The sequence below is a fragment of the Cygnus olor genome, chromosome 3 (genome assembly GCF_009769625.2).
Source record: "Cygnus olor isolate bCygOlo1 chromosome 3, bCygOlo1.pri.v2, whole genome shotgun sequence".
In the NCBI taxonomy this organism is placed as follows: domain Eukaryota; kingdom Metazoa; phylum Chordata; class Aves; order Anseriformes; family Anatidae; genus Cygnus; species Cygnus olor.
The window spans coordinates 117,339,690-117,410,882 of NC_049171.1; the positions used below are offsets into that span (position 1 = coordinate 117,339,690).

At 45.8% G+C, this 71,193-nt stretch overlaps 2 long non-coding RNA genes across 3 annotated transcripts in view; both read left to right on the forward strand.

Annotated features, from left to right (window-relative positions):
• LOC121067236 overlaps positions 1-5,201 on the forward strand; it is a 140,934-nt gene extending 135,733 nt beyond the window's left edge. The window contains exons 2-4 of the long non-coding RNA XR_005818190.1: positions 456-665; positions 2,002-4,021; positions 4,433-5,201. This is a non-coding gene — a long non-coding RNA (uncharacterized LOC121067236). The remainder of the gene's footprint in view (positions 1-455; positions 666-2,001; positions 4,022-4,432) is intronic.
• An 8,207-nt stretch (positions 5,202-13,408) lies between these two features.
• Positions 13,409-58,350, forward strand: LOC121068047. 2 transcript variants are annotated; one of them, XR_005818577.1, is made up of 7 exons: positions 13,409-14,821; positions 14,906-15,017; positions 26,722-26,892; positions 41,208-41,280; positions 48,372-48,532; positions 49,362-49,415; positions 52,142-58,350. It is a non-coding gene; the product is annotated as an uncharacterized LOC121068047 (long non-coding RNA). The 2 variants fall into 2 exon arrangements; XR_005818576.1 differs by lacking the exon at positions 52,142-58,350 and having other exon boundaries at positions 49,362-49,865.
• Positions 58,351-71,193: the final 12,843 nt, after the last annotated feature.

The following is a 71,193-nucleotide window of genomic DNA, read 5'->3' on the forward strand; positions in this document are numbered from 1 at the left end:
GGTAGAATTGGATGGCATTTATCAGGAAATAATCCAATTGTGGCATGCCAAAACCTGAACATGAAAAGTACTTGTGCCTAGTGTCAATCATTCACCCTCTGACAGTTCAATAAACATCCTTTCTGTGATGGTTTTCAGGAACACTGACACCCAAAATGCTGGAAACAATGCCAGAGATGGAAATGACAATGCTTCTGTGAAACATCAAAAGGGACCGACACAACCTGGCACGGATTCTGTCAAGTGTTGCTTAGCAATACAGTGTTTGTGGGCCGCTGGCGTGTCAGGATTAGCTGCAAAGGGAGTGATATTCACACCTTTGCTGAAAATACATCGTTCCTGAATACAGGAGTATGAAGTGGGGAAGTGCAGCATGGAACTGGGGATGCCACAGCCACAATATACAACTTGAGCCTTCCAAAAAGCCATCTAACCTCCCCGGTTTTCTTCCTCAGGCATGAAAAGAAAAGCTGGACCGTGCCAAGCTGGTGTGCCTTGTCCCAGCACCGCGAGGACGCAGCCCTGCCCAACCAAGCACCGGGCAGCATGACCATGGGCTCAGAGGATACGAGGAGGTCTCACACCACCACTCGGTCACCACCACCACTTCCCTTGGGCTGGGATTGGAGAGGGCCAAGCTCTGCTCCTAGCAGCTCTTACAGGAGGTACGTGCAGGCAGGATTTCAAGCAGGCTGGGTTGGCCACTGGGGCTCGGCTGATGGTGATAACATATGCACAGAAAGCCTAAACCTGGAATTGGGATGTAAATAACCGGTATCGCTTCTAATGAAGTGTGAAATAGGGACAGTCATTTTAACAGCAAAGGTGTTGGTAATAAGACCATGCAAGTAGCTCGTGGTAACAAAAAGAAAACTTGCTCACCTGACAAAATTCTCAAGTGAGTCCCTCTCCCCAAATGACTCAATTTACTCTTTGTCTCTCCCGATCCCCAATTCCCCCTTACAAGGCACCCTGAAGGGCAAAAGTGGCATTTCCAGTAAGACAAACAAGGCTCTGTAGCTGGAGGGAGAGTGCTCTGCTTTATATTGCAAACACCACTTTGCTACTGACAAGGAAACTGAATTGGGGGAAGTGAAATAACTTGCCTGAAGACATGGACAGACCTGGGAACTAAAGTCAGGTCCCCGTAATGTGCCAAATCCTGAAGCGGAGGCTCACGAGGTCTAACCAAATCGCCTTTTATGTGCGTGCCTGGTAAATGGGAATGGGAGTAACGTGTGCATATCAAATAAGGGGGTTTTGCCTGTCTTGAAATTCAGGGCTTTCAGATCCAGGAATCAGCTGATGCCTGGAGCACATAAACTGCCTTTTTGGTGTGATGAGGGCAGGCCCGTGGGTCCAAATGCAGACACGCCAGCCAAGCCCATCCAAATGGAGGTGCTGCGACGGTGAGAGGAGGCAGCTGCTGGGAAAGGCTCTTCTGGAACAGGATGGGTTGGCCACTACCCCTCTGGCTCAGGGCTGCCCAGCCTGATGGCACTGCAGTGGTGGCAAGGCTGAAAACATCATTGAGAAGGCTCTTTCAAACAGGCAGAGAGCTCCAAACTGAAATCCTGAGGTGTGCAGATTCTTATATATACTTATGACAGTTTTCCAGGGAGAAGTACAAGCTAACTCCATCAGTGCCTTTGAGCCTTGACTTGTTAATTGGCATTACTTCTAATTCCCAGCTATATTTTAAGGTATGAACCTAAGGAATTTTAAAGTCATTATGTGGGTGAGGGACTGATAAAAATAAATCCTTCAGGTTTGAAAGTGGCAGAGAGGGAATAAAAGGTGTTAAGAAATCCATGAGTTTTCAGCCAATTGGTTCAAAAAAGCATCCGGGTGGACTGCAGCTTCTGGAGAAAGGTCACTGATACTACTCTGGGTACCTCTTTTTATGAACTTTATGCATCACATAAAATAAATTTAAAGCAGTTTAATTTAACAGTCTAATTAGTCATGGCTTTTTCATCTTGTCTATTTAACTATACACAGAACAAAGAGAAAGACACAAGGCCAAATTTGGAGCTGGCACAAATCAGTTCTGCAAGTCAAGGAAGCCGTTCCTGCTCATCCAGGCTGGATACAGATGCCGTTGGCCAATTTTATCCCTGGGGATAACACCCCTAATGTCTGAAGAGTTGCACCGCATATGAATTTGGCTGCCAGGAATTAACTCCCTGCAGAGCGGATCCCTTGTTCTCAGTGTTCAGAGCTTGTGCCAGGTTAGTGAGAGTGTGGGTGAAATACTCAGGAGAAATGGCTTAAAAATTCCAGATAGTTTGGAACAAAACTCCTCTACGTGTTGGCTTCACAAAGACACATGCAAGCATTTCCCATTGCTTCAGTCTGCTTAATTTGCACCCCCTTTTGCTTTAAATTTCAGTGTTCATATAATCTCACAATCTCAGGCAAATGGCAATCACATGAATGCATCCTCCACTGGAAGTAAGTGTCTCTCTGTTGCCTTTGATGTGGTTATACTGGTTATACCATTATATTAAATCGTGCCTTGTACTTCAGCTCGTCTGTGTAAACCCACAACAGTAAGCAGGTCTTGGTGCAAAGGCATGAACCAACCCACGTTTACAAAGGTGATGTTTCTAAGCAGATTTCCAGCTAACAATGTCTTAGGCCAGCTAAATCTAGAGCTCTATGTCCGTACTTAGAGGCTGGTATTTCAGGGGGTTGTGATTCTGCTGCCAGCTTTCATTAACTAAATATATAATTATTTCTTTCAGGTTTCAGATTTTGTAGATTCCAGCAGAAATCTATCTCTGGTCTGTTGACTGAGACATGGGGCTCATTTATTTTGTGATGTACTTTTGCAAGAGCAGGTACCAGGCAAGGGTTGCCATCCTGAAAAGCCCTCAGGGCTCTTCTCCTATGTCAGCAGGCAGCAAAAGGGCTTGGAGGTGACGGGGGTGGCAAAGCCATGTGTCACCCCAACCCCTGGGTGACACAAGAGTCCATTCAAAATGCCTCTTTTCAAAGCTTCTGTAAGTTAGAGTTTCCTCAGCCAAAAATAACTACAACAAACAACAAAAACACAATAAAGAAATGCAAATATATCCTAAACCACCTAATAATTAACTGTGTTCAATTAGTCTCTGGGGTGCTCTGTGCTGCTGTGTGGTCTCCCTGGAGGCAGCAGCAGCACCATAGCGGTGAGTTAATGAGTTCTGGTTGTGTCTTGTCCACAGACTTGGCTGCCTCACCATGCTCCTCCTCTGGCCCAGCTTTCCGAGGAAGAACACCCACTTTTGAGGGCTTTCTCTGTCTTCCTGCTGGAAGCTGATGAAACACCCAGTCTTCCCGTGTAAAACATTTCCAAGGTGCTGCCTCCGTGGGGCTCAGCAGGCTGCCACTCTGTGCCCCATTCCTGGTGCAGCAGTGGCCGGATCTGCGCACTGAGCAAGCTGAGTTCCCGCGTGTTAGGGGGTGGGGGTCCCAGGGGCTGCTGGTACCCACAGAGTGGGCAGTGCACAGCTCCCCTCTCCCATGTCAGCACTGATGGCTGAAGCAACAAGAGTCTCAGTGGATGATGAGGCCAAAAGAGGAGTCTTTTCTGTCTCAACAACCATTGCATTTTTCTTAGCACTCCTGTCATGTGAAGACCAGGTCTTCATTTTGGCAATACAATTTGAAGAGAATGAGTTCATCTGCTCTTTGTTGGGGTCTGTAGACCTTAGTGCTTCACATTAGGTCTAGCATCTGTTTATGTTACTCCTGTTTCTTCTGCAGCTGGGTGTCACTGGGCTGTCAGGCTTCTTTGCACATCTTTCTCTTCCCTTAAACTTCTGTTAAATTTAGGTTTTGCTTGGCAACACACTCTTAAAGTTTTTTAAAGCTTCTGATTATACTTTTATCCTTCTTTTTTTCAGATTCGGCCAGGACCTGTGCAGACCCTGGACCTCTTCTCTGCCAAGAAATTGTTTTTTCCCGTGAAATGCTGCAGGTGCTAAAGACAACCCAAACAGCATTGCAGGAAGGAGTCCCCAAAGGGGTCCTGAGTGTGAGTGAAAGGGACACCGTGGACATGTGCAGCACAGGAACGTGTTTACCATTAGCCCTATTTCCAAGAGAATCTCTGTAGGCAATTGGAAATGTTCATTTTTTACATCTCCACAGAAACACCTGTACATAAAGATGAGGGGCCTGTGTCTCCTCCTTCAGACCTGCTCTGTTGGGAGCTTTCCCACATCTTGGAGTTTCCTACATCCTCCTTGGGGTACTCTCCTGTCCTTCTGAAGAGTGTCCTGCATGCACTTGCTAGAAGTCCATAGTTGCCATATCTTCTGAGATTTAACATTCTAATTTCCATATTGCTTTTTTTTTCTTTTCTCCCTAATACTGCTGGTGTTGGGCACACACTGCACACTGACTTGTGTACTCACAATCACTAATGCTCTTTTTTCCTCCCTAGGCTGAATCCATCCTCACACTGCAGCACAACAGCAGAGCTCGCTGCCAGGAGGATCAGAGCTGACACTGCTGCTGATACATTTTGTTTTTCCCTTTCTATGTCCATTGGCTACTACTGCACGTCCCCTCACCTGTATCATTCACCACAGAGCGGACAGTGTTACATGCTGTTTTCTGCAGTCTCCAGCATTCACTTCGTGGTACCTTCCTGACTTGGGACTTCTTTCTTGCAGTAGTTTGTATGAAACATCTCACAGTGCTGCTTTCCAGGAACTCCATTCTGGACAGGATTAATTCCTTTGTGTGGCAAATTTTAATTGTTCTATCAAGGTGTTTTTTTCTTTCTTTTTTTTTTTTTTTTTGAGTTTTCCAACCCCTTTCCCTGGTGTTTTGTCCCAAATCCCAGCCATAATATATTCTCTCTAATGAGAGAACATAATTGTAAGATCGGTACTTCAACCTTCTATTACTCACAGGCTCTTTTATAGTTTCATCCTGAGTTTGTACCAAGGTTGTTTTTTTTTTCCTATTGAAAAATAAGAGGTTGACGTATTTCATCTTTCTTGGAGGACCACTGTTCTTGCATTGTTTTACTACCGTTTTGTACTCCTCTGCTGGAGTTAAGGAAAAACCACAAAAAGGTGCTGGTTCCCCAAATCAGCCATTGTTAAGAAAGAGGGCAGCTGCTGACTCTTTTTATTCACTAGAAGTGTCAATAAATGCTTTCAGTCTTTGTATGTGTTTCTGAAGGGCTTCACCTTTCTGTTGCAGTAAAGACATTATGCAGCTATGTCTTGTTCAGGTCTTACAGCACTGTCTCCAACACAATAAAGGCCCAGCAAGTGAAAGGCCTAGAGAGTAGAGGCCCGGAGAGTGGTGGCTGAGAGAATTGGAGACTAACAGTGGGAGGCCCCGCAAGTGGGCAACAGGGAGTTACAGGATGAGTGGAAGGCCCAGAGAGTACAGAACCATCGACTAGGAGGCCCAGGCAGTTGGAGGCACAGCAACTGGGAAGCCAAGAGAATGGAAGCTTACACTAGGAGGCTGAGAGTGGAAGGCTCAGAAATCGGAGGCCAAGAGAGTGTAGGGCCCAGAGTTGGAGACTCAGTCTGTGGGAGGCTGAGTTAGATGCTAAGTGGAAGGCCCCAAGAGAAGAGGCTCAGTAAATCAGAGTCCGAGAGAGTGGGAGGCCCTCAATTGGAGATCTTGTATGTGGGAGGCCAAGAGACTGGGAGGTTGGCTTGGAGGCTTAAACATTAGAGGAGTGAAGAAGAAAGTAGAAGAAAGCAGTAGGTTCAGTGAGTGCAGGTCCCATGAATGGATGCTGAGTGAGTTTGAGGTCTATGGAGTAGGAGGCCAATTGTTGCAGGCCTAGATAGTGGAGGCCCAGATAGAGATATCAAAAATGGGAGGCAAATATTAGGAGGTACAGAGAGCGGAGGCCCAGAAAGTTGGAAGCTGAGAGAATAGGAGGCTTGGAGAGTCTAGGCTCAGGGACTGAATGCAGGGTGATTTGGAGGCTGATACTTGACAGCTGTGAGAGTGGATGCTGAGAAAGATGGGAGCCCAGAATAGGAGGGAGTGGAGGCTGAAGGAGTGGAGGCTGAAGGACTGGGAGGCCTAGACATCTGAAGGTCATTAACGGGAAGCTGAGTAAAGGAGAGGTAAAGGGAGAGGAGGCTGTGTCTAGGAGGTCATTGTAGTAGAGGCAGAGAGAGAAGGATGCAGAGAGAAATGAAGGCTGAAGAAATGGGAGGCCTAGCATGGAGGTTCAGCAAGTCAAGGCACAGATAGTAGATGCCAAATAAGCAGGAGATAAAGTGAGAGACAAGTATTAGGAGAGCCATATTGGACAGAGAGTGGAGACCTACGGCCTGGGAGGTCAAGAGAATAGGAGCCCAGAGATTACAGGCCAACAGGATGGAGGCTGGATATGTGGGAAGCCAAAAGACTGGAGGATGAGAGAGGCTGATAATTCAAGAATGGAAGAGTGGAGACTGAGGGAGATGGTGGCCTAGAGATTTGGAGGTTGGTAATAAATAGGAAGCTGAGTGAAGGAGCTGCCCAGGGAATAGAAGCTGATTGACTGGGAGGTCACAAGGGTGGGGACTGAAAGAGCGGGATGATGAGAGACATGGAGGCTGAGGAAATGGGAGAACTAGGGTGGAGGACCAGTGAGTTGAGGTCTAAATAGTGAAGCCCAGAGTGGGAGGCCAAAATTGGGAGGCCCAGTAAGTGGAGGCCCAGGGAGTGGGAGCCCAAGAGAATGGCAGGTGCAGGGATTAGAAGCCCAAATAGTGGAGGCTGTGTGATTGTAAAACTGATATCTGGAGTCTGGTAGAGAGGTAGAGGCCCAGAGTGGGAGGCTTCTGGAGCAGAGGTTGAGAAAGTGAAAGACTGTCTTAGTGGGAGGCCCATGAGGTGTGAGACCAAGAGAATGGGAACCTTAGTGAATCTAGGCCCAGAAAGTGAAGGGTGGCTGAATTAGAGGCCAATTTTTGGCAGCTGGTGGAGTGGAGTCTAAGAAAGATGGAGGCCCAGAGTGGGAGGCACTGGAAATGGAGGCTGAGGAAGTGGGAGGCTAATATTTCAAGGCTAGAGTTAGTGGAGGCTGAGAGAGATGGTGGCCCAGATTTGGAGACAATTAATGGGGGGCTGAGTTAAGAAGATGTTCAGGGAGCAGAGGTTGATTGATTGGGAGGTCATGAGTGTGGAGACTGAGACAGTGGGGGACTGAGGAAATGAGAGATCTCAGGTGGAGGTCCAGTGAGTTGAGGTGCGGAAATGGAGACCAAAAGTGGGAGACCCAGGGAGAAGAGGCTGGGTGACTGGGAGGCTAATACTGGGAGGCTGGTAGAGTACAGGCTGAGAGAGACTGAGGCCCAGAGTGGGAGGCCCAAGGAGTAGAGGCTGAGAAAGTGAAAGATGTATTAGTGGGAGGCCTGGGAAGGGGAGGCCTAGAAAGTTGGAGATCATTAATGGGAGGAGAAAAAACAGTAAGGCCCAGGGAGTGGAGGCTGAGTTACTAGGAGGTCATAAGAGAGAAGACTGAGAAAGAGGAATGCCAAGAAAGATGGAGGTTAAGTAAAATGGAGGTTGGGCAAGTGTAAGGCCCATGGACTAAAGGTCCAGAAAGTAGAGGCTGGGAGCGTGGGAGGTCATAAGAGTGGAGGCTGAGAAAAAGAGATGCCAGGAAAGATGGAGGTTAAGGAAAATGAGAGGCTGAGATAGCAGGAGGTTCAGGGGATAGAGGCCCAGCAATTGGAGGCCGGGAAAGTGGGAGGTGATAAAGGTGAAGGCTGAAAAAGAGGGACACCAAGAAAGATGGAGGTTCAGTAAATTGGAAGCCAAAAGATTGGGAGGCTCAGGGAACTGAGGCCCAGTAATTGGAGGCTGGGAGAGTGGTAGGTCATAATAGTGGAAGCTGAGACTGAGGGATGCAAAGCATAATCAAGGATGATTAAAGGAGGAAGCCAGAAAAAATGGGAAGCATAGAGTGGAGGCTATCAGAGGGGGAGGTCATAAGAGAGGAGGCAGAGAAAGAGGCCTGGCGAGAAGATGGACATTAAGGAAAATGGGAGGCTGAGCTAGTGGGAGGTTCAAGGAATAGAGGACCAGAGAGTAGAGACTGGAAGAGTAGGTGGTAATAACACGGAGGCTGAGAAACAGGGATGACAAAGAAGATGGATGTTAAGTAATTTGGAGGCTGAAAGACTGGGATGCTCACGGAACAGAGGCCCAGCAATTGGAGGCTGGGAGAGTGGGAGGTCATAAGAATGGAGGCTGAGAAAGAGGGATCAGAATAAAAATGAAGGTTAATTATATGGAGGACAAAATAATTAGGAGGCTTAGAGCATGGAGGCTGGCAGAGGGGAAGGTCATAAGAGTGGAGGCTGAGAAAGAGGGATGAGACGAAAAATCAAGGTTAATTAAATGGGAGGCCAAAAATAATTAGGAGGCCCAGAGATTCGAGGCTGGCAGAGGGGGAGGCTGTAATAGTGGAGTCTGAGAAAGAGGCTTCCCAAGAAGGACGGAGGTTAAGCAAAATGGGAGGCCGAGATAGCAGCAGGCTCGAGGACTAGAGGTCCAGAGAGTGGAGGCTGGAAGCATCAGAGGTCATAAGAGTGGATGCTGAGAACAAGGTGTGCCAAGAAAGATGGAGGTTAAGTAAATTGGAGGCCAAAAGAGTGGGGTGCTCAGGGAATAGAGGCCCAGCAAGTGGAGGCTGGGAGAGTGGGAGGTCATAAGAGTGGAGGCTGAGAAAGAGTAATGCAAAGAAAAATTAAGGGTAAGTAAATGTGATGCCAAAAAATGGGAGGCCAAGAGAGTGGAGGCTGGAAGTGTGGGAGGTCATAAGAGTGGAGGCTGAGAAAGAGTAATGCAAAGAAAAATTAAGGGTAAGTAAATGTGATGCCAAAAAATGGGAGGCCAAGAGAGTGGAGGCTGGAAGTGTGGGAGGTCATAAGAGTGGAGACTGAGAAAGAAGGATGACAAAGAAGATGGAGGTAAAGGAAATGGGAGGCCGAAAGAGTGGTGTGCTCACGGAATCAAGGCCCAAGAATTGGAGGCTGGGAGAGTGGGAAGTCATAAGAGTGGAGGCTGAGAAAGAGGGATGAGAATAAAAATGAAGGTTAATTATATGGAGGGCAAGATAATTAGTAGGCCTAGAGAGTTGAGGCCAGCAGAGGGAAAGGTCATAAGAGTGGAGGCTGAGAAAGAGGCATGAGAAGAAAAATGGAGGTTCAGTAAATCAGAAACCAAAAGATTGGGAGGCTCAGGGAACTGAGGCCCAGTAATTGGAGGCTGGGAGAGTGGTAGGTCATAAGAGTGGAGGCTGAGATAGAGGGATGCGAAGAATAATCAAGGTTAATTAAATGGGAGGCCAAAAATAACTAGGAGGCCCAGAGAGTAGAGGCTGGAAGAGTGGGTGGTAATAACGTGGAGGCTGAGAAAGAGGGATGACAAAGATGGATGTTAAGTAAATTGGAGGCCGAAAGACTGGGATGCTCACGGAATAGAGGCCCAGCAATTGGAGGCTGGAAGAGTGGGAGAACAGAAGAGTAGAGGCTGAAAAAGAGGGCTGAAAAGAAAACTCAAGGTTAATTAAATGGGAGGCCAAAATAATTAGGAGGCCCAGAGAGTGGAGGCTGGCAGAGGGGGAGGTCATAATAGTGGAGGTTGAGAAAGAAGCCTGGCAAGAAGGATGGAGGTTAAGGAAAATGGGAGGCTGAAATAGCGTGAGGCCAGGACTAGAGGTCCAGAGAGTGGAGGCTGGGATCATTGGAGGTCATAAGAGTGGAGTCTGAGAAAAAGGTATGCCAAGAAAGATGGAGGTTAATTACATTGGAGGCTGAGAGATCAGAAGGCTCAGGAAATAGAGGCCTACCAATGAGAGGCTGGAATAGTGGGAGGTTATAAGAGTGGAGGCTGAGCAAGAGAGATCACAAAAAAGATAGAGGTTAAGGAAAATGGGAGGCTGAATGAGTGGGACGCTCAGCGAGTAGAGGCCCAGCAAGTGGAGGCTGGGAGAGTGGGAAGGCATAAGAGTGGAGGCTGAGAAAGAGGGATGGCAAAAGTGATGGAGGTTAAGGAAATGGGAGGCCGAAAGAGCGGGAGGCAATGGGACTGGAAAGTCCAGGGAACAGATGCCCAGGGAGGGGAGGCTGGGAGAGTGGGAAGGCATAAGAGTGGAGGCTGAGAAAGAGGGATGGCAAAAGTGATGGAGGTTAAGGAAATGGGAGGCCGAAAGAGCGGGAGGCAATGGGACTGGAAAGTCCAGGGAACAGATGCCCAGGGAGTGGAGGCTGGGAGAGCGGGAGGTCATAAGAGTAGAGGCTTAGAAAGAGGCATGAGAAGAAAAATGGAGGTTCAGTAAATTGGATGACGAAAGAGTGAGAGGCTTAGGCACTAGAGTCCCAGAGAGTGGGGGAGGGGGCTGGGAGAGTGGGAGGTCATAAGAGTGGAGGCTGAGATAGAAGGATGCAAATAATAATCCAGTGTGATTAAAAGAGGAAGCCAGAAAAATTGGGAGGCCTAGAGAGTGAAGGCTGTCAGAGGGGGAGGTCATAAGAGTGGGGGCTGAGAAAGAGGCCTGGCAAGAAGAATAGATATTAAGGAAAATGGGAGGCTGAATGAGTGGGAGGCTCAGGTTATAGAGGCCCAGTAATTGCAGGCTGCTAGAGTGGGAGGTCAGAATGTGGAGGCTGAGAAAGAGGGAAGGCAAAAAATATGGAAGTTAAGTAAAATGGAGGTTGGGCGAGTTTGAGGCACATGGATTAGAGGTGCAGAAAGTAGAGGCTGTGAGTATGTGAGGTCATAAGAGTTGAGGCTGAGAATGAGTGATGCCCAGAAAGGTGGACGTTAAGTAGAATGTAGGTTTGGAGAGTGGGAGGTCCAGGGAGCAGAGGCCCAGCAATTGGAGGCTGAGAGAGTTGGAGGCCAAAGGATTGGATGCTAAGGTTTAGATGCCAAGGGAATAGAGGCTGTGAGAGTGGGAGGTCATGAGTGTGGAGGCTGAAAAAGAGGACAGCCAAGAAAAATATAGGTTATGTAACTGGAAGGCTGCAAGATTGGTAGGTCATAAGAGTGGAGGCTGAGAAAGAGGGAAGCCAAGAAAGATGTAGGTTATGTAAATTGGAGGCTGAGAGAGTGGGAGGCCAAAGGAGTAGAAGGCCAAGGACTTAGAGGCCAAGGGAGTGGAGGCTGTGAGAGAGGGAGGTCATAAAATTGGAGGCAGAGATTAGAGGCCATTGGAATACTGCCTGGGTTAGGGGGAGATGTCAATAGTGGAGGCTCAGAGAGTGGGAAGCTGATATTTGGAATCTGTTAGAGTGGTGTCCAGGAGAGTTGGACGCTCCCAATAGGGGTGACCTGGATTGGAAGCTGAAAGAGTTGGAGGCATGCGGGTGGAGTGGGGCAGGGCAGGGTGGGGGGTGGATTGGCAAGGACATTTATTCATTGTTAATAGGAAGGTGAGTGAAGGAGAGGTCCAGGAAGAGGAGGCTGAGACTGGGAGGTCATTAGAGGAGAGGCAGAGAGAGCAGCATGCTGAGAGAGAGATGAAGGCTGAGGAAGTGGAAGGTCTATCGTGGAGGCCCAGCAAGTCAAGACCCAGATAGTGGAGGCCCCTTAAGTGCAGGTCCTGAGTGGGAGATCAAGAGTAGGAAGCCAGTTTTAGGAAATGCAGAGAGTTGAAGGCCCAGGTATTGTGAGAATAGGAAGCCCAGGGATTACAGACCTAGGGAGTAGAGGCTGGGTGAGTGGAAGACCAAAAGTGGAGGCTGAGGGAGATGGTGTCCCAGATTTGCAGTCCTATAGATTGAAGGCTGAGAGAGTGAGAGGCCCAGAGATTATGAGGATGCAAGAATGGGACAACCAGGGAGGGGGAGGCCCAGGGACTTGGAAGCTGTTAATGGGAGGCTGAGTGAAGGAGAGGCCTAGGGATCAGAGGCTGCATGACTGGGAAATCATGAGAGTGTAGGCTGAGAGAGTGGGTGGCTGGTATTTGGAGGCACAGTGAAAGCAGAGAGAGACAGAGGTTCAGAGTGGGAGACCTTGGAGTGGAGGCTGAGAAAGTGAGAGGCCAAGTGAGAGTGTGGAGGCCCAGCATTTGGGAGATCAAGAGACTGGGAGGCTGAGTAACTGAGATGCTCAGTCAGTGGAGATCCAGAAAATGGGAAGCCCAGTTTGTTGAGGCTGGTAGACTGGGAGGTCCAGGGATTGTGAGGCATATAGAAAGTGGAGTATGTAAATTTGGGAGGTGTAGAGACTTGAAAGCCCAGTGTGTGACAAGCAGGGAGACTGTGAGGCTGAGTGAGTGGGAGGCTTAGAGAGTGGAGGCCCAGAGAGCACAGGCTGAAAGAGTGGGAGGTCCAGCAAGTGGGAGGCTGAGAGAATGGGAGAACAATACTGGGAGGCCAGGACAGTGGATGTCCAATGACAAGGTGCAGCGAGTGGGCTCCACTATTGGGAGGCTTAGAGAGTAGTAGCTGAGGGCATTGGAGAAGACTGGGAGGCCAGGTAAGACTGAAGCTGAGAGAGTGGGAGTCCCAGAGAGTGGTAGGCCTGGTGTGTTGGAAGCCAAGAGAGTTGGAGGCCTAGAGTGGGTGGCTGAGAGTTAGAGGCTAAGTGGGAGACCCAGAGAGTAGAGGTCCAGCAAGCAGGAGTCTGAGAGAGAGGGATGCTATGAAAGTTCTAAGTTCAGAGACTGGGAGGCCCGGTGAATGTATGCTGAGAGCTAGAGGCTGAGTGGAAGGTCCAAAGTGGAGGCCCAGAGAGTGGAGACTGAGAGAATGGGAGTCCCTGAGAGAAGAAGCTGAGACAATAAGAGGCCCAGGGAGATGGGAGGCCAAGAGAGCAAGAAGCCAAGTGAGTGGGTGGCCCAACACATAGGAGGTTCAGAAAATAGTAGCCCCATAGTGGGAGGCCCATAGAGTGGAGGCCAAGAGAGTGGGATGCCCAGAATGCGAGGTCCAGTGTGTGAGAAGACAGAGTTAGAGGCCAGGACAGCCGAGGCTGAGAGTTGGAGGCTGAGTAGAAGGGCCAGAGAACAGAGACTCAATTAGTGAGAGGCTAGAAAGTGGGATGCCAAGCCAGTGTGAGGCTGAGAGAGTGTGAAGTCCAGAGAGTGAGAGGCCAAGAAAGTGCAAGCCCAAACAGTGGGATGCCAAAGACTGGAAACCAATATTTGGAGGCCCAGAGAGTGGAAGGGTGAGACAATGGGAGTCTGATATTTGGAGGCTGAGAGAATGGAGGCTGAGTGGGAAGCCAAGAGGCTAGGAGACAGAATAGGAGTTGAGGATTAGCTGTTGAGTGAGCAAGAGGCGCAATGAGTAGATGCCCTGGAGGCAGGAGTCTGAGAGAGCAGGGTGCTAGGAGAGCAGGAAACCCAGTGTGTGGGAGGCTCAGAGTGGAAGTCTCAGAGTGGGAGACACAATGAATGGGAGTCCCAGAGACTGGAAAGCCCTGTGAATGGGAGACCTAGACTGTAGAGGCCCAGAGAGTTGAGGATGATAGTGTGGGAGGCTGAACTTGGGAGGCCAAGTCAGTGGGCGGCCCAGAGAATAGAGTTTCAGAGTGGAAGACTTAGAGTGGCAGTCTCAGTGTGTGGGAAGCCAAGTGATTTGGAGGCCAACTTAGCGGCAGGCCCAAAGAGTAGAGGCCCAGTGAATAGGAAGCCCAGAGAAGGGAGGCTCAGCAAGTGGGAAATCCCAAATGAGAGGCCCAAGGCATGCCAGGAGCAGTGAATTGGAGGCCCAGGGAATTGAAGCTTAGAGAATGGAAGGCCCAGAGAGTGGAAGGCACAGTGGAGGAAAGCCCAGAAAGGGGAAGCCTCATAGTGTTTGCCCCCAGCAAACTGCTTTCCAGCAAGTACAGGTCCAGTGAGTGCAGACCAAGGGAGTTGGTGGCTGAGAGAGTGGGAAGGTGAAGGAGTGGAAGGCCAAGGAGTGGATGCATAGAGAATGGGAGACTTGGTGCATGGAGGCTAAGAGAGCAGGATGTGAGAGAGTGAAGGCCAGAGAGCTGAGGCCCAGGGAGTGCCAGACCCAGCCTGTGGAGGCCTCTGGACTGGGAGGTTCAGAGTGTGGAAACCTGTAGAAAGCAGGAGGCCCAGAAATGGGTGTTATGGAGAGGACAGGCCCAGGGAGCGGCTCAGAGAGCATTTTTAGCCGTGAGCAGGAACATTTTCCTGAAGGTAAGTGTCATAGCTTCTGAGGATACTGGAATCTGTTCCTCTAGGTATGCTCTTCCTGTTTTCTTCCTAAATGCCAAATTTCCTGTTATTTCCCTTAAATGCCCACTGAGAATCACATGTATTATGTCTCACTAGACGCAGAAGTGCTGTGCGAAAAGTGACAATAAATGGTGTGTGTAGGACCAGTCTGTGGGGACTCGCACACAGGCTGAGCATCTTCTTTCGGGTGCTGGTTTCACCCCATCCCACAGGCTGGTGCCAGAGGATTTGGGCAACAGAGGCGATGAAGTATCAGCCCCAGAGCCTGAGCTTTCCTTCAACAACCCCAAAGCTGAGGTGTGACCGGGAGCTGACACCAGGGCCTGCCTGCACCCAGCTGCCATGCATGCTCTCCAGTGCTCGAGTGGGCCCAGTCGGCCTTGAAGGCCCCAAACCCCGGGTTGTGTCTGATCATGCAGCATCCAAGATTAATTAGAAGGATTTTTGCCAACCCACCCACAGAGATAAATGCAGAGAAGCCAGTTTGGTAATTGCCCTCAGTCCCAGTGCACTTCTGGATTGTTGCAGGGCCAGGGTGAAGTTGTGAGAGGAAGTATTTCCTGGCCAGGGCGGAGCCAGGGAAGGGAGCATCAGGAAGGGCCCTGGTGAGGGAGGTGGGCTGGAAAGGGAGCAGGGAGGCTGTCAGAGGCGAAGCTGGTGAGATAACTATGTTATAAATAACACAGGGTTGGTTTGCCTCCCTCTTTTTGAGTGCTTTTGGAGGCCATGGCTGTTTTACAGCTTCCCTGGTGCAAGAAAGAATGGGGTGGCCATTTTGGCGGTTGCCCTTTAGCTGCATGTGCCAGCAAAGCGACAGTGTGAGGGTGGCAGCTGAGGGAGCCATCTTCCAGAGGTGAGGCGCTCTTGTTTGGTTTTGGTAACCCACAATGTTTGCAGGTTGGTGTGGGATGTGCATTGCTCTGTCATCCAAGAAACTGTGCTGTAAACACAGAAGAAGGGATGGGGTGGGAGTGGAGATGCAGTTTGAAGTCGGTCTGCACTTTACTGGCTGTGGGTAAGGATAGAGAGAAAAGCAGCATTGGCACCTGTTAGTGGCCATTAAAAACTCCCATGTTCTGCTAATCTGTGCTCGTAAAAAGGCCATCTGCTAATGCTCAAAGGTCATTAACTTACCAGCCCTGTTTACTCCTCCCTCATTGGCTGGGCCAAGCCTTTCTGAGAAAAGAGGGCTTAAATGGTTATTATGGTGGCGCCTGCGAGCGCTGCTGTATAGTTAAGGGTCTGTCAGTATTTTCATTAGAAACCCAGACTTTCAGCGCTTTTTAAACTTGGCCATTAAAGCATGTGCTTCTTGCTGCCTGCTCAGGCTCTGGTGTAGCAGGTTTCAGGGACAGAAAGAATTATAGGCGTTTTTTTATTTTATTTTTATTTGTGCTTTTAGAAATCAGTCTGGCTTCCACTTAAATTTGGAGAATTGAGAAGTTCAGAAAGATTTGGTCTGGGATGCTTTGACAGCACTTCTTTAACTCAGTTGTGGCTGTGCTTTGGGAAGTGAAGTTCTATATTGGATTTGTTGATGGATAAACTGTTTATTGCTTTTACATTTTCATGACAAGAAGTAAATCATAAAAAGAAAAAAAAACAGAAATTGTAAGACTTTGTGTGTAGCTCTAAGGGCTATTTTTCTTCTCATGAACAGCACAGGGATGTACATTTTGCCCTGTAGACTTGTTCACACCCTGTTATGGCACTGGAGATTACATCAGTGTTCTGACCATCCAAGACATTGCCTTCTTCATATATTTCTTTCAGAGTCTCCTCTTTCATCTTTCTCATCTGATAAGAACCAAAAATAGCTATTTTAATAACAAATTTAGCTGCTGAGATTTGCACATCGTCTTGCTGTGCCACTGTGGAAGTTTGGTTTACCCTCCTAGTGCAATGCATCGGGTTTGCAACTTAAATTGAGGCCTCCTTGGGGTGAGACTGGCATTTGTCTCTTTGGGCCATTAAAAATCTGGTGTTTCAGCAAGCTGGGAAATAATGTTAAAATAAAAATTGATCAACTGCTTATACTTGAAAGTGAACCAACTTCTGGTATGTATTAGTAGAGGTGCAAGGATGAGCTGGGTGCTGCTGTTGGGGTTTCAAGAATCAGCAGTATGGGCTCCCTGTATGTCTCTTTGTGGTGAGGAAATCCTTATACACAAGAAAATGCAACCACCTGAAATCTCTGCGCAAGAGACACAACATATAACTTCAAAGTACAGATGCAAAATTACATATCTGTGAGGGTCCACCCACCCTTCTTCTGCTGTGCTCACATGAGATGGTGTCCGCAAACAGGCAGCATTTGTGGCCTGCGTGGTCCAGGGGCTACAGGTGGGTTAGGGAAGAAGCTGAGGCCTGAACTCTGATTTGCCTTGATTTCATAGGTTTTAGTTAAACCTTTAAGGTTACATTAACATAGTTTTCTTGCAGTTAAATGGAACAATCTAAAATTTTGATAATTCTTTTTTCCTTCTGAGACTTCCCTGTGATAAAATGGGATATAGCTGCTCAAGTTTTTATCCTTCATTTGTGATAATGACAGTGACTGTCTCATAAAAACCTGCCTTTTATCTTCTCCAATTAGCTGAGTAGCTGCGCTCTTGTGCTGCAAAGTCCACCGCAGCCTCTTGCCAAGCATGGTCAGAACTCCCTCCCCACACCTCCACAGGATGAGTCTGTCCACAGCACCCACCTGCAAATCTCTGCTCCTGTTGCCGTAAGTTAAATCTTTTGCTTTCTGCATACCATAAAGAATAAACTGGGGTCAATAGATAACGAAAGCTTATTTATAACCAGGACTCTCGCAGTTCAGTCTCTGCTGCCTTTTATTTGAAAGGGAGCTTCTGTCACATTTAGTTTTTTAACAACTTTTTGTTTAATGCATTCAGGCTTTCCCTTGTGGATTTCATAGGGGTGGGAGGGTGGTGTGGGGGTGTTCATCCAGGCTTTAGGAAAAGTTCATGCTGATGTCTGATTCACTTGTTCTTCAGATTGTTTTTTATTTCTGTTCCGACTGAGCTGTGAGGCCAGCCAGGGACAGGATGCTGTTGTGCTGGCCACTGTGTATGAAGAAGGAATATAGGCTGCCTTGGAGACCTAAGAGTCATAAAAGAGAATGCAAAAATGTAGAGGGAACCACAATCTCGGTTTTCAAAAACAGCCTTTCCAAACCATGATGTTGAAGTTCAAAATAAAATAAATCCAAAGGTCTCCTTAAGTCAGCAGAGGCAGTTTTGCCAGAACCCTCTTCTCACCAGTCAGTCCTTCTTAAACCTATAACAACCCAACAGGTAGTTAAAATAGTCCCAGCTAATTGTAACCAGGACTGCTGGCTTCTTCTGAGCTATTGTTCTGATTACGCACCACAGCCAAAAGCTTCAGGAGGTATATAGACAAAGTGGTTAGTGTAAGAACTCAAAACAAGAACAACTACAGGCCTGTTTTTTTTATTAAACTGCTATAAAAGCAGGCCCTGGGTCTCTGCTGCAGATGTGTCACAGTCCTCTGCTCCAGTGCTTCCCATCAAACTATTTTTAACCTTATTAAACAGCGGAGACAGTCTCTGGCTGCTGGTGGTGGAGCTCACCCGCCTCTCGTTATAAATTTTCTTTGGTTTATATCTTTATCTGTGAAGTGCAAGTCTGTGACATGGTAGATCTCAGCTGAACATAATCCCCATACAGATCTGTGTTGCTATAAAAGAGGTTGAGGCTGGTGGTAGGTCTCCAAGTGGAGCAGATGAGAAGAAGTTGTTGCCTCCTTGGCATTTACATGCTGATTGGACTTCAGTTTCATCTTCTAAAAATGCTTCTGAAATTGAGCTTTACCTTTTTACCCTTAGGCCATGCGAACAATCTTCCTTTTAACCAGTTTGTAGCCTTGGTCCCTGGCATGATCTGGGACAGCCCACTGTCAAGTTGCTGTTTGCCAGAGGTTTCACTGCAAAGGTTTGCCCACCTGGTACATGCAGAACAGTTTGACCTGTCAAAAACAAGTATTATTTACCGTATTATAAAGGGGACAATAATTGGGAATGATCAGGGGAGGACAGTGAATGAAGGGATACCTCCGATCCACAGCTTGGGACGTGACTTTTTCTGACACAGAGAAGTGAGTTGGGTGGAAAGCCTTGGTGGGATGGCCAGCACAGCCCCACGAGGGCTGTGGGTGAGACGGAGGTGGTTGCCCAAAGCAGCTCAACTCAGAGCTTGCTCGGGTGGCTTTGCGTGGGGCAGGCAGACCCAGTGAGCAGCGGTGTAAGATGATGTCTGTAATGGGCCAGATCATCGGTTGGTATATCTCGGCATTGCTCCACTGACTTCTAAACTACAGCGGGTGTAATAATTTGGGGTGCTTCATTCAGACTTTCTGGAAACACATAGGTATGATGTAATTTGTGCAACTTCACACCACTGTTATTTTCCCAAACAGAAAATGTTAGATCTTTTTTTTTTTGATAAAGGCTGTTGTGTCAGCATAAGCAAGTCAAGCCTATTGCCTCTTGGACAAGAGATTTTGGGGGGAATTTTATTGAGGTAGACACTGTAAGGTACTTTGGAAGGGAATGGTGCAGTGAACAGCCATCTACATCTCTGAAGTGGTGGGAAATGCCTGGGTATGTACCATTTTCCTTCCTTCTATTCTTCTGTTTGAACCAAGTACTAAAAAAGGTGTTTCATATTTTTGCAGTAGTCAGTATTTAAAATATTTTTGTTCCTTCTAGGTACTGACACAATCTGCTTTGGTAGTACACAGGAAAGCAAACAAGCAAAGAAACACAAAGCACAGGCAATTCCTTGGATGTCATGTTTCACTGAGACTATAAAAGGAACTAGGCAGCAATTTGTTGGGATTCTTTCTCAGCACACAGCCAAATTGATGGCGAGTTTTAGAGCTGGAAAAAAATTGCCAAGGGAAAGGCGAGGGATTTTACTTTGCAGATATACTTCTGTTTTACTGTATTTATTTATTTGTTTATCTCTTTCTTAGGAGTATTGGGTAGGCCTGTTCCATAGGATTAAATCATATCCCAAACCATCCTGGCTTTGTGACAGTACAAACATTATTGGATTTAGTTCCCTTCTGCTTATCCACCTCCTTTCTTCCAAGATCCCCATTATTACAATAATACCCACAAAACTCCTGCTCTGAGATCAGAGGGGTTTTCAAGTGTCAAAGCAATCAGCAGAACATACCTGTTCCTTTTAATCTCCATTAATTCCATTGTGGGGGACTATGCCAATAAACGATCATGTATCCAAAAATTCTTCCTCTGTAATAACACTTGAATTTTAGCTCAGAGTTTTCATGAAACTGTCTCTGATATGAAAAAGATATACTGGAACCTTCTTATGCCATCAATAAAATAAGTTTGGGTTGAAAAATTATCTTACGGAATAAAATAGAATAACAAAAATCCATCATTATCTATGTTTCAGAAAAGGATTGTGTTTTGTTTAGCATTGTAGTTAGAAATGATGTATGACTACATCATAAAACACTTATATTAAAAAGATCTTCTCACCCTGAATTCAAAATATATATTGTACTCTCTTATCATCCAGTCATTTTAGAGTGAAAGTTAAAAATGCCCATCCTGTGGTAGTAGTTGCTGGTATTATATCTTATAGCTGATATATTCTTCTAATACTTTTACTTAAAAGGCCTATTACTCAGTGCTCGTGAGCGTAGACATTTATTTTGTTATTGAAAATGGTAATGCTCTGGATAGTATTTTTGTATTTAGATCAGCATTTACACTTTTTCTATGGGCTGCTGAAGGTCAGCCCAGCTTGGTCTCCAGCCTCCGTGACATGGAGACCAGTCACAAGGCCTTTTCTCTTTATGGTTTCTTCCCCCAAACCCTGGAAACTGCCCTGAGGTTGTAGGGTGCTTGGCCACTGGTGTTTTGAATTTGTCAGAGATGTTGGTGCCCTGATTTTGCAGGTGCTCCTGCACCTTCCAATGATATTTAGATACAGAAGGCAAAAACACAAGGTATTCTTCTAGCATTTTATGACATTTTATAGCATTTTATAACAGTTTTGCCTGGGTTTTGGTAGATCTAGGCATGCATAGGGAATTTGGGGCATGTCTAAATACCTCATTGACGAAGGGAGCAATCCTCTTTATGGGGTTAGAGGCAGTGTAGAAAGGGAATTTCCTTTATTTTTGCTTTGCAAATGCCAATGTGTGGTCTAAGCTTTCTGCTGTTTGCGCATATGTGGAAAACCAGTAGTAGTGCAAGAAACAGGGTATGGGGAGAACAAAGGGTGCCTCGTGCCGTGGTTCAAAGTTTTGGAGGCTTGAGCTGTTCAGGTGTTTTCCACATAAATCCCCGTATCAGGAACAGACAATATGATAAAAAGCAGGACTTTTCAGCATACTGGTTTGATGTTTTGGAGATGAAGTTCCTTCTGCCTGAAGTATGAATGTGGGTTTACATGAGAGAGCCCAGCCCTAGCGGAAAAAACACGGGGATGCTGGGGTCTGGATTCGTGTTGTGGTTTGAAACACGCAGAGCAGACTGATACCTGACACTGCAGTATTCTGAGTGAATGCCTCACTGCTGAAAACTGACTGTTGGATGGAGAGATAGGAGAAGGAAGGTGGTCTTCTTGGTGTTTTTTCTCCTGAAAGAACCTGGATCTGTGCAGAACATGAGTATCTCTGAGCTCTCAAGGTTTCACAAGGGTGGGATAAAACCCTATCTCACACATTTCATAGGAATTTTGGTCTCGGGAGGAGCTTTGTTGAAGTGGTAGGAGAGTGTTTGGCATTGGTTCTCCTTTAGGATTGGGTAAAGTCAGGCCACTTCACTTTCGTAGGAAAGTGAATGCCAGCAGAGGAGGGAAGTTAGCAAAGTAACTAACCTGAATGCTCCTCTCTGGCCTGCAGAACAATTTACTGGAGGGGCAGTTGAATGGCACAGATTAAGCTCATTAATGGTTCAGATATTTGCTTGGTTTACACAATGCTGTCCAGCAAATTATATTGATGCTTGACAGAATTATTGTCATTATTTATTTTGCTGTAAGCCAGATTTATAGATATTTGTGGCTTTTGTAAGGCTAAACATAAGAAACATTAATAGCTTTACTAATTATATCACTGCTTTAGAGATATAAATAGTGATAAAAATGCCAAGTAAAGTGAGCTAGTAAAACATTTTAAAGAGAATTTTAAAGTGAGTTACTGATTGATGATCCCTTGGGTGAGTCTTAACTTTTGAATGTGAGAGCGGGGCTTCCCGCTGGGGTACGAGTGCCTTTTACCTCCGTCAGCTCTTCTGGGAGAGGCAAGGAAGAGCAGTGGTTGTACTGAGCACATGATTCTTACATCAGATGGCATAATCTGAAAAAATTGAAATCCTATAACAGCGTAAACTGAGGCTGAATTTATTATGGAAGGACAGGTTTTTTTCCCCTTCACCTGGTCCTCAGCCCCTCCTGACTTCTTGACGGTTTGTCTCCCGCTGCGTGCTGGAATTGCAGCCTCCAGAGCAGGAGCTGTCTCCTCCTGCCTACTGATGGGCACGGGCAGGCCCTGGCACAGTGCAGCCCTGGGGAATTCAGGGTCCTATCAGCAATATGAATTATAACTTCATAGATGTTGAAGTCTTTAATTGGCATAACTCGCTCTTTCCAGGGCTATATACAAATTAAAGGCATAGTTTTTACACAGCTGTCGAATAAAAAATCTTTCTGAACTATTGATCCTGGTTTTGCTGTGAGCACCCTTTTAAGGGGGGGGATAATGAGTGAGAAAAGAGTTAATAAATGTTCAGCTGTTACCGTGAGCATGACTGGGAATCCATCATGGGTGTAAGTGCTGGTTGGGCCCTAGACAATAACCCAGGCCTGTTTGACCACGATCAGTGCCACCGTGAATGAACTGGCAGGGCCCTGGGAGTTGGGGCCCTTAGGGACAGCGCACAGTCTGTGCTTTTCTCTGATACACGGCACTGTAAAGCTCTGCGAGTTTTAGTTTTCACTGAGCGTAGGAATGACCTGGTAGGAACTGCCTTGCAGCTGGTGGAAAGACTCGTGGTCTCTGATGGCCTTGCGATCGGCAGTGCTGCAGCGCTGTCTCGGAGTGAACTGCCACGGGAAATTTCTCCCAGGTGGGGAAAAAGAAACAATTTGCTTTCCTTTGCCTGTGATTTCCTATTAATTGGTCTTCCTAATGCAGCTGTGAATAGTGTGTTGTGGAGGTGGATGTCCATAGGAAGAAAGCTGGGACCAGCTGATCTGTGGCAAATCTCACTGCTGCCAGATGGGAGGAGCACGAGGGTGGTGGGTTACAAGCAAAGCTTTAGTGCAGACCTTGCTGATGGGGGATGTAATCCTGAACCCCCTGAAATCCTCTGCATTTGGGTTGCTTCCTCCCAGTCAGAGCAGACCAAGCAACTGGTTGCATGGCTTGGAGTCCTCATTTGGAAACTGGGATGGTGCTGGGGCTGGCAGAGCACTGTGTAGCGCCCAAATGCTCACCCAGCCCACACGAGCAGCTCGGCTGCACAAAGCAACTGGTGACCCTCGTAGGAACAGCCTTCGGTGGAAGATTTCTGGAGTTTCTTTCTAGTCATGCTGTAAATATCAGAGGGGCTGTTTCCCCTTTGATCCCAAACTAGAGATAAAAGGAACAATTCACACACATTTCTGAACCATAAAAAAACATGTGTCTTGACATTGGTTCCAGAAACAGGCCAAGATGTAGGATATTCTTATTCTTTTCTGAAACATTTGCACTGTGTCTACTCACCGTGTCATAAAGCTGTGCCATAGCCTTAGAAAATAACCTTACAGCACAGTTTTTTAAATTTAGTTCTCAAAACATGGACAAAAAGAAGAGTCTGTTTGCTGTAGGTTGGCAGAAGTTTATAGTCAACATTAAAACTTGAAGTCAAATTGCTATACATTGCTCACTTATTTCCATGTTCTCTAATATCCTCCATAGTGCAGTATTTTAGCGTATTTAGGAGGTGAGGATATTTAGACTTTTTATGGGCTTTGAGTTAGGAGAAGAAATGGCTTGTTGTGGTTCTAGCTTGCAAAAAGACAAGCTAAAAATGCTGTTGGTGCGCAGTCCTACTGTGGGTGGGTTTCAGGTTGAAACCTAGTCACTGGAAAATTAAACCCTTGCATTTTACTGCCTCTTCCTTCTCAGAAGTGTAAACATACTTGGGCCTGCACTGGTTTCTTTTCCTCTTCATGCATTGGAGACTGTATCAACTGGTGGGTCAATGGAGTGCAGTGGGTGGGTGAAGGCAGCAATGCCCCTCAAGGTGAGAGGGCTTCCGACTCCTTCTCCAGTGTCTTTATGCAAAAGCTTGCCTCAGAGACAAATTAATTGATCAGAGTCAGTCTGAGGCAGATAGAAACCGGACAAGACTGTTCCATTTGCTTTAGCAGATGCACTGTTAACATGGCATACCCTGGTTTTATGAGCCTTTTTGGGACCATCGCCCTCCACCTGTGCTCATGTTCATGAGCTTCCTTCACTCTCCTTCCCAAGATGGCTCTTAGACTTACAGGTATTTTAAAATTCTTGGAGAACCTTGCATCTCCCCCAGAGCCTTGTCAACTATCCTAAAAAAGACATCCACCAGTTGGAGGGTAAACCCCAGTTTCGCTTTGGCTTGTAGCCAGGTGGTTCTGCTGTCTGCCATATTGCACATGCCTGCTGTTTTAAAGGTGGCATCAGATCGGGGGAGAGAAACAGAAATGGAAAAAAGGGAGAGAAGTTCTTCAGCGGTGGTGTCTTGGTTTGGTTGAAGCCTCTTATCCAGGTAAAATCAGAAATTGTTTGCCTTCTGCTGATCTTTGAAAGCAATTATGAAAAAATATGGGGCAAGATGGGTTGCCAAGAAATACCTGTCCTGAAGTTTCAGAAGGTTCATAACCTGCATTGACAAAGAACACAACCCCATCTAATTATCTTGCACCAGTAGGGATAAAGGTTCAGCAGTTGAGTGAGATTGTCAGGACCAGTCAAATAACGTTGATATTTTTACCTCCATGTTTTTTCGGGAAAAGGGGATGTTGCATCTTTTAATTAAATGTTATATGAATACATTTCAGATAGACCCAAACACAGGGCAACTGTGTTTCAGAAATGCTGTTTCTACATTTAAAATGTATTTGAAATGTAATTTAAGAAAAAAGATAATGGAAAAAAAACCACTAAAATAACTCGAAACAAGCCAGAATATAGTAGCTCATCATTACACTAATATATCAAACAATATGAGCTTAGCTTAATTATCCCCTTTGAGAGTTGAGAAAACTAAGCACAACCTTCAATTTACAGCTGTTTGGTGCCGGGAACCTGAATTATTATTTAAGAAGAAGGGAAAAAAAAGTTTATTTATTGTGACCTACACTCAGTTTTTATTCATCATGGAAAATCTGTATATTCACAAATGAGGGCTATTCATCTGCAGACTGCAGCATTCTTCAGCTGTCCGGGGCTGCATCAGCCGCACTTCTTCAGCTTTTGTGTTCATCTCGAAGCCTCTTCATCCAAATTGTTCATCATCTTGATGGCGGAGCTTTATCTTGCTCTAGTGCAGCTGCATTCCCCTTATCCAAAGTGCTGAGAGATACAAGGGAGAGGGAGAGAGGGAGAGAGGGAGGCAGAATAGAAAAGAGAAAAAGGAATGGCCAGTGCTCATATGAGGATAATTTGTAGTTTCTCAATAATAAAAAAAAAAGGAGGACAGGCTAATTACTGGCTTAACTAGGGCAGCCTGTGGATCCTCATGTCAAAAGGACTAGCGTAATTATTTGCCATCAAAGCACATTCATATTGTGGTACAAAAGAAGGGCCTTTCGCAAATGGATCTCACTAATAAACAGGGCTGAGAGGAGCATTATGTGTCTCCCTGGATGCAAGCGCATTAACACAGTGACATGGAGCATAACTCTCAGCCTGGAGAGAGGGAGAGAGGAGGGGTGGGGGGGAGAATGATAATTATCCCCCTCCCCAGCCTTCCTCTCCTGTTCCTTTGTGTCGGGCTAGCAAGCCGAACGCGACCCGCTGGAAGGCCCAAGGCAGGCTATTAGTGACCTCTGAGCATTGACAAGGTGGCTACACTCTTAAAAGCCTGGCTCTCCATGTCAGGAGGGTCGCCGGAGCCCGCAAGAGGAGCTTTAAATGGTCCAGCAAACACTTCAACCTTAAAGACACCTGGAAGGTCGTGACCAATTTAATGTAGATGAATCTGGCATAAAGAGGGCTCTTTTGAATCCACAGACAAAAGTTTTTTTTCTCTTCTTCTTTTTTTTTTTCCTTTACACGTTGTTTTTTCACAGATCTTAGCATAAGAGATAGCAGAGAAAGACTTGATTCTGGAGACCACTCCTGCACTCGCTGAGCAGATGTGGTGCCAGGCAGCCTTAGAGGCTGCGGGTTTTCATTAGGACAAGTAAACAGGCTTGGGAAGAAAGAGAAGGAACGAGTGTACATCTTCAAGGGATGTCTGCAAGCACCAATGTACTAACGCGTTTCAAACTCCTGTGAGCATATGTAGATGTGTCCGTAGGTTATACATGCAGAGTTTTTTGGTTTCCTTTTTAAGGCCCCAGCTCCACGGGGCTGTTTGCTGTGGTTGCAGGCTGGCTGAGAGAGGTGCCCCCACTCCTCGCCTGCCATCCACCGAGTGTGTCGGTGGGCTGGTGCCTGCCACAGGCAGTGCTCCTGCCAGCAGACACCGGGCAAGCTGGCGATTAAACGTCTTCGCAGTTCAGCTTGGGAGAGCTGCTGGGAAGTGCTAGGCACAGTGGTTTTTTTTGCTTGCCATGTTTTCCTGTGCAACCTCAGCACCTGGGCGTGCTGAGTGCCAGCAGGTTTTCCCAGGGAACTCCCTTCTGCCCCACAGCCCCTGCGGCAGCTCAGCCCCTCCGAAACCCCTCGTGGTGGGGAGGGTGTGGGCTGCATGAGGGGAGGCTGCGTGAGCCAGCACTTCAGCTTCTGGGAGGAGGCAGCAGGGTGGCTGGAGGAGACGGCAGCAGTGGTGCTTTTTGGGGGGGGGGGCCTCTGTGATAGGAGAGGTGGGCAGGGGGCACAGCTTGGAGCCATGGGATCCCCAGGGACCTTGAGATGGTGGAAGTGAGCTGCCCACCTCTGATGTTCTGCTCCGGATGAACTTACAGATTTTTAATGTTGCTTTTTGGGGGGAATGCCTACTTTTTTTTCATTTTTAATTTTTTTATAACACCTACTGTGAGTTCAGCATGTATTCAGTGCTCATGTTGCAACTTTTATTCAAAAGTAATCTGGTTCTGCATGGGTTATGTACTATAAAATCGCTTTATTAGTCATTGAAATGTAAATTGGGATTGTTCTTTCTTGTGACATCCTTTCCCAACATTGCAAAACACAGTTCACAACTAGAAGGAAGAATGGTGTTGGTACGAGCAGGGACCATGTAGCACATGGTGACATAAATCCGTGCATACAGCCACATGCGACTGGGATAAAAGGATTTTTAAGACCAACTCATATGTGGCAAGGAGCTGAAAACAAAGTTATTTCCTTTCCAGCACTCTTCTGGGTCACATCCAGGTCACGCTACAGAGAGGAGCCTCATCACAGCGTAGCACTCGGGGACATCGTTGCCCATGTCACATCGACGAGCAGTGAGAGCCCAGGGCTGCACGTACCTGTTAGCATCGCCCTCCACAGGAACAGCTCACCAGGACGCTACATTTAGGGTGAGAGTTGCGAAACTGACAACCTCGTGCACTTGATCATGTGTCAGGCGTGAAAAATCATGAGATGAGTTTAAAATTTGTGAAGTTAAAGTAATGGTAGATCTTTCATTTTCCGGTTTTATTTGTTTTTTGTTTTTAATCCTCACTTGGTGCCTTTAGCAAGGAATTGGATTTGGAATTGTCCATATTGTGCATTGCAATCAAGAAGAGCAGCAAAAATGGGCTTGGGGGTGAAAAAAATAATTCAGGAGGAGACTCTTCAGTGCAAATCACAAAAACCTGATGCAACTCATACTAAAATAGCAAACACTGGCAACGTGAGAGTACGGTTAAACGTATCCAGTCAGGGCTTTGGGGCTGGGCAGCATTCCTAGGAAATGGTCAATGTGTGTGACCTGAAACACCAAATATTCACCCATCTGGGAGCTGTACCCCACAAAACATGAAGCAGTGGAGGGATGGGGACCCACTGGGGCCAAAGCCGCTTATGGTGTCCTGGACGTTTCCTTGCCTCTTTAGCCCTACAATTCCTTTTGCCCATATTTCCCTGGATTTTAGAAAATTCCGCATACTCTGTTTCACCTTTAGTATACATAAAATTGTAGCCAGGGACTTAATGGCAGAACTGGATCCACTGATGTATAGGTATACTGAATGTAATGAATTTCACCTTAAAATAACTACCTCTATAAATGGGATTAGAGAAGTCAGCTTTACAAACCTGGGAGATGGGGGTGGGGGGTTTGCACTTTTTTGGGTGTTTTTAAATTAATCCCAGTGAACTTTACTGGCTTAGTTGCATCCAACCATGCCAAAGACCCAGTGCTGATATTAGCAATAAAAACATTATTATTAATGTTGTTACATCAAATTAAAGAAAGTTAGGGTTAGCATTTGTAAAAATATGTAAATAAATAAAAATCCCGTGTTAATGGTGACTTTTTTTGCCATTAGCCGGTGCTTTTGCAGTATTTTATACACTTGTATGGTGTTTATGAACCTGGCTGTGCATTTCTAGTGTTGCCAAGAATAATCGGAGACAAATATAACAGTTGCAGAGCTTTTTTCCTGATGAAATTGTATTGCTGCTTCTAAATCCAGAGCTGGCCTCCAGCAAGGGACTGTGTCCTCTTACAGCAGAAGTGTGTCGTTTGAACTTTGCTATCGTCTAATGCTTTCAAGGTTGCTTGTCTAAAGTGACTTAATTTGTACTGCAGAACTAGCCTTGTACCCACAAACGCTCCAAAAGCCACAGTGAGCCAGGGCAGCAGGGCTATTACTAATTTTTTATTAAAATCCCTTAGGCACACACAGAAGGCCCAAAAGCAGCTTTAATAATAGACAACATACAGCACATTTTTCTTGTATTGCCATGTAATCAAATCTAAAGCTTCTGTTCACTTTCTTTGTTTTACCTAGAGGACCAGCTTCCAATTTAGTTGTGGCCTGCACTAAACTGATTTTTCATTGTAATTAATGCCTACTTTGGCCTGAGCCACTTACACAACTTTCCATTAGAGGTTTGCAGCCATCCGCAGAGTATATCGCGGAGTTACCCTCCCGATCCTGCTACAGTTGCAATTTTTGTTAAACTGTTTTTTTTATTATTATTTTGCAAGGAATGTTTAAATTACACAGCCAAATAGGTTTCTTTTCCCTTTTATTTTTTCTCTCCTTTCTCCCCCCCCACTCCCTCTCTTCCCCCTGCCTGCTGCACCTATTAAAGTGGTTGGGCAGGAGTCCAACTGGAAGGAAAGCCTTTAAGTGATTTCAGAAAGGGCTAGTGGAACTTATTTAGGCCCGGGGTCTGCTGTGGTTAATTTTCAGTCTGTGTTTTGTGCTGTCCATTTCCTCTGAAATACTACCTGGGGTTTAAGGTTCCTCAGCACAGGATGTTAATAGGCCTCTGCAAACATTCAAAAGGCAGCTTTCCCACCACTAACCTTAAAAAGATTGTGGCACTGGGCCCAGGGTCAGATTGAATAGATGAAAAAGTATATGCTGTGCTTTTGCTTGCTCCTTGGACCTTTCCCTGTTGGCTTGCCTGACATTTTCAGTGACTTTTCTTAGTACCTTATTTTCAGCGTGCTTCCTAGAAAATTCTGCTTATTACCTTCCCCTGTCCCCCCTAACAGCATTGCTAAATCAGGAAGAACAACAATTTGTAATTACAGTTTGCTGACTTCTCAGACTCTTCCCTTTCAGCCGTGAGGTGCTGCTTTCTTGTGGCCCCTCCGCACCAGCCGAGCCCCTCCGCGTGCAATCCATATGGCACCACCACTGGCACCGGACCTGGGGCACACCCTGCAGATCCGGGGAGAACATCCCCACGGTGAGGCTGAAGCAAAGAGCTAATAACCAATTACGTGTGCCTCTGCCTCTCAGGCTTTTCTCTCCGGCTTAAGAAATGCGGTGGTTTACATGTGCAGGCCTCTGGGCGCTGGGATCACGTCCTTTGCAGTGTTCGGGTTTGGGCACTGATGTTCTCGCCCTGCTGGTGGCATCGCTCAAAAGGGACTGAAGGCTGTCGACTCTGTGTGCACCCTCCTTATATAGTGTAAAGCACGTGCACTAACATACATCTCACTTGTACCTGACAAATTAAGCAAAGCCATTGCCAAAAGGTGCCCGGTGTCCTTCAGTCTGCAATGCAAAATTATTGATTCTACTATTTTAACGTGTGTGTGATGGCCTCTGAGCCAAGGGACCGGTTGTTTTGGCCTGTTGTGTAGGTGCAGCTCCTGTTAGGAGGCAGATGCATTTAACTTAAGGGCTCACCGGGGTGCAATATTTGGATATCTAGAAATGTGTCCTGCTAGATTGCCTTGGTCTGAGGAAGAGAGGTGGAAGTGATACCTGGGACCACATAGGTCTGCTCTTTATTGTCGTTGTCTGATTTCCCCTTCTTACAGCAGGAAGAGAAAAAAGCAGATTTTTTTTTTTCTAGAATACAGTGGTAGTTCTTTCATAGTTGATAGTAGAGCCAACAAAGTGTTTAAGAAGACTGCCCAGATGTTCCAGGTGTGCAGGTGGTGGGCCACGAGATACACTGAGCAGTGGGTTTAAATCCTGACCCATGCCAGCTGCCCTTCTGGCTTTTGACTCTGGTCCAAAACTTGTCCCATTTACCTCTGACTCATTTGCAAGCTCTGTCCTTCCCCCCACTTCTGTAAACCAGAAGTCCTCCAGGTGAAGTAGATGTTTTTCATGGTGGTGTTGGCAGACTGGTGTTCAGACCGTCCCTGTGGTGGAAGCGTAATGATGCTTATATTACGTGCTACAGAGATGTGTGGAGCTGCGACCCAGCAAAGCAGGCAGCAATTTGAGAGAGCTTTTGGATAGCCTCTCGTGTAAGAGATACTGATTCATCGTTCTCTGGCTCTGTTACCCCTCCCACAGCACCAAAGGTCTCACCCTTATTGAAGTAGCTCGTGGATGTGCATGGTGCCATTCTTCCGGTGTAAGGATCTGGCACTGAGGAGTGCGATTTCCAGGGCTGCTTTCTCCAAGAGCGACCTGCAACACCGCGCCTGCTCTGCAGATACAGCAGCTGGGGCTGTACCTGTGCCTGAGTGAACACCCCCTCAGAGCGGCACCTGATATTGGTCTAAACACATTTGTGTATTTCTCCCTGACATTTGCTCTGTTAAAAGGTCAGTGCTCCGCAGTGGAGATAAGAACAGTCTTCCTCATTATCACATATTACTCTGAATTGCCATTTCTGACTCCAGAGTTTCCAGTGATTTCTGCTGCCACATTTGGGACAGTCTGACACAGTCTGCCGGGCTGTAGGCTCTGCCCTGAACCATGCTGCTGGTGCTCAGGGAGAGAAGCGATGGCTGGGGGATATTTGGGAAAACCCAGTGAATTTTGCACCGCAATAAGTTCCATGCTTGTAGTGATGCCGGGGGGTGGGAAGTTGGGGGGAATATGCTGACAAGACAAAATTTAGAAATGCAAATCTGCAGAAAGAAATGGCTGTTTTGCCAAAAGTTGCTCGTATTTCTCAGTCTTCCTACAGAAGTGCTGCTCTGAGTTTGTCATCACTGATGTTAGGGGTGGTGCTGGCAGAGGCAAAACCCCAGGCTGAACTTCAGTCAGTGTTCCTGCTCGGAGGGAATGGATGCTGCGGTCTCTATGTCTTCTGAATGCCAAGGGGCTGGACTGGGAGGGAAAGGGGGACAATGGCCTATTTTTCTTGTTAAGCTAAGGTCTTGGTGAGGGGAAGATACAGGTGCCAAGTGTGTGTAACAGTGTAGCTGGGTTGGCTTTTGGGGAGGGTTCAGTATGTGGAGGTGTTTGCCCTCTGGTTTTTGCTCCAACCACCCAGTACAACCTCATGAGCATATTAACATATAAAAGGGACTGAAATGATGGGGTGTCGTTCTTGTTTGCATTTATTTGGTTAACCTACAAGCGGGCACTTGCTTGATCGCTGGATGACCTGCCTGGGAGATGGATGAGTGTCGTGCTGGTGCTCCTCTGCGCCCCACATGCTGTGTGGATGGCCACTGGCTGACTTCCCCATTTTTCTGCTGACTGTAAGCGTGCTGTGAGGTGGCCACTCAATGGTGGCCTTGGGAGAAGAGATGATAAACTGCTGATTTTGTAATGGAAGATTTTGGGGAGAGGAAGGACCTTACTTACTTTGGCCTCAGATATGGGTGAGACCTGGGGAGCCCTTCTGCAAAAACAAAGTCAGGAGAACAAATACCACACAGCTTAGTTTTAACGGAGAACTTTTTTTTTTTCTTTTTTTTTTTTCCAATAGCAGCCATAAAGAAAATATACTTTGGAAGCAAAATATTTTTTTCACATTCTTCCCCTTGGTTTTCTTCCTTAATGTGGTGGTGGCGGCAGACCTCAGAGCTGCACTCGGGGAAGGCCAAGTCCCTGCTGATACCTGCTCTTTGGCTATACAGCTATTAAAGGTCACAGCACAGTTACTACCTGAGCTATGGTGCCGGGCTTTTGGACAATGCAGCTTCCAAAGGTATGGACATTCAGAAGAGCTGAAGAAATATGAGTAAAGTTACTTTGCCAGTCAAGCTGCAAACGAACATTTTGGAGCCTGCTGTAGGGGTTAGACTCTGCCAGTTGCAAAGTCACTAGGTCAGCAAGTATTTCTCCACGAGTGGTAAGCCTCTCTGCTCGGCTCTGTAATGCAGGTGGGTTCCCACGAGGGATGTGCCACCACTGAAGCAGAGTTAGGCTGCAGGATGCTTTGACTGTTCCTATCCTGGTAACTGTGGTTTGTTCCTCCCCACAGGTCTGGAGCAATAGGAGGGTTCCCTGATCAGGAAGATATTTCACATAATTTCCTCGCCCTTGCATTTTTGCATTATAGAAAGCATTACTGGGCCTTATGTTTTAAGATACTTAGCAAATCCCTTCCTGCCAAGTATTTGTAGGCACTTTGAATACAATGCCTTGTGCAGTTTTTACATTAATCAGTAAAGCAATAGCAATGTTTTGAATTCTTTGCTATTGAGGCTGTGACTGAAGACAGTTGCAGTGTAAGTGTAACAAGATGAGGATGACCTCTTTTTATCTCTTCTCCTGCCTTGCTGCTATAGAAAGTTAGTGCTAGCTTAAACCCTGGTTGCCATTAATGAAAAATTCCACTATTTTTATTAAATTTCAGAATCACCTCAGCTAGCATGAAAAACAATGATATTGGATTTCTTTTTAAAATTAACAATGTATGTAACACAGTAAAAAAAGCTGACATTTACTTAGTGCCTGGAAGCAAAGAGACTGTGAGGCAGACGGCAAACGGCGGCGCTTCTCTGCTCTGTCCTGCAGCCTGCCTATGCGGTTAGGAGGCATGGGGCGAGGTGGCTCGGGGTGGATTGCACAGTTAGGATAAAAGCCAAGAAACACCACCACTATTGCTACCTTTTGCCAGTAGAAGAACTTCAGAGCTCACAGGGAAAAAAAGATTTATTTTAGCAGCTGGCCTGGATGTCTGCCAAAAGGAGAGGGAACTCAGAAGTGAAGCTGAGGATCTTGGTTCAAGGATGCAGGAGATATAAGCTAGGGCTCCAATCACCAGCTCCGATATGTGCCGCAATCAGGATGAGCAGGGACCCTAAACCCCGTTCAGGTTTCAAAGGGGCATTTGCCACCCAACCGATGCAAGGAGTGGGGATGGTGCACAGGGGTCGCAGAGCAAAGAGCCGGCTGGCGAAGCAGCAGGGGAATGCACAGGAGATGTTACTCTAATTTGACTTAAGATTTTTAATGCATGTTTATTTATGATACAAAATTATGGTATCTGTATTTTTTCCGAGGTTCCTTTGAAATTTTCTCTAGGAAGTGTCTACTGCAATCAGCAAGATCTGTTTTAAAAGCAGGGAATCGCTTCATGCCTGCCTGCAGACGGTGGAGAGGGGGGTGTCTGGCAGAGACCAGCCTTTCTGAGGCTGGGACTGTTACTTGATTAACAGTCTGGGGCAACCTAGAAATGAGTTGGCTCCTTCAGCGAGTCTGCAGATGACCAAGAATGTATTCTTGTAGGGCAGCATCGTCATTGCCTTCCTAATTCATTCCTCCTCACATTGTCCAACGTGCGTACCTACTGGATTATTGACTGTGATTTCTTTTCTTGATGAGTTCCACAGCAGAAAATGTATTACTGTACAGGGCAGGGAAATAAAGCAGGGCTGTGTTACTCGTTGTAATGTTGAGAATGGCTGGTGTGGCATACTCATTCCCGTTTAGGACCTGCTCCCCTCCTTCCTCTGTGGTTCAGAGGATGATCTGTTGTGCTGAGCAAATGCAGGACCAGAGACGAGTGCCAGGGTCTCCCTCTGTCCTCGTGGCCCTTTGCTGTGGGGGCCTCTACAACACAGAAATGTCTCAAGGCAGATGGGGGTGAGGCTGCAGCTCACAACTACAAACTAGCACGTGGGACAGGCCCTTGTGCTTCAGCTTGTGATTGATTGGCCTGGAAAATGCATCCCACCTGCAAACAGCCTGACGCTGAGCGGTCAAGGGAGACTGTGCAGGAAGCTCACGCAAAGGTCTGTACACGACTGAAACATCAGTGACACGCGTCTCCTGCTCCTGGCACCAGACTGATTGTAAATATACGTGCTTCCCTTCCACCCCAGCTCCCCAGGTACCAGTCAGGAGCAGGATTTCACCGTATCACGTGTCAGGTTTAAATTCCTGTCTTACAATAAGTGCTTCTGCAAAGGTACTGCAGATTTCTCCCGTTACCTACCTTGGTTGCTTCCAGTCTTGGTTCAGTTTGCTCCCTGGTTTGAGCTGCATGTGCTAAGCACAATGGAAAGATGTCGCAGTGGTCACAGGATTTCCTCCCGCCCACAGCTGAAGCTGCAGCTGCCTCCCTGAGATCCTGAAACTGTACATACCCTTCAGGTATCTCCATCACCGCTGCGACCCCTTCTGTGTAGGGCTGCCTGATGCTGCTTCAGGTGCTCACAGCTTTGTTCAGGACTCTGTGGCTAGACTGAATCATGTAACTTCCCCTGCTAGGTCTGTTACTCCTGTGTTGAGAGACCTCTCCTGGCCTCCAACAAAGTCAATCTGTTGAAGAATGATTTTACTAACATAAAAGGCTACATAAGATATGGCTGCATTATTTTGAGGCCTTTTTAAAAAAAATAAATAATAATCACAAAACTCTGCTGCTCCTTTTCATTTCTAAACTCTCAGAAATTCTCCATTTTTTTCCATTATGAGGTATATACCCTAAATTAAGTATCCAACTCTTGTGCTTGGTGGACTTCTTGAAGCATGGAATAATTTGGTGATGAATTGATGTCTGGAAATAGTTCCTGTAAGGAGAAGAATCAATAATCCTAATGTTTTATTGTGTCAAGTGATCAGCTCAGTGGTCAGCCAGAATGGGCCCAACTGTAGGCAGAGCGGTCCTGGTTCTTTGGGAAGAATTCTCTTAATCGTCCCAGAAATCACATTTTCTGCTGAGAGAGGCCAGGTGCTAGACCAGACAGAGTTATACATGGGGTATCATCTTGGTGGGGGGTCCTCTCACCTCCATCATTATGAAATCCAGGCAAGGAATACTGTCTGTAGGATCAGACTTTATCTTTTATGTTCCTGGCTGGCTGTAGGATACCACACAAAATGCTAGACGATACTCTTCTCTGGTGGCTCTGCTCAACAGCTGCACTGATTTTTCAGGGTTTCCATGAGATACAAGGGTATGGTCCCACAGAATTGAAAGGAAACAAATGGTGAATTAGGTCAGAAGTCAGGGAAGAACTTAGCCTACGTGTAGCTTTGAATGCTGTGTTCCTTTATGCATGTAACTGTGTCTGGTCTTATCTCCAGCAAAGCATTTTGAGGTATCCACATAAAGGATGCTGCATAGGTATCTGCGATTGGCCGATCGGCTCTGATCAGCAGCCAGGTGTTACAGACAGCCATAAAGCAGCTGCCCGATCTCCTTGTGCTGTGCCGCCATAGCAATAAGTAAAAAGTGCATATTTTTGAAAGGCTTTTACTCTTTGAAGGAAGAGAAAAAGATATAATAGCTTTTTTTAAATGTCATGTAATTTATTCTGACAAACAGATGTATTTTGTTGTTGCCATTATCATTTGATGAAATACTTTAAAGCTGGTCCAAGGTGGTGCATTTTCAAATATAATATATACAGTACATCTAGCAGTTAACAAAATTTGGATGTGAAGCATAGAATGGTCATTATTTTTACTGAAAAAAATAAAGGCACTAATTACTTACAGACAAGATACTTAGCACAAACAGATAAGCTTCAAAATGAAAAATTCTCGGTTTATGATAATTATGTTCTCTGCTTTGTTTTCAGAGACTGATAATTTGAGGCTTTAAAATCACCAGGAAGCCATTAATTGGAATTCTTCAATAAAAAATAAATTACATAGAAGTTCATGATGAGTTGTAAAAGCACAGAGACTGTATTATGCAGTGAGCGACGTTGCTCTACTATTTATAGACATGCACAGCTATGTCTAACAGCAAAACTGTAAAGAATTTGAGATGTGCAGATAGCAATTATTCACGGATCCCAGCGATCTGCAGATATTTCAAATAACTGCTTTTAGCAGATCAGCTATCCAATAAAAGCAGGGCTTTATTTCCAAGTGGCACCCTTCTAACATGTTGCTTCTTGTTTTTGACATCTTGTATGACATTACTCTTGCAGAGACTATTATAATGAGAGCCCCTGTACCAGAGCAGACGCTCCACACCATGTGTGTGGGTATCGACGGGAGCTATGGGGATTGTCCTTGTGGAGGGTCACCGTGGTCCGCCTTCCTGTGCCAGGCTCAGGTTCTGAGTTCTGTAGCAACTGACCAAAGGAAGGTGTTTGATTTCTTTCTTGTCCTCTTGTTCTCAGCTCTCCCTCTGTTCTCTGCTTTCACCTGGGACCAAATCCTTGGTTAGGACCAGGACCGGTACTGATAAAGCTGGTAGAGCAGGTTCAAGGTCTAAGGATCTGCTCAGAGGCACAACGTTTCTCTTGACTTCTGAAGGTGCTGGACCGAGCCCTTGTTGGACCTATGCAAGCTCTATGGGGGCGACGTTGGAAACCTGCTACTGAGAGCTTCCAACGACCCCTTAAAATAGGACCACTGCTGTCCTTTGCCAAAACAGTGGGGCAGAGCCACCAGATTTTGGCAGTTTTCCATTGAAAGTGAGGCCCAGAAGATTGTTGAAGCAGTGCAGTGCCTTGCTTTATTTAATTTTTCTCCTGCCATCTGCCCTTCTCTGGCATGTGGATCAGTCCCATGAAGCGAGTGGTCTTTCCCCTTTTCTCAGTGAGAACCGACACATCGTTGCCATTGCTCTGGATCTAGGCCTGAGACCTGAGACGTTAATGGGCCTCAGTTAATTGTCTGGCCTGGAGGGGTATACAATACTGTTATATCCCAGCTCTGCTCTTTTCATGACCACTGACACCCTGGGCTCCTGCAAGGAGCTCTTTAGATAAAGCTAGTAATAAAAGTGATCGTAGGGATCCTTGACACATGCCATCTAGTAAAGGAAACAGAGCGAATTTCAGCTCATTCACCACTGAACTCAAGGGGATGCACAAAAGAGTGAAGTGGCCTTGGTACAGCCTGGTCTAAAGTTACACTTCAGGAGGACGCAGGAAGTATTTCCCGAGGACCTGATCAAAGGCTCTCTCTTCAATGCCAGTATAATGCCTTCCGACTGTGCAGGTAGCATTCAAGGGCTTTGCATGACTCGTGGGCGAGCACAGAACAAACATAATCAATCTAGGTGAGTTAATTCTCACAGTATCACCGACTGCAGAGTAGCAAACCATTTTGTTTAATATTTTGTAGCTAAAATTAATCCAAGGTATCGGGTGATGTGGTGGTTTTCTTGTTTTATTTTTTCCCCCTCCTGTTTGTCTAAATCCGAGTTACTGTGATCAACAGGGAAGGCAGGACAATGCAAGTCCGGGGAGACAAGGATAATGTGAGACAATAGCAGTGGGTCTGCAGGGAGACTGCCACAGTGTCAAGACGAAATGACATAGTGTCAGGAGACAAAGCCATACAATAAAAATATTGGGTCTCTGCTGGCACTTGAGGAGTATCGTAATTCTTGGAGAATAAAACCTACCATACATCATCCGAAATCAATTGATAAGAGATCTCAGAGAGATTAAAAACTGTTCCCTCCCATTCATTAGTAAAGGTGGCTTCTGTCCAAAGCTGATTGTTGGTGTGGGCCAGCTGTGATAAATGTTCCCTTACTCACGAAAAAGAAACACTTCTTAATGAGCTATCATCTTGTGTACATTTTAATTTCCAAATTGCTGCGGTGGATATACAGAGTCCTCCAGAGGTGACAGCACTGCTCAGAGGCGTGCTACCCTATGCAATATTTTAGAGTATTTATTTTGTGGGTTTCCAGAACTTTTTGCTGCCAAACCAATCCCATGATGTGACCTCTGTGTAGTGTTAGCATTGCAACAATAAATTAACTTTTGTTTGTATGTATTAGAGTACTACTTACAAGAAAGTATTCGTATGTGGTGGGTGTGAGGCACCTACGGATTAGGGACTTGTAATTGTAATGACCGGGCACCCTCGGCTCCTGTTTATGTAAGAGGCAGTTACTGATGCTCAGCACCTTTTGAAAACTGGGATGTTTCTTTGTGGAAATAGTTGCTTCCCACTAAACTGGTTCCTCCTGCGCCCCACATTAGTAGTAGACCTTGGGGTATGTGGTACATAGGGGAGTAAAGCCCCTCAAAAAGCAAAGAGAGGATCACTTAGGGCTTCTCCTGTTCCCCAGGCTCCTCTGTTCTCTTTAAGACCAACCCTCAGTGGGTTGGTAGGTAGCAGGGATAAATGCTGGTGATGCTTAGTGGCTTCTCCTGCCTATGAACAGAGACAGGTGCTTGCAGAGAGAGGCTCACCCCCCTGTGTTAGACTGCCTAAAAGCAGGACCAGGGTGCCCCTTCTCTCCACAGGGCCTTTGAGGGAACAAAAATGCATCTTCCTTCTACATAGCTGTCTTGAACCCAGTCCTACGTGACCGCGGCTGAGGGCTGGAGAAGGAGAAATGTAGCAAGTATTGATCTCCAGGTCAGCCTCACACCAGGGTAATTCCTGTCAAGAAAGCTTTGCAGAGCCAAACCTAGGAAGCGGCTTTTAGCTTTGCTTCTGGCTCTTTCTTCTTCACCTCCTCCTCTTCCTCCTGAGACCTCATGCACCCTGAGAAGGGGATGTGCCCTGCCTTAATGTGTAGCAGGGCTCAGTTCAACCCTTGTTCTGTGTGTGGCTTAGCGTAGGAAATGTCCTTCTACAGTCCCCTGTGCTCCTCTGGGAGGGCAGAGACCAGGATGTCCCTTGCAGCAGCTGGAGAGCAGTGCAGAGGAGTTGACAAGGACACCCAAAGCCCACCTGTGCTTTCCTCCTGCATCCCTGAAGTTCGCAGCTCAGCACCGAGCCAGCTCTTGGTCCTCGAAATGTTTCACATGTCCCATCCTGTCACAAACCCCATGGCTCTCAAAGAGCATCGGTGACATTTCTCTCCTCTCTGAATTATTCTCAGCAGAGTGGTGCTTGGGCCAATGACAGTGGCACTGCTAAAGGTCCCTTGATGGACCTTGGTGCTCTGTTTTGTTTCCTTAGCTTATTTGGCTTGCAACGGAGACAGGACACACATATCTTTGCCACATCGCAGGCAGCCGAGCTCCAGTCCCCAGCACCTCCAAGGATTTGAGCATTTTTAGGAGGCATTAGAAGAAATAAAGGAGTTCAGCACATTTTTTGGCATGCCAGAATTTTCAAAGGATTTCTGAAATTTAATGAACTCCTTTAGTAGGCATAATTGTCTTGAGTACATGTGAGAAAACTTCTGAAATGGCAGAATTAGGCATGCTCCATTTTGTAGCCTTTCAATGACCTCCAGCAAACGTGTGACCCAGATATGAGAGCCTCCTGTCCACTTGCATAAACATGATGCTTTAAAAAGGCGGGGAAGGGGCGGGGGGGGAGGAATAAAAGAATTGAACTCTTAATGGCACATGGGGAGAGACATACGGCAATTGCAAAACAAATTCAGGAGTACATAGAGAATTGCCTCAAGACTCTACACTCAAACTCAGCTGCCTCCTGTGAGAGGGGGATTTGATGGTCGTGGACCTTCAATCAGAGCTGCTTGGGGTTTTCCTGAATGGTGGGAAGGGGACAGATCTCCTTTAGCCGTGTAAAAGTCTCTGCTTTAATGCCTCGGTGATGCCCAGACCACTGTTACACAACGTATTCAGGACCATGTTGTGGCACACAGGAGATTTTATTTCCTGGCCTTGGTTGTAGATGGGTAGAGGCTGCAAAGGAAGAAGCAGGGGCAGTGTCAGATGGCGAGGAGGTGGTATCCGCCTGTGGCCAGCCCTCCTGCCACTTTTATACCTGCACGGCACAAGAGAAAACTACCTATGTCAGGATAAGTCTAAAAATCTCATTAATTAGCATGCATTTTAATGCATCATTAACTTCCCATCACATGCCTTTCCTGCTCACTTGGTCAAGAGGAGATCTGTGGCTGGATGCTGGTCGCGGAGTCACTGGCCAATGCTCACCGAAGGAGGCAAGCGACCCTTGGTTAGCTTAGGAGTACCAGGGGTTCAAGCCCTGACTGACAGGGCTCCGAATTAATACATGTACTTGGGAGAAGAGGACGAGGTCCTGTGCCAGCACACGTGGGATAACACCGCTGCTGCCGGCCCCGTGCAGCACAGGCTGTGGCTCGCCACTCAGCTCGCTGCTTCCCCATTGCTACCCGTCAGGTTTAATTAAAAGCAGGAACTAGCAAAGTGTTGCTGGGATTTAAAAATTATGTGTCATTAGTTATTAACCGCTACAAATTAGGTAGAAGTTGTTTCAAGGAGAGCAATTTCCACGTATGGTGCTGCTAAAACTAGCTGGCATGGGGTGTTGCACAACTTTCCAAAATGCGGGCAACCAGCTTTCTCAGAAGAGCGCTTTTTGGCCACTTCTTGGGTTGTACACATGACCAGGATTTAGCATTGTTCGTACTTGCTTGCAGCAATGATACTTTTAAGTCTGTGAAAACTCATATTTCATTTTAACAATAATTCACAGACAGGAAAAAACATGTCCTTTTTTTTTTTTTTTTTTTCTTTCCACTGAGCCAAACACTGAAGCGAAATATTGGGCCAAATTATGCTCTGATTTTGCAACTTTAAAATCTGCCTTTGCAAGTTAGCGCTGAATTTAGTTCTTTCCCCTCAGGCATTTTTCCATGCAATAAAAATTTTCCTTTTTTTTTTTTTTTCTTTTTCTTTCCCTCCCCTGACATTTGGGGAAAATGAAAACTCAAAGGAGGGAACAAAATCAACTGCTAGATTACAATTATCTGTACTGTTGGCACTGTAGAAGAGTGCAGAATGCTCACCTTGAGTATCTTGCCTGGAAATCTGAATTGTCACGGTGTCACTAAGGCTGCTGATACGAATCAGGCCTTTTGAGATGCAGAAGCCAGTAATTTAAAAACCAACCAAGCAAAGAAAAAAGCAATCAAAACACAAAACAACAACAACAAAAAAGAATAAAAACAAACAAAAAAAAGAAAATAACTTTGAGACCTTAACACTTTTGTTCAGCAGTTGAAAGAGGGAAAGTGGTGAGTTGATCTGAAAAGTCTCCTCCTCTGCCCCTCTTGCTGCTTCCACAACCCCGCAGGGGAGAGGAGAAGAGTGAGCTGTAATAGGTGTAAAACTGGGCAAATTCAACAAAGTTTTTGTGAGTGAGACTAAAGAGCAGCATTCACAACATTTTGCTTGGCAATCTCCTTATAGGTGCTTGGACCTGAAGACCGGAGTGTGATACATGCAGACAGATTGCTCTGTGCAGGAGAACTGGAGATTTAAGGTACTGTGCATAACACGCCTTTTATCAGGCTAACAAATGTAGTGTGCAAACCATGGTCATTGGCACAAAAAGAGGAAGAAGGAAGAGGTCTTCAGTAGCAGAGTTTTTTATGGTAATCCAGTAAAAGCTACTATAATATCTATCAATGCTAATTTTCTTAAAGGCCAGTATGGTTGAAGGCCTTGTAGGCTGAACCAACACGTTTCTTCGGAGTGCATATATATATATACATTTTTTTTCAGAAGTTAACAGATAAATTGATTATGTGCGTATATATGTTGTGGGTTTTTTTGTGACTGCGAAACATAAAGTAGATAGCAAGGGAATGCAAAGGCTCTTTCTGTTTTACCATCGAGTACAGTAACGGAAGAGAAATTAAAGATGCTGGGGGGAGGTGAGCAGCTGTGGCTGTACTGACACCAATAACTTTTCACAAGGGTGAGTCGAAGCATCAGGATGTCAGACCCTCGTCCCTGCCCTTTTGAACTTCTATAGATCACGGCAAAATAGGGAAGTGAGAGAGAGCAACTCCTCTGCCCAGCAGGGCAGAGAGGAAACCAGCCACTCATGCAAATGCTGTAGATGAGAAGTTGAAAACACACCCTTCTCACATCCGCAGGGCCAGCCGCGTTGGGCAATACCGACACGTTTCAGAGACAGAAACAGGTATAAAGTAACTGTGCAGGAGTGAAGCAGGGCTTCCTCGTGCTGCTCATGTGAAGGGCGTAGCAGGAATTGAGCTGCGATGGGGCCTCACAGATGCACTAAGCATGGCTGGGAGGAAGGAGCTCCAAGGAATGTCCTGGCCAGGCTGGGGCTGAGGCGGGCACAGGTAGCAGCTCGGTGGGGACGTGTCCTCGCCCTGGGCCCATAGCTCTGCCTGGCCCCATGTCTCTGCCCTGGGTATCCCCTCCGTGCCAGGGTCAAGCAGGGACCACAGCCTGGCTGGGGCTTTCCACCTGGCCCTGCATCGCAGGTGTCGGATGTGGAGCGGCTGCCGCACGCCCCAGTAGCTCTTCAGACTTTTTTGGCGTCTGTCTGCTACTCAGATGGTGGCGGCTAAAGTCCCACCGGGCTCAGGGGCCTCCGCGTGTTAACGTTGCGCAGTGCTGTGCGGTCTATGGTTTGTTTTTTAAAAGCGGCATCAAAATGAGAAGTGAGAGGCAGCTGGCGTGGCTCGCAGACCCTTCATGAAAAGGTGGCCTCCGACTCGCTCTCCTGGCTGAAGACATAAAGTCATTTGCAAAGCTCGAATTCCCCACCGTGACAGCACGGGCTGCCTGTTCACTCATTTTAAGAGACGGAACTAGGAAGAGATGCTCAGACTTGGATGGCACCCAAGTGTATTTTGCTCTTTGGATTAAAACAGAGCACCTCTGAAATCAGAAGTCTCCTGCTGAGGTCAAGAGGTGCTGCTGCTCACCTGCCAGCTATTTCTGCTTTATTTCTTACTGCAGTGCCTCAAGGTCCCAGACGAGACATGAGTCCCACTGTGGCAGGAACCATGCACACCCCATTGAAGAAAAACATTCGCTGTCTCACAGAAGTTCAGATTTAAATAGATGAGGATGGGAGGGAAAAAAAGCTAAGTGATTCTCTCAGGGTTGGCTGGTGGCAGACACGGGACATGAAGCAACAGACTGGCATTAAGCAACAGCAAAGAATGGCTTTTTTTACATGTTTGCATGGTCAGCATTGTCATTAATGTTATAATTATTTATAATTGACTGGGAAGTTTAACGGCATTGCATTGACATAGGCTGGAAACAGCTGTATTTGCAGAAAGCGCCTTTATTTCCAAACAGCACCCCGTCCACTCAATGGCCAGTTCACCTAAGCAAAGGAGATATTCTATGTGAGTGAAAGAGTTGTTTAAAAATGTGAAGACCTCTTGTTTTACATCAAGAGACACATTTTCAAATAGAGAAGTGGGTACATAATATCTGCTGAAAGCCCCTGGAAGTAAGAGTGTCATTAGTATCTCTGCAAAAGTTGCCCTGTCTGCACTCCTCTCACAGTGCTTCGGCGACAATTTGTGAGCAACACCTCGAGGCTGATTTCAGTAAGTGAGGTTCTGCCGCCGCTCCCCAGCCTGTATTACCATATCTCAGTTGTCCAGGATCTGCTGTTATTCAGAAAGGGATATGTTTGTCCCCTCCCAAAGCCTTTGTGAGTTCTGTAGGTTAGCCCCCACTTTATCATCATCTATTTCTTAAAAGTGTCTCCAAGGATGTCAAGGTATTTCTGTGACCTGTAGAACAGCGAGGGGTGGTTGCCCTTTCACGCACGTTGAATTTTCACCCACACAGCTACTGATGTTGGGGTTTATCTTTGGCTGTCAAGAGTTCAAAGGGAAGACCTCGTCTGAGCTTCCCTGATGGTAAATATTGCGTACCTATAGCTACCTTCACAGTTAGCAGCCATAGGATAAATTTGCAGAATTTTGTTTTATATTCAGCATTTTTCCTTTTCCAGCAGTAGTTAGCCAATTTGGGTCCCACGCCTCAGCTTTAATATATTTTAATGTTACTAGGTTGCAAAAAAAAAGTAAAAAGAAGTATGTTACCTCTATTTAGATTTTTTTACAAAAAACACCTTAATTCTAATGGCTGCCCAGGACTTTTGGGAAAAGCCCTGCTCACACAGCTCCCAGAGTTGCAAGTAAATGCATTTCAGTCACATTCCCTGACGCAGGCCACTGTTCACCCCAACACTCTGCTGCTGGGGACCCTGGAAAATAAAGTAAAATGCTACGCTCTAGTGCTGAGAGGTAGAGATGTCCCTTTTAGACGAAGTATTCAAACAAGCTTCACAAATGCCAAGAAAACAGGACTAGGGCAAGAGCCAGGGAGCAGCATCCTGCCCATTGCAAGAGAAACCAGCAAATAACGAGTTTGTTAGAGGAGAGAGAAAAGGAAAGCTGACCTCTGTGATAAGCATGGAGGTGGTGGGAGCGGCGAAGCCAGGAGGCAATTATCGCGACTCTCCAGGATGAAGTGGGTGCAAGAGTTAGCGTAGCCCAGCAGTGAATTTCAGCAGCAAAAATGGATCATGAACAGCTGCAGGGGTTACTGCCGGAGACTGTATCAGAAAGAAGAAAAATGGATATTGCCTGCAGAGGGACTCGGCACTTTATTGGGCTTCCAGAAGTCGGCTCCAGCGCACGCAGGAATTTCTGAGAAGATGGTTTTCCAGCTACTTTAGATTCACTGCAAACAGGTTTCAAGTGATAAAATTCTTTTGGGGATATGGGCTATAATGAATGATCCGTTTTAGAAGAGGAAACAAATAGTTGGATGTTGCAATGTTTTAGCAGTGAGAAAGCCATTGTTTCCAGATTTGTATTAATGATACAGAGTAGGAGGAGAATGGTGAGATGACAGCGTTTGTAAATGAGGGAAATGATCAAAGATCAACTGCAGTCCCAAGAGGAAGGGTGAGAACTGTTCAAAAATACTAAATCTGAGCTCTGATTCTCACATCCTTTAGGTTATTTTATAACTTTATTTTTTTCCTGAACAGTTTCTGGGCACCTCAACTCAAGACGGTGCATTAAGCCAGTGTACCTTTGTTATTTGGCCAGCAGCTAAACCCAGCTTCAACTGCTAACACCTATGAGCCTGGAGTCAGGAGAGACTGAAAGGCTTGAGCCCTGTGAGTGATGGCCAGCCAGCGTTATTTCAGGAATGCTGTCATGAGTGCAGCTCACCATGTGAGCAAGCCTGGGTATTACTCACAACTTACAAGAACAAAGCGAGGAGCAGTATTTGAACTGAGTCTTCTGAATACAGCCATGCGAACGATACTTTGAAAGGAGAAATTTCCTGTCAAGATCCATTTATATGCAGCACCAGGAAAACAAATTTATCTGCTCTGGAGATCTAGATCTGTAGGCAAAAAGATGCAAACTAGGAAATCCCAAAACACAAAAAGAATTATGTTGCTCAACTAACATTATATTTCTTGCATGATAATAATTATAAACAGACGTACTGCTTGATGGTTTACAGATTTATTTCTCTTCTTTACTTAGTTCAGCTGAAATTTGTAAAGTATTTCCCTTCATTTGCAGAATAATTGACTTGTTCTTATGACATCCCTGGGCTTACGATACAAAGCCGAGTGAGACCCTTCAGTCAAGGCCGGATGTCTCTGAAATGAGCACTACAATTTCATCACATCTTGCTGGGTTTGGTACAAAGATAACTGCTGCGATGTAATCACCTGAGCCTTGCAGAAAATGACGCCAGATGGATGGAAGGGCTGCTTTTACCTTTACATTTGCTGAAACAACAAATCCAGTGACTCTTCCTATTACACAATGTCTGTAGGGATGCCAAACCCGAAAGTTTTAAAGACACAGAAGTTTTAAAGAATTACATGACGAGGAATGGCAAGAGAAAACTTCCCATATCTAAAGCTGTGCAAGCTCTTTGGGTGACCTGCTCTGCCACCAGCTGCCACATTCATGACCTGTGCCACCACATGGACTTTGTGTACCTTCTTCAGCCCCTCTGCATCATGTGCTCCCACCACCCCGAATTGCCTCATCTTCTCTGTATAAATTCATTTCAGCTGTTGCGTTCTTTCTGTGAGTTCGCTGACTTGTTTGATGGGGTGCTTGGTGCTGCCTTACCACAATGTTAGCTTTGCTGTGCTGTGTCTGGGCTTTGCTGCTGGGTTCCTCCTCAAGCAAAGTTCTTATGACTACTTGGCCAGCCCCTGGCACCAAGCTTTTCTCCAGTCGGAGTGATGGTGCACATGTGCCCAAACTGTCCCTCCTCCCTGTCAACTTGTCTGCATCCTGCTTGCAGGAACATCGTCCCACAGGTGGCCTCCCCTGTACCACGGGCTGAGCAGCCTCTCATGTCTCTGAATGCATGTGCGGGTGCCTCACTTCTTGGGTTTTTAATACGCTACAAAATACCTGTCTGTGTATACAAACTGTCAGTCCTCCTGCCATCACCTTCTGCCTGGAACTGCAGTCCTCATCAGACATCTTTATGCAGCATTTCAAGTGTTATTCTTGGCCATAACGTCTCATTCAGCTCAGCCCTTTTTCCCCAGTGATCTTTCACTTCAGTTTTCCATCTTTATCAGAGCAGGCAGCTTTGTATGTAAAATGTGTTTTGTTTTCACTGCTTTGTATTTGTGTAGGACTTTTTTTGATCGGGAAATTGTGTTTTCCCTGAGGACTGCTCTTCTTCATGCTGCCAGTTTGGTCTCTGTCTCACTGCCTTGCCTTCCCAGGGAACCTCCTGCCTCCCAGTGAGCCACACTCTACCAGCTGGGCTTTTGACCACTGCATAAAGACCCCAAAAAGAGAAGAGAGAAAAGAGAGCCTGTTGTCACAGTCTTAAATTGACCTTACTAGCTGTGCCTGCTGCCATTGTGGGTCTTGCTGCAGAAATAGGAGGTCTTGCCAAGCGGAAATAGGAGGCCACCTCTTACGTGTTTTGGAGAATTACAAGAAATATTCATTGGAAATCAGGTGTTAAGATATAATAATGTGCACATAGAGCTGCAAGAGAACATACTAGTGGCATAATCCTTTTTATGGATAGTGTAATATTCTGTAAAGATCTTAAGTATAAATATTTCCACTCTTGGACAAATGCTACCTGAAGTCATTCAAGGCTGTAGTTCACTCAAGGGCAAAGCTTGGGCATGTTTCCATTCTCTCCTCAACAGACAACTCGGATAGCTCCATTGTATTCACCATTTGCTCTTGTGCTGCCGTTTTCTACCCTTCTTGGCCAGCTCCTGTTTCCCAGCAGGGCAACTGGTAAGCAACCAGTATCTCGTTGTGATGATTTGTCTCAATTCATTTAGTCTTTGTCTGTAATCAGATGAAAATCTAATCATTAGTAGAGTTTCAAGAGCTTTTTGCATGGGTATCGTCTGTTGTCGTTTAAATCTGAGGAAATAAAAAATAACAGCTTCCTAATTTTTTTCCAACCTTGCAATTTTCTGTCTCTCCCATCTCCTATTACTTCCGAGTATGAAGTGGGACTATTTTCATACAAAATGTCAGCAACGACAAGAGATGGTCAGCTACACAACTAATTAAGCAGCAGTACAAAATGTGATGTACCTTGGCACGTCATGGACGGTTGGGGCCAGGCTCCCGTGGATGGCTTGTCTGGTTCTGCCATTAGAGTGACACCAGGGAAAGATTTGGCACATGCTGTAAAACTAAACCCTGACCCAGCTATGTGCAAATGAGAGAGAAGCAGCTGTTTAAAATGCCTGATGATGAAGTCAGATGAAGTCATTTCAATATTGATTGAAATACCTAATTGTACTGGCACTGCTTACTGTGGATGCGTTTCCTGCTCGGTGACGAGCAGTGGGGTTACACAGCTCAGACAGCACCAGGTGGACTCTGCAGCCTTCGCTCACCTCCAGGGGCAGGGCTGGGAGACAGGACGGTCCTCCATGCGGGGCATCACCCTTCAGGCCCTCTTACCCTGGGGAAGAACAGACCGGATGCAAATGGCTGGCGATGTGTTTGTTAGCCCAGGGAGTAATGACCAGAGGGTATTTGCCTCTCCATGGCCAGCAGCCAGGTAGCTGCCAGTGAAGCGTTTGTGCGAAGACTCCTGTAGCATCTTCTGGCTGACAAATCCCGTTATATGTCTGTCCTCGTGGTCAGGAGTAAACATCAAAATTCTTTGCCGTAATACCCTTTGTTATACATAGCCAAAGTTGTAGCCTTCTTGTGGTGGTGGTTTCTAATCTAGCATCCAATGACATCAGGAATCCATCTCGAGATGGGGAAGGTTCTCCACCTCAGCTACTGCTGCTTAGGCTATTTGCTGCCACCAGAGTCCATATAAAAGTAGTTTAGTGGCAAGCAATATCCGAGGCAAAATATGGTAGTAGCAGCTGCAGGAAGCAGAAAATCCTATGCAACTTCTATTCCTCTCTCGTGTCACCCAAGCTGCTTTTCTGACTTCTAGCAATGTTTTTTCTTTAATTAGGTCATGTGTGACCATTGTATATAAAGTGCAACACAATCCATTATGAACGGCGTTTTGTGCTGGTGTGTCTTTTCACTTCTTAAGTCTTGTATTTTCTTCACTATCCAGGTTACACTGAGATGGAAGGAGGAACTGGAAGAGGGAAGATTAACCTTTCACTGGCCACAATTCGTTCCCTCTTATCGTGGAGGATTCGGCAACCCACCCCCCTCCAATCCAGCCTATCTGTCTGAATTGCTGAAAGCATAATGCTCCCATATGAGAGATAAGTAAGTGAGCTCTCTTTCTTTTCCATCGGGATGAACTATAGTGTATGCAGATTATTAGGAGAAGAAAATAATATCAGAGAAAGGTGGCTTTCTTAAAAGGCATCAGTAGCATTAGTGTCATGTGTGAAGCACCCATTTGTGACAACTGTACAGACCTTTCAATGGAAAATTGTGCTGTGCTACCTTTTAAAGTATGAAATGCTAATTTTGGATTTACAGTTTTTGAACTGGAGGGCTGCATTTTGCATGGAATTTTGTTTAATTTCCCAGTGAAAAAAGGCATTTGAAACACAACTGCCTACAGCCAACTGTCAACAAAAATCAACTGTAATAACACGCAGCCTGTCACTGATTTATGTGGTGATGTGGTAATCTTCTCAATTTAGCTGGATATTTCATCTTCATACAAAATAGCTGAAAGTCTTGCTAGACATTTATGAATATCGGGAGGTACTATTAGGATGATAATGGGGCAAGATTAAGGAAGTGTTCACTAGTTCAGAGTGCCAGTTAAAGCGACAGGGAATTGAGAACTGTAGATATGCATCTATATGGCCCATTGGTGTAAGTGAAGTGAACTTTTTATTTTCAGAGTTTCTTAGGATCTGGGAGACAGCATATTGAGTTCCATCTGCCAGGAGATCATCTTTCTAAAGGGAGACTGGGGGGAGCAGCTATGCACATTTTTTGTTGTTGTTGTTTTCCCTAAAATCTATTTTGTTTAGCAAAGGGTGGGTTGGAAATCTTAGGTGTTGAACATGGAACCAAATGAGCATGGGTGCTCTTATGGCGAACAGGGTGCTGGAGTCCTTTGCCCTTTTCTCCAAAGGTCTGAGCCTTAGATGTGGCCACACTGCATCAGGCTGCATCTCCGTGAGGACTGGTGAGTAAGCTATCACACTCTGCGTGTTACAGCTAAGAAAAGTAATTGGCCTCTCATAAAGAGTTAGAACTAATACAGACAAAATGATACTGCAAGACTTGAGCTGCAAATAAAGAGACAAGTTTGTGTTTTACAAAAATGTATAATTTACCAGGCATTTCATTATGCTGTTTAAAAAGGCAAAAATGATAATTGAAAATAAATGTGGCTGCCTAGCTACAGTATATGCTGCCAGCGTTACTGGAAATAGAAGCGCTTTCTTGCTGAAGATAGTTAAAATTTTGATACAACTTCTGTCTGCAGATTTGTATAATGTATCTTGTTAAATTTGTTTCAGTTTGGATATTTGTTACAGAGAAACAGGCAAAATGTGAGGATCTGTCTGTGTATTTATATACCTAGGGGTTTATACAATTATATTAATTATTAACAGCATGTTCTGCAGATGCTTGCATCTGCAGAGCCTGAGTGAGGATACACGTTGTTGAGTTTATTCAGAGTGCCCAAAGTACAGCAGTTATCTTCAAGGTTGCCAAAGATATTCCATTGCAAACTCTTGTCTTCTGGGAAACACGGTTACATATATAAATATACCCAAGTAATGTTTTTGTTTTGTTTTGTTTTCCCTGAAGCAAAGGGAACTCTGAGTTCCAATTTTTCTTTGGCAACGTACAAAGATGGGGCTATCTGGGGGTGCTGAGAATTACCAGAGGAGAAGGAGAAAATAGGTCCACAAATTGTCATTGCTTCCACTCCAAAAACTTCTTCCCAGTCTCTCTCATTCTCTGGCAAGAACAAGTTGCTACAGACACAGTGTTCATCCATGTCCTAATGCTTGATTCTACCTGCAGCAATCCTGGGGCTCTCCACACCTAAATTGGAAAAAATCTCTCCCAAGAGAGTTTTTGGGGAAAAAAAAAGAAAAAAAAAACACAACAACTCTCCTGGGAGAGAGTTTTCTTCTAAGCCCTTTAATTTCTCTGCAGAAAGCTGGAAATATCTCTAAGCTCACTTCTTCCTGGTGTCCACTTTTGCCCTGCAGCAAAAGGCAGTACAGGTTACCCAAGTTATGAACGAAGCGGCTGAGTTTCCATTAACTCTGGAATTAAACTAAAAAAGGAAAGAGAAGAGGAAATTTTGTGATTTCTCAAGGCCCTAGAGGCTTGACACGGCGAAGCTGGCTTTAGAGGCACTAAAGGTAGAAGCAGAGAAACAGCAAAACAAACAGAGAGGCTTCTGGGGACTCCCATACTGCAAATCCCCCAGGGTGACTGGGATGGGAACACAGTCAACCAAGCACTAGGAAATGAATTGATCAGAAGAAGAATTATACTTCTATGTGTGTTTAGATTTACTGTTTAGAATTATATTTTTTTCCCTTCCATTTGGACTCTCTTGTTATCTGTAGACTCAGCCAGGGTGCATTGTTCAGACAGTCGTGGTTGTATTTGGATGGGTCAGGCCCTATGAATTCACTTGGCCTTGAAGCAAAAAACTCATCATGAATAATGAAAGAAAAGGAAAATAATGCCTGAGACAGAATGACTTTAAAAATGATTAATATCTATTCTTTCCCTCATAATTTGCCTCCAGACTTTTCTCTTTTCAAAATAGCTTGCCATTAGCAGTTGAACTTTCAATAGGCAGTACTTCAATGGAACTGGTGCTCTGAAGCCAAAGGGAACATTATTATTATTATTTATTATTATTATTATTTTATGAAATCAAGGTTCATTTTGATAAGTTCAAAGCCCTAGATGAATATATAAAGGACCAAGTTCTGCCCTCGATCACATCTAGTTGGCTCAAATTGGCCACTTGAAGCACAGCAACATTTGCCACAGAGATGCTGAAATTCTTGAGACCATGGAGGTAAACACCACCACCAGGTTCCCGTCCAATAACTACTTACAGAAGAGCAGGTCTCTTGCAGAGCATCACAGAGGGGATTTGCAATCATGAAGGAACAGAATATATCGGGGCTGGAACTGACTCGCACTGAGTACTCAGCAATTCTCGGGGGCTCCTGCTCAGGTTCCCAGTGCCTCATCTCTAGGCAGGAAATTTCCTTTCTTTGAGGCTTTTATTAAAGATCAGTTCAGGTAAATGCTGACAATAAGCAAGCAAACCTGTTGAGCCACAAGTCCACAACTGCCCAGGCAACTGGATGCCTCTCTCTGACATTTAAGAGAGCTAACAGCTGACGAAATTATTGCATTTTTTATCCTTTTTACTTAAAATAACAAAAAATGCTGCTCTTGCAATTGCATTTAGGTTCATTTTCAGCAGAGTACTCCTATATCCCATCCTGAGTTTCTCAAGGCACCCAGCTGTTAAAGGGTAGGTTCCTGTTAAAGTAACCTCTTGTTAAAGGAGGCCTTTTTCCCATAGTGCCCTGACCAATCCTCACTCTAATTCCTCGTCCAGAGCTTTGAAATAACCCAAGGAGCTCTATCTCGCCCAGAAGGACTTCTACACCAGGATTTGGGGCGTGCTGAGACAGGGTTTGGAGAGCTGAGCTGGCAGGGTATGAACGTAGAGCGTCTGCAAGCAATAGTGCTAAGGGATAAAGAAACTGAAATTCTTTGTTTTTAAGGGAAATATTCAGCCCTTTGAGTTAATAGGAGTCAAGTAGTGCCTCTCAAACATCTATGGAACTGTTTCTACTATGGTTTGAGTTGGAGTTTGCTCCTGGTGAATGCAGCTTTACTGTGAACTGCTTCCAGACACCGCTGTCTTCAGCTGCTTTGCTGTCCCTCTGAACATTTCCATCTAAACTCCAGGTGGGTCTCCTCATCTTGGGCTACTCTGAACTTCAGGTAAGTGTGCTGTCCCCTAAAGTCTTAAAGCTATGTAGCGTGGTAGTGCTTTGAGGTTTTTTGAGATGATAAGCAGAAGTTGGATGCCTGTAGGACATAAAGTTGCTCCTTTCTATGATAGTTGCGAGTTGAAATAGTTGTGTAATATGAAAGATGGTGATTTTTGTCTTTGTATGGTGATTATTATTATTATTATTATTACTATGCTTCTATCTGCCTGCCTATTTTTAGCTCCCTTTATGTGATTCTGCTTTGTCAGCATGGTTAACTTTCAGATATCCGTATGGAAGAGATATGCCCATCTTGTGAGCCTTTACCCAGCTGACTGTCTGTAGATAGCAAGATTTTATGGGAATTGGTACTTTTAAGAAAGTCAAACTTCTTTGATTTTCTGTCAAAATAGTGGATGATGATTTTGTTTGTAATGGTCAGACCTGTCAGTTCTCTGAGCATTATGGTCTTTGTTGGACATGAAGTCAAAATTGTTACGGTCTTAAGCAATGCTCCTGTTGACTATGTGGGTAGCTTTTTCTTAGGTAGACATCTCTACTCCTGCAGACACCTCTCTAACTTTACCTGCATCACTCAATGAAAGTACCACCATTTTGAAGTGAAACGTGCAGAACACACTTTAGCAGCACCTAGGCTCTGACTGAGATTGGTGGCTTTATCCCTGCTTAAAATGGGGGCTGCCCCAGGTTTCCACTGCATCCTTTTCCTGGGGTCCCTGGTCTTGGAGGATGGTTGGGAGAACAAAGGGTGATCTTGTCCTCCCTGCCGCAGTTTCAGACCCACCTCAAGGCATCAACAGGAGCTTCAGGTGTGCCAGCTAAACTCAATGGTGAATTGGCAGTCACAGCTGACCTCTGTTAAGACACTTAGTGGGCAAAGGACAGTGGCCAAGCCCTGAGAAGCCACCTGGACCTCCTGTGCTTTTTGAATCAGGCTCTGAATTTTCCCTGCCTGTGCTGGGAAGTGTGGCGAGGCCTTTTCATGTGTGTAGCAGATAAAGCTGTTTTTGTTGTCCATTGAAAGCATGGCAGCCTCTGCCTAAATGTCTGAACCTGTGTCAGGTACCCCATCATGGGGACTTTAATGGCTCAGGGGAGGAGGGCTTATGGGGCAAAACCCTTCCTCACCGAGCCCCCCACCCTGATTTCAGGGGTTTCACCTGCAGTGCATGGCTGTCAGCTTTTTGAGAAGTAAAAATGCACTTGAGTATTATCTGCAGATATAATTGAATGTATGTACAAATCCACTGTACATACACCTGTGCTGCCTCCTCAGCATGCATAAGTATTCCCTGCATGCGCATGTGTTCTCTGCAAGCTACACTACACATTAATAAGACAATCCGTATATTGCATTAGGACATACTGTATGCAGACAATGCTCCAGGTACTGAATTTTTATTTTTTTTGTAAATCCTGAAATATGGCTGATATGGTCCGCTGCAAAATGAACCTATATTGGAAATGGCAAAATTGTAATGTAAAATATACTGGGGTCAGTGGGGTGTGATGTTTTTTGCATACATTTTTTCTCCCTTGACCCATGCCATTCTCCTGCATATAGGGGGGAAAAAGCTTCATCTCACACAGAAATGTGATGTCCTTTACTGCCAGAGGCTGTTGCTGTTTTAAATGAGGAAAAAGCACAATGCATGAAGAAGGAAAATTAAAGCATATTCATTTTGGAAATTAGATACGGTGTCAGGAGACTCTCTGGAAATAGCACGGTTTGAATGGAGCACCAGTCTACAAGACAGTTCACTGAACTTTTGACCACTATTTATACTATGGGAGCTTTTGAAATGGGAAGACAGCAAAGTATTTTATAGCTGTTTAATAGTGGATTGTGGTTTTTACTAGACATTTATCTTCTCTTTGAGTGTATGTAAGATAAGTAAACATTATGTAGTGTAATTGCGTTACGTTGGAAGCACTTTAATTTAGGGTTGGTTTATTTTCCCTATTTGCGGTACATCTCATCTCGAGCAGCAAAGCCACCCATCTGTGCAAGTGGGTGCAGTTGCCACCTGAACGCCTGACCCCATCCCTGATGTGTAGCTGGGGTCGTTCCTGGGGTCAGCATTGATCTAAGGGATGCTTTTGCTGCTTTTTGTGTTGGGGAGGAATGTCTAAAACGGGGGTGGCCGTGGCCCTGGACCATTTGAGAAGCTCAAGTAACTTCTAGCTCCAGGCCTGCCTTAATCTCACTCTCATTTCTACATAGTGAAACTCATTTTCATTTTGTATAACAGCTTCAGTCCCTCTTTAGCATTCCAGGTACACTAAGCAATATACCCTTCCAGGGCTGGCAGCTATCTCATTACAATTGTAATGATGCATCACCAGGCAGACATGCATGAATGAAACACTGTTTGCAAAACCAAAAATGCGTTTGGGGTATTTTTAGGTCCTATTAACTTGGGCTGTTGTTCACGGAAATAATGTGGAAAGATCAGAATTTTGGTGTAATCCAAGAGAATCTGGTCTTGGAGCAGTTTTAGCCCTTAATTGAGACTCTTCTTTCTCTTCTTCCTTCAACTTATACGTAAATTTAGCTCAAATTGACAGGAATGTTGCACTGTAGTGCTTGGTGTCAGAGGGACCGACCACATGAGAGCCACGCTGCCACCATCAGGCGATTTCGTGCAGCTGAGGGTTCAAATGGAGCTGTGCAGCACGGTGTTAGGTGTGCACAGCACTGTTTTCCTTACACCCTGCTGCCCTGGGGATGATCATAAAATGGATCTACTGTTGCTTGAAACTGTGAAGCAGTACAATAAAGTCTCTCTCTTTTTTTTTTTTTTTCCTTGTGACATTAGGAGAAGTCTAAGCTGATGGACACCTATTGTGTAGTGATCTCTTTGTCTTTTGTCATTTAGCCCTCCATATAGTGTAGCCTACATGGGGAGGAAAAAAAATTCTCCTTCTGCCATGGAAGATGCTTTTCTTCCTTGGACCAGAAGCTCCTCTCCTATCACTAGCCAGTAACAACCCTTCTGTTCATCCTTATGTCAAAGCCACACTACAGAGCTAATAGAGATCGCTGACAATTAGAGATGAGCTGAAATGATTTGGCAAACTCCGGGTGCGTGTGAACCTGAGGGTGTTCTCGGATCCCTTCGAGCCTGTCGGTTGTATTGCCAGCCGCACGCTTCCCACATCCCCCATCCTAATGGGGAGAGCAGTTGGGATGATGAGTCCAGCTGGGCCTGGAGGATGGAGAAGAATGAGAGGGGGAGTCTTGATAGTGAGGCATCTCTCCCCTCGGAGGCTGCTCTTTGTTGCTTCTTCATGCCAAGTCATCCCAGGCACTGTCAGGTTTCTTCCCTCTGTGCGAGATGAATGTGACAATATCCAAGGATGGCTCTCTGTCTTTTGCTTGTGACTAGCTAGATGAGGTGTATGTGGAGAGACGATGTCACTTGAACAGGCAAGATGGACAACGTATAAGACGGTATTTTTACAAGGACTACAATTCCCTATCAGCTAGCACATCATCATTTTTTGTTGTTTGCTGTTTTGTTTCCTCGTTTTTACAGTGAGTGTTCTTGCCCCCCCAAGACTGATGAAGCATTTCAGTCTCATGCTTCCAGGTTGTCCAGTATGATATAATGAAGTATCTTGGTCCTTATTATGCCAGAAAATTATGGATTGACTGATAATATCATGTTTTCCTTACTGGTTATTCAATTTGAGACTGCTTCAAGGTAACCAGTTCAAACAATAACCCAAGTATTGAACCTACTGTTGAACCTACCTTAACGTACCCCAAAATAAATGCCTCAAAATTAAACCTGCATAAGGTGATGGTCCATCACTAACAAAAAGGAGCTGGCTGATGGCTAAGAGATGGCCAGCAGCAGTGTGTTTCCACCTTGAAAGACTGAGCTTACCTTTTATGCTTGCTGCAGCCCTGTGCCAGCCCAGAAGGGTTTCGCTCAGCCCCAACTAGCTGTCTGTGGTAGTGTGGAGAGAAGCTGGCTCCCCAGCTTCATTAGGGAGCTCTGCTGCAGGAAAATTGCTTAGGGAATTTTGGTAAATCATTTGAATTCCTGTGAAACTGAAATGAAGAGGTGTGTTTTCATTATTTTATTTTATTGTCTATAAGGCTCCAGGGTCTCTTTCTCTTTCATCATGGCACAGAAATCTGTACTTCAGTATTCCCATCTGCCAGTGTGCCTGATATTTGTGGAGGACTTCAGAAGGACTTCAGAGCCTGAAGTCTAGAGAAACTTCTCACCTGCACCCTGGACAGATTCGTGCATATGGAAACAGTGGTGGTGAAGAGCAACAGGTGTCTGAAAACTAGAAATTAGTAAATTTCAATTTACATTTTGCAGGCATGTGAAATATTTCTGTCCAGCCTTCAGAAATGTGGTGGGGGCCCATGCTGATAGTTCTCTGTCCTATCCTACATAACTGCACACATTTTGCTGTGGAAAAACACACAAAACCCAGACCAGAGCTGAGGCCCAGAGGTAATCAAACAAAAAAAGCCTGAATGACTTGGCCACGTTGTTTGCATTTTAGACCATGTGAACATACGTTCACTGCCTGTGAACAGATCCACAATAATTTTAGACTTGATTGCTGTTCTTTATTAATAGAAATGCCTAATGTAATGCGGTGTCAATGCCAAGTCCTGACAACCTTTCCTTTTTTTCTTTCTCTTTCAAACATAATGCATCTAAGGCCAGATCAAAGTCTCCCCCAGCCTCTACTTGCTTAAGATCTGCTTGCTCAACCAGGGCACCTTGTCAGGGTGGAGATGATGCTGTCTCATCAGCAAATGCTGTAAATATCACTCAGATGATCTTCTTAGGCTGAAAATAGCTTCTGTGGAATGCTAATTTAATGTAGATTCATAAAATGAAAGGAATTGAATGAATGGCAGTAGGTTTGCGAATAATTTGAAAATTGAAGCAGTGATAAAATTTGTCAAATAACATGTGCTCTATCAGTAGTTTGCTGTGCTCTACGTAGTTACCAAATGGTCTTGGTTCTCCATTAATTTTTGAGGAAAAACTGGGTTCTTTTTTTTTTTTTTTAGCTCCATCATTTTTCTATTTCAAGGGCCATTGTTTACTTTTGAAGTGGATGAAAGATGAATTCAGGCTACGTTCTGACATTACAATGAAATTGTCGATAGAAATCAATGACTTGTCGCACGATGAGTTAGGGTCTATAAGGCAGCCTAACAGGGTCCTTATATCTTCAGCCTCCTTCATTGTGCTACCCTCCTCAGGAGCCATGCGGCTGTAGTGTTATTAAAGGTGTTGTCATACTTAAGGGGATTATAATTGAGTTTAATAAACCAGGAAGCTGAGGCATGGCACCCTAATATTGGCGCCAAAGTTACAAAGCGTCATATTGTCTGCAGAGCCTGATATTTGTATCTGCATTTATTGACCCTGGAGAGATAATATAAACAGGAGAGAGAGGAGAGAGGTCAAAGAGCTCACCTTCGTCTGCTGCGGATCGCCATTGGGCGGAGCAGGTTTGCACACCCTGTGCTGAAATACCACTGTGTCAACCCTGTCCTCCCAAAGACCTCACCTTGCCTGGCTTTGGCTGCTTTTTAGCGTTTGCATCAGAATGGCAATAGGATTATATAGCCTTGGGAGTGCCTATGGTGTGTGCGTGGAGTCACCCCCATGAAGATGTTGGTGTCACCCAGATGTCTGCTGGTGGGGTGCATGTTGGACATGTGCTGTGCAGACTGGGTGCTGATGGGTTGCTGGCTGCTCCCAGGACACCATGAAATGCCTTTTTCCTTCCTGATGAAGCAAGGATGTGTCCAAAGCTCCCACCTCCCAGCCCATGCTATTCACAGCCCCTTTGCTTGGGGCAGCTCAGAGCCAGTTGTCCTCTCCTGCTGCCTGAGCTCCAGCTGTGCCACAGTGGCTGGGAGGATCTGGGTGCTTCAGCCTCCAAATGGCCTGGCCTGGCCAGGAAGGTGGTCTCCTTCACCCAGAGGGATGGTGCAGCCATCTTGCTCCCTGTGCCGCCCCCAAATTCAGCCAGATTGTAAATTACACAATCTGGCTTCAGGCTGTTTCCGGAACAGAAGCGCCTTCAGCTTAAACTAGCTCAGCCCCAGGAAGAGATGGCCCTAAACAGAAATTATTATTATTATTTTAATTAAAAAAAAAAAAAGAAAACCCAAAAGAACATGATTTATAACAAGATACAGGAACAATTTATTCTCTCTCTCCGTGGATTAGAGAGGTGGTACTTGGAGCAGCTTGTTAAACAGAAGTGCTTGGCCCCTGGCCTTGCACTGCTGTTTAATGATCCACTCTTCGTGTGCCACCTCTCTAATCCATGGAGAGATAGGTACAAATTGTATCTATAATGTTATATTACTTAACAGTATAATGTATTATAAATCATAGAATTGCATCCCTGCCTTGTAATTGGTGAGATGTGTTGCATGAGAAATCCCCTAATTCAATATAAAGTGGTTACTCTTATGCATAACTACCTCTCTGGATCAAACCAATTCAGCCCAGAAGTGGTGAGGGGAAAGTTAAAGCTTTTTTTAATTAAAAAAAGCAAAAAATATGACTTGGACTGGCTTTATGGGCGCCTCACTGGCTTTATAGGCCCCTGCCCTCGAACTGGTGTTTAACAGTCCCCTGCTTGCGGGCAGCTTCTCGCAGCGGGAGCAGGTCTGCAACAAGCACTGTGTCTGCCCGCTCCTGTTTGTGGGGTTGGGTGGGGATCTGTGGGGCACCCCCGTGTCCCTCTGCACCCCCCAGAGCACAGGAGGGGGCAGGGTGAGTGGCTGGGGGTGTTTCTGCAGTGTTATCCTCTCGGCACACAGAAGAGGCTAGAAGATAACCGAATGTAACATCCCTGGGTGAGGAGGAAGGCTCTCTCCAAAGCTGTTTTCTCCTTCCTGGAAAACCCAGGTGAGGAGCTGAGCAGGGCACAACCTGGCATTGTTCCGATGTGGCAGCGATCGGCGCTGTCTTGGCGTGGGGTTGTATGAGGTGCTCTTAGAAACGGATGTATCCCGTGGTCTGTAGGAACCTCCTTCTGAATGCAGGATTTCCGTGGGTACCTGTTCATGGAGGATGTGTCCCCGCATGCGGTCCCGTAGCACTAGGGCTGATCCCGATGTGTAGGGGTAGGCCTGGCCCGCCACTGGAGGGAAGGAGAGGGGTGTGTGCAGGGCCTTCAGCACGGCCCTGCTGTGCAGCAGTGCCCTTCGTGGTGCCCATCGCAGCGATGTCGCGGCACTCCTGCACATAAGGTGCAAAACAAGGCGTTAGGGAATTTCCCACCCCCCAGGACAAAGCCAATGTCTCGTCCTTGGATGGTGACCAGAAACAACTGCTGCTTACAGGGAGACTTGAAACTACCAAAAATATCCTCATTATGCAACGCTTTATCAGTAAAAGAAATATTTTTCCTGACCCTGCTGGTAATCCACCAGTGTCCTAAAGCCGGGTGAGTGATGGGCTGGCTGATTTATGCTGTGAAGTTGTAACTACAGCTGCCCGCTCCCCGCCCCCCCAGTAAATAACTAACCTTTCTTCAATAAATAATAAATAAACCCTGCAGCTATTCTAGACAAACTATGCTTAATTAAAGCCTGTGACACTAAAACAGGTTGCCTCTTTTTTCAATTAGAAAATGCACTTGTGGCAGGAGGAGAAAAATTCAGAGTAAGAGTTTGTCTCAAAGTGTGATGGAGATGGGCCATGAGGAAGGCAAAGGAGACGGCGTCCTATGGGGTTTTACCAGCGCCGGGCTGAGACTGGGGGCTCTCAGTGGGGGCGGCAGGGTGCTGGGTCCCTGCACCCTGGGTGCTGGCAGGGCTGCTGGCCTTGACATAGTGTGTGGTTCCCCAGAGTGCTGCTGCTTGGCAGTCAGACAGACACCCAAAGTCTTCACACCTCTTAGAAGCAAGAAGTCTGGAAATCCCATGCAATTAGTCATGTTTTTATTTTTATTTTTTCTCTGCTTAATTTTGGTTAACACATCGATGTCTGGGGAAGCCACTTTCTTCTAACAGTCCTCAAGACTCACCCTCAAGAAGTTTGGTAGGCTTAAAATGAAGGAGGAAAAAAAAAAAAGAAACTCTCTGGACCTCCTAATGACTAAACTAGTACACATTTGCATCGTGGGGGGAGCACGTTGGTCTCACTTTCGGAGGCATTGCCAGGTATGTCAATGAAGCAGAGCAGCCGTGCAGCCATCCCCATCTCCTCCTGAAGGCACGGGGCAGCCAGAATTACTGACTCAGAGAAGTTACTTAATGCCTTGTCTGTTTATGTGAAGTGGGAAGGCAAGAAATTGCCTTTGTCCGTGCAGTGAAGTGAGGAGGCAGAGGGCCCTTTCTTCCCGCTTCTGCACGCAGCAGCCCTGCCACGAGGCAGTGCCCTTCGCTGGTCCTCTGCAGAGGGAAGGAGCCAAGCTGTTTGTGTTCAGCGTTTGTTTTGCTTGGTAAATAACACCCAGGGAGAACCTCAGAGATCCTGCTTGTATTTGCAAACAATGAGTTTGTGTTTTCTTTCTAATTGGAAGGTCCCATGAAGGTGGGGAATGCGCAGAATTGGTGCTTGTTCCTGCAAGGGGTCTGTAGTTTTGCCATGCTGCTTCCTCGTGCCTCTGCGTTTTGCTTTTGAATTTATTTCTCTGTAGCAGAAAGGTGCCACCAAAACTCAGAGTGATTATTTTTCAACACTTTTTACCAAGTAAAGCCAGCAGAATAATGACAGTACTTCTCAGGGCAATCAGAGGAGATTGTTTTTCACCCCCCTCCCTTTTTTTTTTTTTTTAAATTTATACTTAGTTCTGCGGTACCCAGATTTCCTTCCTTCTCAGGTTGTTTTGCTTTCACTGGGCATGAATCATCTACAAAACTCATGTGCTGTTACACATTTCCTTCTTATCTCCTCTTTCTAGTTAGTTTTGCCTTCTCTTATAAGTGAAAGCCTGGGGTGGGAGAGCAAGGGGGGAAAAAAAAATCGTTACTGGTTTCTCACTGGAAGCTCCCAAACAATTACATGATGTGGGGCAAAGTATTTTTCTCCCGTGACTGGCTGCAGCCCCCTGTCCCCGCCCCCCGCGAGTCTCAGGGTGCTGGGTTTTCCTCCCTGCACCGGCCATGGGGAGCGACAGGCCGGATGAGCAAAAAGTAATACAAAGCAAAAAAATCCCAAACACCCCAAAAGCCAAAGCCCAAACCAAACAAACAAACCCGGCCCCAAATGCTCTTTTCTCCATGAGCTCTAATCAGTACTCACATCGTACGTTTGTAAAAATGACTGCCTAACGGGTGAAAAAAATCTATTTCTCTGGCAGCATGCACTTAGTCTTAAATCAATCCAATGCAGTAGGGCTTTTTTTTTTCCCTTCTGACTTTTCTATTTATTTGCTTTATACGACAACAAACTTGCCGTTTCCTGGACCACAGCAAGCAGCAAAGTGCTTTGCCTCGTCTACTCCCTGTGCCGTGGGGTTATTGTGAGTAGGGTGTAAACGCAGCTTCACTCTGGTGGGGTGTTTTTATATGCGTGTCTGCATAAAAATGGGATGTAATGATTTTGAGGATTAAAGGTATGGTCAGAAACTTTTTAATATGGTATGAAATACTTGCACTGAGCGCAGCCCTTTCTTGACCCTCCAAGACCTCCATACCGAACGTACAATAGCAATAAATCCTGGAGCAGATTAAGCAATTTCCCCATAGTAATGTGTCTATTGGAGTTTCAAATAACCCAGAGTAGCCTGAAACATTTGGATATTCCAGTCTGTATCCCTTCTGTATGTAGAAAGTTGATGGCAGGGCAGCATCCTGAACTTTGACTCCTTGTAAAAGTTTAAATTGCTGTCCTGCTGGGCTGAGTGAATGCTAATTACTCTGCCTCTCACAATACATCCAGACTACTTATTTAAAAAAAAATCCCCGAAGACACTGCTTTTGCATGCCAAATATATTGCACTCCACAAAACGCACAAAATAGCAGGCCTGTTTGCATACAGCCAATGCAATTGCAAATTTGATATTTAGCAACCTTTAAGAATGATTTCAGTTCTGGGCTGCTCGTGTGAAAGTCCGTAGTGACGCCAAGCAGCGCTCGCCTCGGCATCGCCTGCAGCAGCAGCTGCAACGCACAAAAGCCATGCGTGTTTCTCCTAGGGCCACAGAGCGTGTCCCCAAAACAAAGATTGTCTCAAGGCTAAGACTGCGGGCGTCTGAAATGAGCAGAGTTTCTTGCAGTCAATTAGGAGGATTTTCTGGGCTCTTGGCAGGGCAGACGTTAGTCAGAGGCACGTTCAAAATAAGGACAAAGCTGTGAAACACAAAACAAGAGCCAGGCAGGCTGCGTGTCTTCTTGGAGATGTTCAAAATCTTTGATGCTCCCTAGATTGGGGTCTAATAATTATTAACAATTCCGTAATAACAATATTAATTACCAGGGAAGCTGAAGTTCACTCGTGATTGTTCGGTTCCTTTCAGCAGTCATTAAGCACAATTAGAAGTTCGGAGCTGATGAGCTCCTGGCAGCAATGCTCTACCCGAGCCACTCGTTGCACCACTGCTGCAGAGCCAAGCTGTGGGCCAGGGTAATGTTTTGTGGAGTTTGTGCTGCAAACATGGCATCAGCTTACCCTGAAAAGAAATAGAAGAAAGACAAAACCCACGGATGAGCCAGCTATGGGAGGTTTATGAGTGAGGATAGACAAGTCTCTGGGAAGTGAGGATCTAAACAAGTGTCGGCCCCTGACCCCCAGCTCTGCCTGTTTCTAGATTGCTAGTGTGCAAGCTCACTTGAGTGCGGATCTGAGAGCAACCCCAGAAGCTGTTTGTTGGCAGCTTGGAGTCTGCCCGGGACCAAAAGAAAAGCTTCAAGTTTTCCTGAGCTTTGGTAGGAAATGCAGGCATTGCGGTCACGATTATTTTGTCAGGGACCTTGAATCAACTAGAAAGTGGTGCTATGTTGTTGGCTTTTTCCCCCATATGCAAGGAGCAAACTTGTTTGTTTTCAGCCAGAATGAGTCTGCACTGTATGACGATGACAATCAGGATTTGGTTTTTGATCAGGGACACTGAACAGCTTTGGGGAGGAACCCAGGATAAGTACTTTAACTAGAAGATGGTCACATCAGCACCGGCCCTTCCCAAGGAGAGGTCCACCTTTAGGAACTAAAACAGCCTCCAGGCAGTCAGTGAAGTGCACCCTGCCCATTGCATCTAGCCTGAAACGTCTTGCAGGGAGCCCTGTAGCCCACTGTCACTTCTCTGGAAGGGGCATTTCTCCCCGTGCTCAGGAGCAGTGCCCAGGGAGTGTGCTGTAGCAGACGCAGGTGACGGTGGAGGTGCGGTAAGAGCGTGGCTGGGATGTGTTGGATGGCCGTGGTGTTTGTGTGACTGGGCTCAGCACAGCCAGTCCTGCAGCAGAGGGGAACGGCTGCTCCTGTCCTCCTAGAGGTCCAGATCACGCTGCACAGAGTGTAGTTTTTCTGCTTCTGCCAAAAGCAGTTCTTCCATCCCAGTGTTTTTTTGACTTCTAAATATTTGCTACTAACTTTTGCAGTTTTTTTTTTTTTTTTTTTAAAGAGACCCTTTGTAGGTCCCTCACCTGACCTCTGTGCACAAGTTAAAGATGGAGGAAACTGGCCATGGGTGGGAGGGCAGCTCTGTTGCTTTTTTTTTGTTCACCAGTGCAATTCATTTCCATGTGTTTCTGCTCAGATGGGTTGGGATTGTAACAAAGACCTGCAGAGCTGGTGGCTGGACTCCCGGCACAGCTCAGACTAACCTCAAATGCTTTAGCAAAGTCCTGCTGCCTTGTGAAGACAGCCTTGGAAATGTGCTAACTGCAGTGACCCAGCTGCTGGGATGTCCCAGGCTGGAGGGGGTGATGCTGTGGTCCCCTCGAAGATGGTCACCAGCCCCTCTCATGGTTTGGAGCAGCCAAGACTTCACCGTGCCCTGTGGCTCTCCCATGACCATGCAAGGAGGTGAGTGTGCTGATGGCACCGGGCTAAAGGGATAGTACAGAAATAGGTTAAGTCAAAGACGTTCCTAACATGCTACCCACCAACTGTTTTTATGTAAGGTACATCTTCGAGGGAGTGCAAATAATTAACTGGGGAAAGCAGAAAAAAAAAAAGGGAATTTCATGATATTTCAGGCTCATAAAAAATGTCACCAAGTCAACAAACAGAGTATTCATTAGGAAAAATGTGCTTAATTTCAGACCAGGGATGTGAAAGTGCCATGAGAGTTGTTCTTGGAGAATTTTAGCCCAATCAGAAGAGAGAAGAGACCACAATTATTATGGGAGCCTGTTCTTCTGAGAATGCCAACCCAGTTTTGCAGACCCATGAGGTCTGAGCAAATCTCGAATAAGGTCTGGCTGAGCAACTATTCTTCCCATTGCTGTCTGCAGTGAGTGAGACAGGAGTTTCTTGCTGTTTTCAAAATCAGCTGTAATGTTTAACTTTTGAGACTCTCCTGAATAGAAAGACGGGGAATAGCATGATGGTGAGGGCTACCTGTGTTGATGAGAAGCTTTAAAATCTCACCTGCAGGTAAAGTTTGACTTCAGTAAGCTGGCTGAGTTAGGGAAGCAGATTTCACACGGGGCAGGGATGCAGGGTTGGAGAGCATTATGTACCAAGACTCTTGGTGATGCTCAGGCCATGACAGCTGATCACAAATGTGCGCAGAGCACGCCTTCAGGACGTAATGCTCGGAACCAAAATGGAACCCATCAGACCATGGGCCCCAGCTCCTCCTTGGTGGAGCTCACAAAAGGTCAACTAAAGCTTGCCGTGCCAAATGCCGAGCCTGCAGGCTCCTCGTGTGCTTTGCCCTCGCCTGGCGGGTGCGAGAGGGATGCGCCTGCGTCCTGCCCCGCTCGTGCATCGCCGTGTACCGGGGCTGGTATGGTAACGTACGCAATGGTGGGGTGGTGCTGGAATTAACAACTCGGTGTTTCAGATTACTCCCTGGATTTATTAACTTCTGGGAAAATAAGTTATTTCTAGAGCCTCTGCCAACGCTCAGTTTCTAGTAAATGAGAATATACTAGTTCTGGGACTTAGGATGCTTTATGAAAGGAGGGGGGGAAAAAAAGATGAAGGAAAAATGATTTTGATCTGAGACAGAAAATCAGACAAAGGATTACCCGTGTTGTTTGAACAGACAGTGCATAAACATTACTTTATATTAGAAGGAACAGAGACTTGCAACATCCAGGAAACTACTTTATTCACAAAATAAAACTAGGCCCGTTTCTGCTTATTCAAATACCACCCACAACTTTCTGGGGAAAGATCATATGCAGAGCGTATTTGGAAACATTATTAGGAATGCATAAAGTACAGTATTAGTCAATTTTATATGCTCAGTTGCATGAAATCTGTGTGTTTAAAAAATATAATAATTTGCATTTCATGGCTTTTGATAACCTCAGGAGTGCACTTGAAATTCAGCACATGCCCACAGCACCTCCCAGCTCACCCCATTTTTAACTGAAGACCAATGGTTTCTATTAAGGGATCAGGCAGGGACTCTGACAAGCCAGTCAATAACTATGTGAGGTTACTTCATTAATGCTATAATGGCTGATAGAGTGAGAGGCAAAAAACAGGTTCCTGACAGCAGCAAATGAAAATGATAGAGATTCCTGAAGCAACGCGCCTTTCCTTTGTCATTGTCTTTTGCTTGGCTTATTCAAAATGTGGCATTTATGTATTCAGCCTTGATGAATGTTGCAGGCTTTAAGTACTTTTTCCATCTCTAATGCAGTGCCGATTGCACATTGTTCTTTCTTTCTCTCCCTCTCTCTTTTTTTTTTCCTATAACCTCTGCTGTCAAGGCGTTGCGGGCTGAAGGGTTGCAGGCACCGGCTAAATAGCTTTTTTGCTGTAAACGGTGAGGGTGACGGGACGATGCATCATGAGCGCCGGCGGGGTCAGGCAGCGAGTGGGTGGTGGAGGCGGGAGCCGCAGCGAGGTGCTGCCGGAGCCCCTGGCCCGGGCACAGCCGAGAGCCAGGTCTTTGGGCAAGAAAAGCAGGGGCCAGCACCCTGGGTGCGACTGGGCAGGTGGGCGGTGCTTTAGGAAGGGTGTTGCACCGTGGTGTCCCTCTGGAGCAGCTCCTGGGCTTCCCCAGGGCAAGCAAGGGCTCCTTCCCCATCCCAGAGCTGCTCGGGTGAAGCTGGCCCGAGGGGCATCGTGCCTTCCTGCTGGGGGTGCGTCAGGGGAATGGGGCTGGGTAATTCAGCTGCTTTCAACATTTTTAAGTATTGCATATAAACGCCCACGTTATGCTTGGAAACATGATATTCTTACAGTTTGCTTTCACTCTTTTGTTTTGTTTCATTTAACTATTTATGGCACCATGTGCCCCGTGCTATTATTTTTGGTCGCAGGTTCTTCCTGCGAGTCGCTTTTCATTAGCACAGGCAGACCGGGGGGCCGAGGCAAGGCCCCTGCAGAACCCGGCACCTTTGGGTTTGTTCTATGGAAAAAAGCCCCCGATGTAGCAGTGGCCAGCCTTTTAAAAGACGATGCTAAAGGTGAGACATGTTTCATCAAACTTGTCAAAGTCTCCATATGATAAGTTACAAAAATATTTCTTGTTTATTGTTCCATTCTCATAATTATTGCAGATATCGCAGCCATATGTTGAGTGTTTTTTCTTAAAAACAATCTATTCCTTTCATAACGTGTTTGTGAAACCTGGTAAATACCTGCCTGTCCTCTGCTTCTCTATTCAAAGGCAATTCTTTGCTTACCTAAAACCAATTTGTTTAAAGCCAGCTCCTGTAGACGTGGTCACCGAGGCTTCATTCAGCGCAGCGCTCAGGCATGTGCCTGGCTTTAAATAGTCCCCCAGCAGTCACATTGCCCAGGCGGTATTCAGCACATGCCTAACTGTCTGCTGACTCGAGCCTAAATATCCAAATAATTAGATTAATTTGTGGCTTGATAGTGGAAGACTTTTGGCTGAGGAAATGAGAATGTAGAAGTATGTAAAGCAGCTGCAGATGTGTATTTTCCAGCAAACTTGGACAGGGCGAAGCGGAGTGTTGGTCCTGGCTGTGTCGGTACACCCAAATGCTGAAGGGCTTTGAGCTTCTTTAAGGAGTAGCTTGGGTATGAACCAAAGCTCGGTTTTAAATCGTTTCCGCAGCAGAAGCGGAGAAGCTTGGAGCTTGCTTTTATTTTTTTTTCCCCTGGTTATTATTTTGTAAGGCACTGGTAACTTCAGGGATTTTCCCATGCTTAGCGTTTAATGACAAGAGAGCCAAGTATGCTGTGGCTACTGGTGTAAGCCTACAGGAGAGATCTGCACTGGCAAAGCGCCCTGGGGATTGGGGCGGCCAAAGGATCCACACAGCACAGAGGGCGGCCCCTGCTTTCTCCAGCGCATCCTCTGGAGGTGCTGCCCCGAGGACTCCGCTCACCACAGGAAGGGGCTCCGGCAGGGTTTGGGTCCCTGGGCATCTCCATCACCCCCGAGATAACTGTGCTGCCCAGTTAGTGTCCAGCACGTGTCCTACAACTCGTGTTTTGCAGGTGCCTGTTTCTCTTCATAGCCTCGAAAGTGAAGCCCGGTCACCAGCCTCCGAGGAGGAGGAGGGAATGAATGCCTCCTGGTGCTGCCGGAGCGGGGATAGCGTGTCCCGTGGCTGCAAACACCGGAGCAGCGGCAGTCCTGCGGGGACCGAGCCAGCATCCCTGCTGGGACCGTCCCTGGACGAAGGCTGTGGCCCAGGGGTTGCTCAGAGGAGGGGGAGTTGTGCAAACACTGCTTGCCCCGAGCTGAGACAAAGCCCCTCGGGGAGGCAGCTCCAGGAGGTGCAATTTGCGCCTCTTTGCAGAGGCAGAGGTGTGAATTGAGTGAGGAAGCAGCCAGGCTGGGGTTCACTGACGGGAAACCACCGGGATTGTTTTCCACCAGGCAGGCAGGAGAAAGGGGCAGTCGTTTTGCCCTCAGACTCCAATTTACTGTCTTCATCCAAAGTCCATTTTTGGGTCATAAAAATCTGGGCAGTGGGTTTACGGGTGGCTGGGAGAGGACGCAGCCCTGGGTGATGAGCCACACGTCTCTGCATTCACCCTTTTTAGAATTTCAGAAGGAGTTTGGATGCAAAATCATGTCATGTCAAATGGAAGCAAAGATCTGAAACTATTAATATGTTAAAATAGCAGGTTTTTATGTGCAGGTCTGAGTGTTGGTGGAATCCATTTTTTTTTTTAATTTTTTTTCCCCCTTCAGAATTGCTCAGGAATACCTGGAACATATTTTCTTCTGCATTTCACAGGAGACATTGCACCTATTTTACCTGCCCACATTTACAGAATACTCTGAGCACAAAGGAGGGCATTTAATGAACTTAATGAATCAATCAAGTAAGGAAAATTTCATATGCTTTCCATGATCTGCTTGTTAATTCAAGGCCAAATTCTATTCAGTCCAGCCCAGTAGTCCCTAGCAGATATAATATTGAAATACATCAATTGTTATATGTGGTATATTTAAAAAAGAGATATTAATCAAAGGGCATTAATGCATGTATTACACAAAGATAGGGACAAGTAAATGCTTTCACGGAAATGATATAATATAAGCATTTTAAGAATCTTCTGCAAATTAATCTGCGTTCATTTTCTCTTTCAAACAAAAGTTAGACAAATTATTGCTAGCAAACAAAAATCTATTTCAGACAAACACAATATGTCCTGAAAGATCCAGTTTGTCATGCCAATAGCCTTATTGGCTGTGATTTGTATATTAAAAAGATTTTAATTGCCCAGGTAAGTGCCTGCACCTGCTAAGACATTGAATATTAGAGCACTTTATTCTAATCTCTTATAATATAGGGCACACTTCACCCATAAAATTATTCTCTACACAATTATAGCTCAGTTTTGCTGAGGTAGAAAGTGCAACTTAACAGTTTGGTTTTGCTCATTATTATTAAAATCATGCAAATTAGGATCATTAGGTAGCAGTTGTGTAGTTAACTACTCGATGGCCTGGTCATTGCTTTTCCTTTTCTTCCCTGCAAGAAATGGCATGGATGGAAATGTGTCACCTGCCCACCCTGGGCTCTGCTGGGTGAGAGCAGGGTCCTGGAGCACGGGGAGCTGCCTCTGCTGCTCCACCTGCGAGGGCAGCGTTAGCTGTGGTGGCATCTCCTGGAGCTCAGATTCGCCCACGGGTTCATGCATTTGCTCGTTGCATGCTTGGCTCAGTGTGGTTATGGAGATGGGCTTTAGAAATGTTCTTTCCCCCGTTTGGTCTTCGGAGGTGAGTGTCCCCTCCGTGGTCCACCAGCAGAGCACTGCGGCACGGCCAGTGTTTCCACCAGTGGATGATCCAAGTTTGTCAGCAGAGCATTGCTTTGAGACCTGGGGTGGTGATAACCCAACGAGAAGGAGGCTGTGGCAGCACAAGGCTCCCTTCCAAGGCCGAGATGATTTTCTCCTGATTTCACCTGGGAGCACATCTCCATTCAAAGGGCTTCCTTCCAAATGAGACTGCAGAAAGCTGGTAGCCCTCTCCTCCCCTAGCAGCCGGGGGCCTCTGCTGTGCCAGAGGCTGAACATATGGCACACGTGGGCATCAGTATGCCCTGTCCTACCCAAAGAGTTGCTGAAAAACGTGTCCAAAGAGTAACTGGGAGTCGAGTGTGTTGCACTGCTTGTGGCAGCTTGACTGCAACCTCAGTGCAAACACGCTGCTGTCTCTAATTGTGTTTTTCGTTTTAAATTGAGGTCTTTGTTTCCTATTGTTGCTGTTCTCTGCGTGGTGTGAAGTGCTTGAGCTAGGCAGTTCGGCTGAGTGATGAGAACCTCCGCTCTTCCACTTCATGGATTTTTGAGCATTTATACTTCAAAATTTAAATGCACATTGAAGCAAATGTTTGTATTTAAATGTTTCGGGAAGAAGGAGGTTTCTTGAATGAATGCCCTTGAGGAAACTTTTGCCCTTCAGATCTCCTCCCTCAAATGCTTCCTTCAGACATCTGTGACCTGCTCTCCAAAGGGAGCAGGACATCAGGCAGCTGCATGGGATGCCAGGGAGCAGTGGCGGAGGTAGTGACATCTTTCCCAGGAGGAACAGATTTTTTTGGAGGCACCATTGTGGCACCAGGGTGTAGCACAGCTCTCTATCACACACGGCTAAAAGCTGCAGTCAGGATCTTGCAGCCTCTTATGACCCCTGAGCTGTGATAAAGTGTGGGTTAAACAAAAGCTATGAGCTCTACAGCATATAATGAAGGACATGAAGCTAGTATGCTGTAAACCAACCTCCATATAGCAGAGCCGTGCCTAAATCTAACCATGGGGTCATTTAGGGATGCCTAGGGTTTGTTTTGACCACTGAATTATGAGCTTTGAGTCGCACCCAGTTGCCCTGAGGGTTGTTACATATCCTTACACACACACAACTGATGATATCTCATTTGAGGAACAACACCGTATTTTCTATCTGACTTCTGCATCTTTACAATTATCCTGTTTATTCCTGTGCTGCTCAGTGTCCTTTTTTCTCCATTCAGAAGTCCCTAAAGCTACTTCGGAGTTTCTGGAAATGGAGTTACATGTAATATCGCCATCAGGGTTGTGTGAGCTGCTTGCTTTTCTCATACATCATCTTTTCTATTTAACTGGGAAATTTGTGATTTCAAATTGTAGTTTTGTTCTGAATTGGAACAAAAGCACAAAGTTGAAATTGTCTGTGAAAAACACGTTTCTAGGACATGCTATTTTGAATTAGTCAAAATGTTCTAGTTCAATAAATCAAAAGGTTTCATTCCAATTATGCATTTCTTTTCTTTTATAATTAGGAATATAATGTAAAGTAACAGTTCAGAACAACTTTTTCTTTTGCAATGAATAATTGACTCGCTCTGTTCAAATGAAGTTTAACTTTGGAGTTTATTCTCACCAAAACACTGTGGTTCA